This window comes from Rhinoderma darwinii, chromosome 8 (genome assembly GCF_050947455.1).
Source record: "Rhinoderma darwinii isolate aRhiDar2 chromosome 8, aRhiDar2.hap1, whole genome shotgun sequence".
Classification (NCBI taxonomy): domain Eukaryota; kingdom Metazoa; phylum Chordata; class Amphibia; order Anura; family Rhinodermatidae; genus Rhinoderma; species Rhinoderma darwinii.
In genome coordinates this window covers 35,381,599-35,453,687 of record NC_134694.1, presented here as the reverse complement: position 1 = coordinate 35,453,687, position 72,089 = coordinate 35,381,599, and the positions used below count along the sequence as shown (strand labels likewise).

The 72,089-nt window shown below is 41.2% G+C and overlaps 1 pseudogene; it reads right to left on the bottom strand.

Annotated features, from left to right (window-relative positions):
* Positions 1-12,778: 12,778 nt before the first annotated feature.
* On the bottom strand, positions 12,779-53,879 carry LOC142659977 (uncharacterized; annotated as a pseudogene).
* Between the last annotated feature and the right edge of the window lie 18,210 nt (positions 53,880-72,089).

The window sequence follows — 72,089 nt, the reverse complement described above, 5'->3', positions numbered from 1 at the left end:
TAACGGAGGAAAAAAACAACCATTTTTTATAAAGCAATTTCTCCCGAGTACGGAAATACCCCACATGTGGTCATACGATTTTTCATTAGAAATGAATTAACCCTTTCAGGACTGATCCATTCTTTGCTTTCTTATTTTAGATTTTCACTCCCTGTTTTTCCAAGAGCCATAATTTTTCATTTTTCCATCAATAGAGCGGTGTGAGGGCTTATTTCTTGCTGGAGGAGCTGCAGTTTTTATTGGTACCATTTTTTGGTACATAAAAAGTAATTAAAAAGTTATTACATTTTTTTTTTAGAGCGAAGGTGACAAAAAAAAAGCTGCGATTTTGGCGGTTTCAATTATTAAATTTCTTTAAGGTGTGCACTGTGCAAATTAAATATTGGTATATTGTAATAGTTCCGACTTTCACGGACGTAGCGATACCAATTTTGTTCATTTTTTTACATTACTTTAGAAGAAAAATACGAAAAGGTGTTTTTTTTTAACTTTAAAAAGAAAAACATTTTCACTACTAATAACTATAATTCTTCTACACATTTTATTAATCAATCCCCTTAGGGGACTTGAGCCAGCGATCATTGGATCACTGGTACAATACACTGCAATACTAATGTATTGCAGTATATTGTTATTCTTACAGGCTTCTGTAACAAAGCGATCGCTGTTCCTGTCCGTTAGTACCGAGCGGGCCTGCTGTAATACACAGCCGACACCCGCAGCGTATGGAGCGGGCTCAGCACGTGAGCCGGCTCCATACATCAACTGCCGCACCATGACGGGAAATTAAGTGATAGTGCGCAAAGGGGTTAATGCACAGCGGATGGTTCAAAGTGAAAATTGCAATTTTCCACTGTTATGCCATTTTAGTGCATAATATGTTGTGCCAAGTTTGTGCCACAGAAGACAAATACCTCATAAAAGATTAAGTGGGTTCTCTCGGGTATGGCGACGCCATATGTGTGGGCGCAAACTGCTGCTTGGCACACTGCAGGGCTCAAAAGGGAGGGAACGCCATTTTGCTTTTGGAGCGCAGATTTTGCTTGGCATGGCAGTAGTTTTGTTTTGGGTTTCGCTGGTATTTCAGTTTAGAATGTGGAGGCATATGTAAGCTGTGCGGAGTACATCAGGGCATAATAAGAGTGTATAATAGTATAATAATGGGGTAAATAAATAATATTTCATAGATATGTGGCCGGTGTCACACTGATAAATGGCGCCCGATCTTATCCACTTTTGGACACTCTGCACATTTTGCATCGCCATATTCTGAAAGCCAGAACTTCTTTATTTTTTCACCACCGGAGCCCTTTGAGGGCTTATTTGTTTGCGGGACAATCTGTAGTTTTCATTGGTACCATTTTGGGGTACATGCAATTTTTTTTAATCACTTTTTATTCAATTTTTTTGCAATCCTGAGCGAAAAACAGGAATTCTGACACCGTTTTTTAGGTTTTCTTTTTGCGGCGCTCATCGTACGCTATAAATTAAATTTTTACTTTATTCTGCGGGTTGGTACGATTACGGTGATACCATATATATATATATAGGTTTGGTCCTTTTTTTAGCGTTTGCACAATAAAATGACTTATTTATAAAAAATAAAAAAATTCTGTGTCACCATATTCTGAGAGCCATAATTTTTTTATTTTTGTCAAAAAAGCTGTGTAAGGGCTTGTTTTTTGCGGGACGGATAGAAGTTTTTATTGGTACTATTTTTGGGTACATGCGACTTTTTGATCACTTTTTATTCTTTATTTAGGGAGCGGTGGTGACCAAAAAAATTGTCATTCTGTCGTAGTTTTTTATTGATTTTTTTTGGGGTGTTCATCGTGCGGGAAAAATAACATTACAGTTTTATAGTTGGCGTCGTTACGAACGCGGTGATACAAAATATGTGTACTTTTTTAACGTGTTCATTTTTTTCTGTAATAAAAGTCTTATTATAGGAAAAAAAAGCATTTTGTGTTTATATCACTTATAACTTTTATTTTTACACTTTTTTTTTAAACATTTTTATTACTTTTTTTAACTTTTTTCACTTGTCCCACTAAGGGACACTCAGACTTGCAGCTTTGATCGCTGCTAGAGTACATTACACTACACACGTAGTGTAATGTATTCTGTCATTGTGACATAACTGTCACTCTGACAGGAAGCCGAGGAGGACCGGCCGGAGGCTGCTCCTCCGAAGCTTCCGTACATGGCAACCCGGAGGACAATATCTGACCTCTGATTGCCACGACAAGCATCGGTAGCCCCCACGATCACTTTGTGGGGGCTGCCGATGTGCTTCAAACCACTTAAATGCGGCGACGGCAATCCGTCGCCGCACTTAAGGGGTTAATGGCCGAAAGCAGCGGCGATGGTCAGCGAGTGACAGCTGTCAGCGCGCGCCTGTCACTCTGTGTTAACACAGAGTGACAGTTTTAAATACTGACGAAAATTAACGTCCTGGGGCAGGAACTAGCAGCCGACCAGGACGTTCATTTTCGTCATTGGTCGTGAAAGGGTTAATCGCAGTGAAAAGGTCAAATTTGCCTGTGGGTGAAAAAGACAGACCCTTTTGTAATACTTCGACCTGGGGGGGTGTAAGAACATGTGAAGATAAGTTTATTACCTTCAAAGTCTCCTGTTTTTCTTGTCCCTGTTGAAAGTCCCTCCTGTTTTTCTTTTGACTGTGGGTGTTCGTAGGTTGTAAGTGGGGTCTCCATCTCCGGAGACCCGAAGTCTGTCTAAAAAACCGCATTCCTCTTCAGAAACTAAAGATGTCGAAGATGAAGAGCGTGAAAATGAGCGGGCTCTATCTCTCCTATTATTCCAACGATAGATTTTGTTAGATTGGAAGTCACCTAAGTCACGCTGAAATTTCCTGGTCTTAATATCTTGTATGTTTTTTTTTCCCACTTAGTGAGATCTTCCTCTAAGGACCTATCAAATAATCTTCCTTAGTCCGGGATTGCTAAGATTTGTTCTTTAAGAAGATCAATCTCCTTTTCCAATAACGCCAAATTTTAGCGATCTGCTCCAATCAGTAACTCGAATCAAGTACGAGAACATCTACTGAGGGTTTCCTCCCATTTAGAAACAAAAATGGGATCCTCCTCATCCAAAGTAGGAAAAACCTGTAAGTGCAAACCTTTAGGCAGAATATTCTTTTGCAAATAATTTTCCAATGCAGCTTTATTCCACCACACCTTTGTATGTTTTTCAAGAAGTTCACAAAATGTAATCTTCAAACCCTTAATATCACTGTTCTGTGTAACCCCTGCTAATCGCTCTCCGAATATGGAACCAAGACGTGTGATCCAGTCTTAAAACATTAATTTTGTCATATATTGTATATTGTATTTTATTTATTTATTTATTGATTATGTGTAGTTTATATAAATTTTTTGAAACCTTGTGGGTGGAACTAGAAAGGGAGGTAATCACTGAAAAAATTACTTTTGGTGTAATCTATAGACCCCCAATATAACGGAGGAGATGGAAGGTCAGCTATATAAACAGATGGAGCGGGCTGCACAGGCGGGTACTGTAGTAATAATGGGAGATTTTAATTACCGGGATATTAATTGGTGTCATGGTTTGGCTTCAACTGCAAAGGGGAGACATTTCCTCAACCAGTTGCAGGAAAATTTTATGGGCCAGATTGTGGAAGACCCGACTAGAGGTGACGCTCTGTTGGATCTGGTCATTTCTAATAATGCAGATCTTGTTGGGAATGTCAATGTTCGTCAAAACCTCGGTAACAGTGGTCACAATATAGTTACATTTTACCTATACTGTAAAAAACAAACCCAGACTGGGAGGGCAAAAACTTTTAATTTTAACAAAGCCAATTTCCCCAGGATGAGGGCTGCAATTCAGGATATAGACTGGGAAGAACTAATGTTAAATAATGGGACAAATGATAAATGGGAGATTTTCAAATCTACCTTGGCTAAATATAGTGCAAAATGTATTCCTATAGGTACCAAGTATAAACAGCTAAAATTAAATCCCACATGGCTTACACCTTCTGTAAAAAGGGCAATACATGACAAAAAAAGGGAATTTAAAAAATACAAATCTGAGGGTACAAGCTGGAGCCTTTTTAAATTATAAAGAGCGTAATAAAATCTGTAAAAATGTAATAAAATTAGCAAAAATACAAAATGAAAGGCAGGTGGCCAAGGATAGTAAAACAAATCCCCAAAAATTCTTCAAGTATATAAATGCAAAACAGCCAAGGTCTGAACATGTAGGACCCCTAGATAATGGTAATGGGGAGTTGGTCACAGGGGACCAAGAGAAGGCAGAGTTACTAAATGGGTTCTTCAGCTCTGTATGTACAACAGAAGAAAGAGCAGCTGATGTAGCTGGTGCCAGTGCTGTTAATATATCAGTTGATATACTGAATTGGATGAATGTAGATATGGTCCAAGCTAAATTAAATAAAATAAATGTACACAAGGCCCCGGGACCAGATGGGTTACCCCCTAGAGTTCTTAAGGAGCTTAGTTCAGTTATTTCTGTCCCCCTTTTCATAATATTCAGAGATTCTCTAGTGACTGGTATAGTGCCAAGGGACTGGCGCAGGGCAAATGTGGTGCCTATTTTCAAAAAGGGCTCTAGGTCTTCCCCGGGTAATCATAGACCAGTAAGCTTAAGATCCATTGTGGGGAAAATGTTTGAGGGGCTATTGAGGGACTATATACAGGATTATGTGACAAAAAATAGTATTACAAGTGACAGCCAGCACGGTTTTACTAAGGACAGAAGTTGTCAAACTAACCAGGTCTGTTTTCATGCAGACGTGAGCAGAAGCCTAGACAGAGAGGCCGCTGTGGATATAGTGTTTTTGGACTTTGCAAAGGCATTTGACACTGTGCCTCATAGACGTCTAATGGGTAAATTAAGGACTATAGGTTTAGAAAATATGGTTTGTAATTGGATTGAGAATTGGCTCAAGGACCGTATCCAGAGAGTTGTGGTAAATGATTCCTACTCTGAATGGTCCCCGGTTATAAGTGGTGTACCCCAGGGTTCAGTGCTGGGACCAATATTATTCAACTTATTTATTAATAATATAGAGGATGGGATTAATAGCACTATTTCTATTTTTCCAGATGACACCAAGCTATGTAATATGTTCACGGATCTGTCAGCGGTTACATTGCCGAAACGACGGGAGTTCCAAGATGTGGCGAAGATTTTAAGATCGCACAATGTTCAATATCGCTGGAGGTTTCCTGTCAAGCTCATTATCACTAAAGATGGTCGGAAAGTGATTGCGAACAATCCAGCCAAAGTTCTGCAACTGTTTCAGGAATGGCATTTATCTCCGATTGCTTCCCTTCCTAAATCGCCAAGATCCAGATCCTTACCTAGATTGGAGAAGGAATGGGAAACTAAAAATCCTGACTAACTGCCTCTTGTATGTCTTGATAAATTCTGATATGATTCCTGGGGCTGTGTTAACACACTCCGAGGCGTTTTTTTCCTCTTTCTGACTGACTAAAATGGGGTTTTGGAGGCGGAAACCGCCTCAAGATGGGTCATGACGCTTCTTTTTACCGCGACGCGTTTTTTTTTTTGCTCGCGGTAAAGAAAACTCGTCCAACTCCCATTGAAGTTAATGGGAGGCATTTTTGGGCGGTTTTTGACGAGTTTTGCGGCGCGGTTTCCGTCAACTCAGTGTGAACAGAGCCTAAAGGTTATTGCAGAATATTCCCTGTACTTCAGAAAGGGTTATGACATAACTGTCTGTTGTATATCCTTGCTGTATTTTCTCAAATACCATGGTATGGTTCACGGTGATACACTGCAATTGATGTGTTTCACCTTCCCCCCTCTACATCTCACCTTAGGGTTTGATGTCCTCCCTCTCAGGATACTGTTTAATTGTTGTATGTCTGTTTTTGTTAACTCCGGTCTATATAGGGCAGGTCAAAGCTGCTCTGGAAATCTCTATCTCAGACATGTAGTAAGTCAGTGGGTCTCAGGTAATTGTCTTTTAGCAGATGCATTTCATGTCTTAAAATGGTGCTACAGGTAGTTTCGCTTAACACTAAAGGACTTAATAGTCCGTTTAAACGTTCTATGGTATGGAAAAAGGCAAAACAGTCCCATGCGGATATCGTATGTTTGCAGGAAACCCATTTAAATCAGGTAGATGTAAGTAGGTTGCACCATAAGCAATTTGCGAATATATATGCCTCCCCGGCTTATCACAAAAAAAGGGGAGTCGCAATTGCGATTAGAAACTCTGTGGCTTTTATACTTAGGGAGTCCCATATAGATCCATATGGGCGTTTTGTGATATTGATATGTGACTAATAATATTACCTACACTCTGGTCGCAATTTATGCGCCCAACCAAAAACAGTTACGTTTTTTCCAATTAATGTTTAAACTTCTCAATGAGCATCGGTCAGGTTCGGTGTTACTTATGGGAGACTTTAATAAAACAATGTGGCCCGCACTAGACTCCTCAGCTCATTCAGGGTCAGATAAACCGTCCGACTTGTACAATATTACTCAAAAAGAAATGTTATTAGCTGTGTGGCGGCTCCAGCATCCTTCAGAGAAAGATTACAGCTTTTTCTCTCATCCACATAAGACATATTCACGGATAGATATGTTTTTTGCAGATGCTTTTTTGTTTAGTAGAATAATATCTACAAAAATAGGTAATATCGATTGGTCCGATCATGCGCCCATTTATTTATCCATTGCAGAAAGATATAGTACTCTTCCTGCGAACCAATGGCGACTTAACAATTATTTTCTATCTGCCCCTCAATTTGCTAACAAATCCGCTGATTTATTGCAAGAATTTTTTTTGCTCAATGGTACTGCCGACGTGTCCTCGGCTACGCTTTGGTGCACACACAAAGCTTATATGCGAGGTCAATTTATCAGTATTGCAGCTAGAGATAAAAGACAGAAAAATGAATTGAGATTTCATTTGTCATCCAACATCACTCAATTAAGTGCTTCCAACAAGCATTCTTACTGTCCACACAGGGCTGCTTTGCTCAAGAATTTACAGAATCAACTCCACCAACTTGACCTTTATAAATATGAGCAGTCCTTGAGAAAGGTGGAGGCACGTTATTATGGATATAACAATATAACTAGCGCCTTATTAGCTTCGCATCTCAAACAGAGATCGGCTCAATCTAGGATTCCTTTCCTTTATAATAGTAAGAATGAAAAGGTATTTGATCCTCAAGGCGTAGCAAATGTACTGGCAGATTACTATGCAGATCTATATAATCTCAAGGATAATTTAGATACCCCACAGCCTTCTGTGTCCATGATTTCTTCCTTTCTACAGGACATGAATTTGCCTTCAGTCACCTCTCATCAGTTGGAGATGCTCTCTGCTAGTATATCTGAAACTGAAATCCTCCAGGCTATAAAGTCCTTGAAACCTCATAAGGCTCCTGGCCCCGATGGTCTCACGGTAGACTACTACAAAAAATTTGGTTCTCTTCTCCTACCCCATTTATTGAATCTGTTTATTGATGTACAGCAAGGTGGTAATTTCCCTGCGGCAATGTTAGGAGCTACAGTAGTTGTTTTACCTAAACTAAAATGTTGTGCTTTTTTCTAAGTCATTCATTTGTAAACTGCCTGAAGAAGGAGCCTCTGCGCTCTGAAAGCTTGCATATAGAACTTTTATGGTTAGCCAATAAAGGTATCATACCTATTATACTTTTGTCTTTTTTGACACAAAAGTATTTAACATTTCATATTGTCTCTGGCTAACACGGTACTACACTATTTTTTACTGTACTTCCTAAACTGGGGAAAACTCTGGACAAACCGGGTAACTTCAGACCTATATCATTGCTAAATACAGACTTAAAATTGTTTGCTAAAATAATTGCGGAACGCCTAGCCGTCATTTTGCCTGATTTGATACATCAGGATCAGGTGGGATTTGTAAAGGGGAGGTTCTCATCTGATAGCACAAGGCGTTTTGTGGACTTGTTGGGCCTGGTGGAGCGAGATCGGACGCCTTCTCTGCTTCTTTCCTTGAACACGGAGAAGGCCTTCGATCGGGTCCATTGGGGATATTTGCGGTTACTTCTGGAGGCATTTGGAATACATGGTACGGCGCATCATAGTATAATGGCCCTATATTCTTCTCCCTCTGCATTGGTATTTACCTCTGGATGTACATCAAAATTTTTTAACATAACCAATGGGACTCGACAAGGGTGTCCTTTATCTCCACTCATCTTTACCTTGGTGATGGAGCCATTGGCTACTTCCATTAGGTCATCTGTTGCTATTAGTGGGATAACGGTGGGGGATATATCTCATAAAATTGGCTTATTTGCGGATGATGTGCTCATTGCTATATCTGACCCTGAGACATCTCTATTAGAGGTCACTAAGATATTGGAGGCTTTTAGTGCAATTTCGTATTATAAGCTTAATGTTACTAAGTCTATGGTTTTGAGTATGAATATTTCTCGTCTTCTTTTGGACTCTCTCCGGAAGAAATTTCCGTTTGTTTGGGTTGAGCACTCTTTCTCATACTTAGGAATCCAACTTACCTACCCCACCTCTCTTTTATATAAATATAATTATATACCATTGGTATCTGCGATAGAAGCAGACTTATGCAAGTACATGAAGTATGAGGCATCATGGGTAGGGAGAATCTCTGCGGTTAAGATAATGATCCTCCCAAAAATACTATATCTATTTAGAAATTTACCTATTCTGCTATCGGTATCTTATCTTAAATGACTCCAAGGTATAATTAATATATATGGAAAAACTCCTGCCCTAGAGTAGCTGCAGAGGTATTACACCAGCCAATTGTTAAAGGGGGTTTGGGTCTCCCGAACTTGGCTCATTATTATTATGCTGCAATTTTGGATCAAGCCAGAATGTGGAAGACTAAGGTTCCTATGAAACATTGGATTTCTATGGAAAAGGAATTACTTGATGGATCTTCTGTAGAAGCGCGCATGTGGCTATTGTCCACTGGTGCTAAAATATCTAAATCTTCTTTTTTAACGATTGATGCAGGGCTCCAGGTCTGGAAAAAATTTACTGTTATTCACCCTATAATCCCGGTGAGATTTTCTGATCTTCCTCTTCGACTGCTTCCGCTTCTGATACCTGATATTGATATCCAAAATTGGCTGTTGTCCGGCATTGAGTGTACTCATCTAATGGCATTTAATGATATAAGTCTGAAGTACAACATACCCCGTAGGGACTTCTATAAATCCCTTAGAATACATCATTTGTTGAGTACATTGCCTCCTCTGATTGATTCCCCTAAAACGCCTTTTGAATTGTCATTCACTAATCTGGATAAAACATGCAAAGGGATATCAAAAATTTATAAGGTATTGTGTGAGGGTTTGCTTCGGGAGAAATTTCCTTGTCTGGGGCATTGGGAGAGAGATCTGGGAATCTCTATAAGTACGCAGGATTGGGAAGCCACTTTCAATCTAGCTTGCTCTGTCTCTAAGTGCGCTACACATTTGGAAGCGTCTAGGAAAATAATGTATAGGTGGTATTACACTCCTAGTCGTTTGTCGCGAATATATCCAACATCATCAGATAGGTGCTGAAGGTGCCTCACTTCTAAGGGTACCATCCTCCATATTTTCTGGGAGTGTACAGTATTGTCCAGCTTTTGGCAGCAAGTAGAAGATTTCTTACGATCTCTTTTAGGGCAAAGCCACACGTGGCGGAATTGCTCTTGAATTCCGCTGCGGACACTCCGCAGCGGAGCCGTTTCTCCATTGACTTCCACTTATATTTAGTAGGGTTCGTTTAGACGATGCGGAAAATTCCGCGGCGGAGCATAGGATGCGGTGCGGAATTTGGTGTCCGCAGCATACAATGGATGTTGCAGAGTTGTGGCGGACTGGTTGCGGACTCATTGCGGAAGTTCTCCATTGACTTCAATGGAGATTCTAAATTCCGCAATCGAATCCGCACATGTTATGTGTGGTGCGGATTTCTGGTGTGTTGCGGTGCGGATTTCAAGCAGGAGCAGGATATAACATCATTCTGTAGAGGAAAGAAAGCCTCCATTTTCGGCTTGCAGCCTGACAGCAAGAGACAAGAAGAGACTGAAAAGAGTCAGCAATGTCAAGATATAGGCGCATGGAGATGGAAGTTTCCTAACTGATTAATCTGGTAAGTACATGTATATGTTTATGTCATGTTGTTTAAAGTGGACTAGTATGTATGGTTTATCACTAGCAGCACCTGCAGTATGTACATATTCTAAGGCAGATCAACATGTAACAGATCCAACCTTAATCCTATGTACAAAGCAAACTGCAATATGCACTGTGTATTTTTTTTGTAGGTGCATAGTAGGCCAGAAATATGGGACACCTCCAGTGCTGGTTACAGTGACCGTAATGCATGTGAGGACGGATGGACCTACGTTTGTCGCGGTCTGTACCCCGAGTGGGATGGCATGCTGGAGAGAGAGCAGGGAGTGATTGGTAAGTTTGCATATAGGTTGTAATGCAGATCGTTTTAAAGACTGTATGCTAACGTTGTTTTGCATCATTTGAATGCTGAAATGTCTATTCAAATCTTGGGCCTTTCCTGGCTAGCTAAACCATACACCAACTTCTGTCATGTCACTATGACATGTGCGAAGTTGTTGACACCTTTCTTCGAACTGTAAGGGTATGTTCACACGGCCTATTTACGGCCATAAATAGCGCGTTTCCCCCCCAAATTACGTCAGAAAATACGTCTTGAAAGCCTTGACAAACATAGGCCCATTGAAAGCAATGGCCAGATGTTTGCCAGCGTATTGAAGCCGTCTCTTCAGGCGTCATTTGAGGCGTTAAATGCCTCCATTTCGCATGGAAAGAGGTCGTGGGAACCCAGCCATAGCCATATCCACTGTCTAGTCGAGTTATGACCCAAAGATGTTGTTGCATTGATGATCTATCCTCAGGATAGGCCATTTGAAGCGATTGCTCTGGATACACCTTACTTCATCCCCTATGCCCTAATTGTCAAACCTAATTCCTTTTGCAGAAAATGATGTGCGAAACCGCTGGCGGACAGTCCGTGACCGTTTCCGGAAGCAGCTGTCAAAAACACATGCAAGTGGCTCCTCACCGGCACGTGGCGCAACCATTGCACACTATGACGAACTGGCTTTCCGTATTCCGTGCAGGGAGCTACGAACGTAAGTCTCTATTTGCACACACACCTGGGTTAAAAGGGAGCGAATGAAACACCTGATTACAATCAATCGAATTTCTATTTCCCTACTTTGTCGATTCCAGTGGACATGTTTGTTTGGATTTTTCCATTGTCGTCACTAAAATGGCCCTTGACCTTTCACATTATGACATATTACTCTGCGTTGGTTATGTAACTCATTCTCTTCTTGAAGAGAATGAGTCTTTATTTTCCACCCACAAGCTTGCTGTCAGATCGTGTGTGTGTATAATGACAACCAGCAATGTTAGCGATATTTGCGACTGACAAAGTGTCAGAGAAATGTGTTAACATTCCCAAAACTCAGTGGCCTTTTTTTTGCTTGTAGATCTCAGGGCAATGTACCACCTCGCCCTCCACAAGTGAGTGCCCTTGCCCAGGTGCAGCAGCAGACCTTGGGAGCATCGTCTGACTATGTTGTGGGGGACATGCAGGCCGACGACATGGCTGAGGAAGATGTGCCCCACGAGTCAACTCCGGCCACCGCAGTTCGTCGTGAACACACCTCTCCAGCCCGCCCGGCAGGACCTTCCCGTCATAGGCAACGAGTGGGTGGGCGAAAACGCGTGGCCGCATCGGAAACGACAAACACGGTGGAGGCATAAGCCTTAACAATGATCCGGAGGGTGGAGGCAGAGTATGACTTTCACAATTTTGGATATTCCATCGCTGGGCGGTGTCGAAGGATGGTCCAAAATCGCCAAGCCGCATATATGACATGTGCATATGAGCTGGCAGATATATTTGAGGCCCCCGAGCCCCTACCCGATGTGGCCGACATAATTTTTCACCTGCGCACGTTGACTGGGCGTAGGGCTGACCCGTCTGCCGCTGTGCCACATGCCCCACCTCCTGCCTCTGCACACTCAATGCAGCCCGATCAATATTTTTCCCCCTGGTCTCATGGACATCCTTCTGCTTCCTCTTTCCGTCCATACTCCAATGTCCCAAACACTGTGCCCACCTCTTACTCTTCCAATCTCCCACCTCTTCACATTCATCCTCCCACCTCTGCGGCATACATGCCTCCTACCACTACCTCCTCCTCTGTCCCCTCTTCGTTTCCCCAATTGACCCCTCCTCGCTACCACACTTTGCATTAGTTTTGGTGTTTTTGTTTGTCGCTAATGTACCTGTGGGATTATTTATGCCCAAAGTTCATCCCTGTAATGTTCTCAGGGCGTCTATTTGACATGTGTTGACGTGTCATAAAGGTTTTGTTCAATTGCTGACTCTGCCTTGTGTCTTTTCCGTTTTTAATGTGTGGGCCACAAAATGTTGAAGGGCATCAAGGGGATCATACAGAATGTTCACGGTGTGGTCGCTTTCATGAAGGAGATAGTGTGTGGTTGGGTATGCTAGGGTGTGCTGAACAAAGAAAGCCAACCTGAACATCATACTCACTTTTCAGACATGTGATTTCTCAAATACACACACTTAGGCAAAATCAGAATAATCGGGCATTTTTTTATTTCAAAGGAAGCACATCCAACAGACAATTTCGCAATCCATAGGAGTATCATTGACAGAATAGCCTACTGTTTGGACATGAGACGGATTACTGCTGGGTAGGCTGCACACCACCAACACAGGAGTATTGCCAAGGCACGGCCCCTTCAGAAGTCATGAAAAAATCCGAGAAAATATCTCGAACTCGTACACCTACTAGCCTGCCCAACAGAACCCCAGTTAATGCCACTGCCAACATAGGACAGAAGTGAGTCCCCTTCAACTTCTTGACGGTATTCCTGGAGGTAGTTATGGAGGACACAACATGCCTTGATGACGGCATCAATGGTTGTTTCCTCCAATTGGATGGCCGAGGTAAAGACCCGCCACTGATTTGCCATGATGCCAAAACGTGCACTCGACGAAACGTCGTGCCCTGCTCAGCTTATAATTAAAAATCCTCCGACGGACATTCAGTCCCCTTCGTGGGTATGGGCGCAGCAGGTTAGTGCTCAATGGAAATGCCTCATCCGATACCATCACGAAGGGGACTGGACGCGTGGTTCCTGGAAGAGGTGTCGGAGGTGGTAGAGACACGTTATCCTGGAGAATTTGTAGGCCAATCTGGGAGGCTCGCAGCACCCGTGAGTCCCCAGTACTACCATAGGCACCAACATCAATGGCAACAAATTTGTAATGTGCATCAGCCACCGCCATCAGGACGACCGAAAAATACTTCTTGTAATTAAAGAAGCGTTATCCTGAGTGCAGTGGCTGCTGCACCCTTGCATGCTTCCCATCAACTGCGCCTATGCAGTTTGGGAAATTGGTGACATTTTGAAAGCCTGCTGCGACATTTAACCAAATCTCTGGAGTGGGGCAAGGCATGACAATGGGCTGCAACTGTTCCCACAGAACTTGGCATGTGCTCTTCACAATTCCTGAAATGGTGGATTTGCCAACATGAAATTGGAGGTGCAGGGATGCATACGTCTCGCCTGTGGCCAAAAATCTGGAAAAAAAACAAACACATCATTAATTACATTACATACCACAATTTAGTAAGAACAACATGTAGGGAGACTATAATACATATGTTTCTAAAGACAAGAAACGTGCCCAATCTCATTAACTGCTCAATAGGGAAATTGATTGTATGTTAGATGACACGCATAAATGTGGCAACTTACCGCAAGGTGATGAGCAACCTTTCCTCAGCAGAAATCGCCATCCTCATCACGGTATTCTACTTGGTAATGTGAGGCCTGACAATTTCTAGCAGCCTGTCAAATGCTTGGATGCTCAGCCGGCAGAAGCCCGTAAATTTGTCAGGATATCTAGAACAAACCACACAGATGATTAACCTAAATGCGGGGTAAACAGCCTGTGTTAGCTATTGAATTGTGAGCAACTTAAGCAAAAGAAGGGTATCCGAACACTATGGACCCTTCACGCCAACTGATCGGTGACAGGGACGACTGTCAGAGGCCAAGTGAACATAAATCAATGGCCTATCCACTGCACAGAACAGCGCGTTTTCAAGCCTGGCCAACACTTTACTCTACACCCTACTCTCACATGTAGCAGCCAGATGAGCAGAGACTCATTCCAATACATATTAAGCATGTTATGTTAAGTTACCCAACAGAACCTCAGGGCCAGTGACAATGAAAGATTGTATCAAAAATATATACCTTCTTAGATCACGGTAAAGAAGTGCAAAATGACCTTTGGTTGATCTTTCAGCAACCAAAGGGTGTACCCACAGTCGGACACGGCCTCTTTCTTCAGCCTGCGTGCAAATAATGATTGTGAAATCAAAGAAACATGTTACTATATCATTAGCAGACAGAAACATATACTTTTGCCTAGGACGTTTGTACGTAACAAAATATTACTTACACGTTGCCTTCGCCGACGACGGACAATGCTCACTATGGTGCGCAGCAGCAGAATCAGATATTGTCGGCGTAATTGAAGTGGTCGCTTCTGGATGTCAGGCATTGTCCCACACTTCGGACTAGTATACTTCTCCAGGCAGATTCACTTCTCTTTCTGGCCACACTTATACATGCCATGGGTGTGTCCAGCACGTGGTCATAGGAAATGACCTCACAAATGATGTCAGTTCCTTTTTTTGAAGACTTGACTTGGAAATCCGCACCTAAATCCGCAACGCAATCCGCAGCACTTTGGCAAAATCCGCAGCGTAATCCGCAATGCGAATTATGTGCGGCATTGATGCGGACAGTGTCTGCAGAAATCCGCCACGTCTGGCCATGCCCTTAGGGGTTGAGTCAGCTCGCCCCTGCTCTAGCCCTACTGCATGTGGCATTGATATACACTAGAGACACAAAGGAGCATAATAGCCAATAGTAAAAGAAAATAAACTTTATTGGACATAAAGAAACATATATGGAGAATAAAAAGGTACAGAGCTGGAAATGAAGACTCTGAATAATTTCACTGTAACACAACTAACAAGACCCTCTCTATAATACAGATATAGGGTAGTATACAAAACATAGACTCAGGTGGATGGACTGATGATATCATAAAGCAAGTCGATTTACATCAACACTGTAAGACAACAATAAAGTGGCTATGCTCGTTAAGGTAAATGTCATACAAACAAGTAGTGTAAGACCTACAAGCAACGCAAACATCTGGAAAGAATACCCAGACCGTCAGTCATGTGAGAAAAGTAAGTGTGGGGACTGCAACCTAAGTAAGCCAAAAGTCCACCCACTCATACGATAACTTACCCATAGTAGACGATAACTGAGAGAGTCAGGCTAGTATGGAACGAAACCCCAACGCGCGTTTCGCGATGTGCTTCCTCAAGGGGTGTCACCCCCTATATGTCCAATAAAGTTTATTTTCTTTTACTATTGGCTATTATGCTCCTTTGTGTCTCTAGTGTATATCAGTATATATGGGAGTTGCCTCCTTGCTGTACCAGGGTAGTATGCTATACCGCAAGCATCTAGCCCCATACGTGCTGTATGAGTTGTTTTGTATATACATGCATGTGGCATTGGTGGATTTCTCTCCGGGTGTCAGAAACGTACTTTTTCATGTATTGATGTCTGCAAAAATATTGATTGCAAAATACTGGAAATCTACAAAAGTGCCTAGTATGAGTGAAGTGATTTTATATGTTAACAATAATTGTGTTATGGAACGCGCTTTAGCCTCTATTCAAGGGTCCTACGCTCGTACTTCCTTATGGGATAAATGGACTGACTCTACTTACTCCGACATACTCTTATGATTACCTTAGTCGAATATGTGGTCAATTTGCCGTGTCTGGATCGGGAGTTTTGTTTGTTTGTTTGTATGTATGTTTCTTTTATGTTTTTCTGTAAAAAAATTTGATCCTTATCCCAATGCTTTGTTTGCAATGTTTCATTGCTGTATGTAATGATTAGATGTATACTGGATCAATAAAAATCTGTTTATTAAAAAAAAAAAAAAAAAAGTAATATAGTTCAGTCTATGGAAGATGTTTGTGAATTGTAAGTGGATTTAAACAAACTAAGTGTTTGGGCATCCAGTTGGCAAATGAAGTTTAATGTAGATAAATGTAAAGTTATGCATCTGGGTACCAACAACCTGCAGGCATCATATGTCCTAGGGGGAGCTACACTGGGGGATTCACTTGTTGAGAAGGATCTGGGTGTACTTGTAAATCATAAACGAAATAACAGCATGCAGTGTCAATCAGCTGCTTCAAAGGCCAGTAGGATATTGTCGTGTAGTAAAAGAGGAATGGACTCGCGGGACAGGGATGTAATATTGCCACCTTACAAAGCATTAGTGAGGCCTCATCTACAATATGCAGTTCAGTTCTGGGCTACAATTCATAGAAAGGATGCCCTGGTGTTGGAAAAAATACAAAGAAGAGCAACGAAGCGAATAAGGGGCATGGAGAATCTAAGTTATGAGGAAAGATTAAAAGAATTAAACCTATTTAGCCTTGAAAAAAGACGACTGAGGGGGGACATGAATTATTCATATAAATATATTAATGGCACATACAAAAAATATGGTGAAATCCTGTTCCATGTAAAACCTCCTCAAAAAACAAGGGGGCACTCCCTCCGTCTGGAGAAAAAAAGGTTCAACCTGCAGAGACGACAAGCCTTCTTTACTATGAGAACTGTGAATCTATGGAATAGTCTGCCGCAGGAGCTGGTCACAACAGGGACAGTAGATGGCTTTAAAAAAGGGTTAGATAATTTCCTAGAAAAAAAAAGTATTCGCTCCTATGTGTAGAAATGTTTCCGTTCCCTTTTCCCGTCCCTTGGTTGAACTTGATGGACATGTGTCTTTTTTCAGCCATACTAGCTATGTAAGATTTCTATTTTTTGATACATGGTAGATACATATTCTATCTATTCTGGGTGTTATGTTCCCTGCTCTGTTTGTGCTTTTAGGTTGTTCTACAGTATAGTGGGGACTCCCTTGTTCTGTTGTTTGAGGTTTTTTTTAGGCTTATAACATATATGAACAGATACATCAAGCGGAGCGCTCCAGGAGCAAAATCCCCAGCCACAGGGGGACTTCGCTCCTTCAGGGAGCTGCAGTGGCGCTATCTACAGGAAGGGGGGGGGGGTGCTATTTACAAGGGGGCTGTGTGGCACTACCTACAAGGGGGCTCCGGGGCACTACCTACAAGGGGGAAGTGGCACTACCTAACAGGGGGCAGGGGGAAGTGGCACTACCTAACAGGGGGCAGGGTGGCGTGGCACTACCTAACAGGGGGCAGGGTGGCGTGGCACTACCTATAGAGTGCTGTGTGGCACAACCTACAAGGGGGCTGTGTGGCCCTACATACAGGGGGATGTGTGGCACCACCTACAAAGGGGCTGTGTGGCACCACCTACAAGGTGGCTGTGTGGTACTACCTACAAGGGAGCTGTGTGGCACTATCTACAGGGGGAATCTGTGAATGGTGGGCTGATGGTCATTTTAGTGAGAGTGGCGGGCTGATGGTCATTTTACTGTGAGTGCTGGGCTTATGGTCATTTTACTGTGAGTGGGGGGCTGATGGTTATTTTACTGTGAGTGGGGGGCTGATAGTCTTCAAGTTGTTGCCACCTCTGAGCTTCAATTGAAATTAATAGGAGGCATAAAATACCTGCAGCGCCCGTTTGGAGTGCTTTTTTGCCTGCGTCTTTTGCATTAGATTCAACTGCTTAAAAAAAGCGCAAAAAAGGTAAAATAACGCTGTCAATTCCTCCAGATTGGTTTTTGCTTTACAAAAAATGCTGTGTGAACATACCCTACGGGTGTAGTGCTTGTTTTTAGCCATTTTCTGTCTTTCGCAAAACAATTTTTAGTAGGGGTGCCCTGAGAAATGTTTCTTTTTCCAGTGGTGCCTCGAGACCGAAAAGGTTGGGAAACACTGTACTAGGCTACAGGATCATGTCGGCCTACGCAAGGATCCTGTAGTGGAGCAGCTCAGTTCGTCGTGGGAACGGGGCCTAGGTGAGTACAATTTTTTTGGTTCAGGGGCACTGTCTACAAAGGGGAGGTGAGGGGGTTGAATGGCACGGTCTACAAAGGGGAGGTGAGGGGGTTGAATGGCACGATCTACAAGAGGGAGGTGGTGGGATGTATGGCACTGTCTACAAGGAGGAGGTGGGGGATTATGGCACGATCTACAAGGAGGAGGTGGGGGATTATGGCACTGTCTACAGGGTGGCTGTATGGCTCAATCTACAGGGGGGACACTATATACAAGGGGGGTGCTGTGTGTGTGTGGCATTCAGGGGAAGGGGGCATTATACTGGGTGGGGGCCACTAAGCAGACATTATACTGTGTAGGGGTACTACAGGGGGAAATATACTGTGTGTGGCACTTATGGGGCATAATACTGTGTGGGCACAATTAGAGGACAAAATACTGTGCTCTTGAAGAGGTGAGAATATATTATATAATTAAATATTATTACTATACTGTATTGGGGGCACTATACTGTGTGGGGCACTATATAGGGCATTATACTGTGGGGGGCATTATACTTTTTTTATGGGGCGCCATCTATCCTAAGGCCGACCCTGAATGCGGATAATGTTCTGGTGCATGTAGCAAGACAAATGTGAAATTCCAGCCAAATTCTGACTATTGCCACATATACAGGAATTCAGTGCCAAGTCTTTGCATTAGTTTATTCTGATTTCATAGGGCATACTGTATCCTTTCCATTAGAATAATATCATGACTTTCATGACTGATTGATTGACATATATTCGTTTCTTATTTGTGCTCTTTGAGATTCTATTGCAGAAATCACTGTTTAATGTAAAGTGTATGTTCACGCTTTTGTCAAACATGTGAGCGCACTAAATGTTGCTTTTGTATGACGTGCCACCTGTAATTATGCCTCCTCCGCACACATTTATTTTCAGCATTTTATAACGCATGTTAAAATGCTATTAGTTTCAAGTATTTCTTACATGCATTTTTGGTGCTGTTTTTGAAGTCCTATAGAGGCTATGAAAAAAAAAATGAGAGACAAAAACGTCATACCTAGAGCATGCTGCGTTTTGAAAAAAACTGACTTAAAAAAATGCTACAAAACCAAAACACTATTTGTAGGTTCTCTCATATATCTGGTCACAGTTATTTGGGCAAAGAAAAAAACACACAAAAGACACAACCGAAAATGCAAGTAGACACTATGTGGGAATCCAGCCTAAAGAAGGACATCCTAACCATATTTATATGATTACCTGTAATAGGACAAATAATTACATCTCCATTACTGAGACGAACAGAGAGGATCAAATCTTTTAAAATACTATTCTTCACTAATTCTCCAAAACACGAATCATTGTGAATCTCAAACTCAAACTAAATTTCTGTTACTGGAAACCTGACACAAAATGCTACCATTGATTTGAATCGTTCTTTGCTTCTGTGTTGGATTTCCAGTAGCAGAAATCTTTGATCCAGGCTATAGGAGTTGAGTGCTCTATGAAAAAAAAAAAAATTATACTGAAAATCCATGTCTGACCAAGATCATGGACTTCATCAATGTGATCTCCTTACATGTATTTATGACATATAAGATGATCATATTCACTGGGTTTCCACTTTCAGTAGTTGTCACAATCACAGTGAATAATTTTGTGTAAAATATGGGTTCAATATTGGTGGTCAGAAACGCTAACAAGCAGGGGTGGGATCTGGCCGGATCGCCCCGATTCTCTTGAACAGATTGTTAAAATTACAACTCGTTCAGAAAACCGGGGTGAAGCGGGACCCAGAACCGGTCTCCTGCACTCAATTGTATCATCCTCCTTAGGACGCAAATACAACTGATTTGTCTAGTGCAGCCTAGCGAGGAAAGGTAACTATCAGTTCGGCGCTTTAGCAATGATGCCGTCGGCACGATGACATCATCGCACCACCTGCGTCGTTCCACTGGATGAGACTTGGACTACGACCACACCTTCATCGCTGGAGGACGGTGCAGGAACGGAGACAGGTGAGAATGTCATGTTTGTTTTTTTTAGTTGGCAGTGTTGGGGCGCTATCTAAAGGGGGAACTATCTATGGGGGACTCTCCGGGGGCACTATCTACAGGGGACTCTCTGAACGTACTATCTACAAGGGACTCTCTGGGGGCACTATCAACAGGAGGCTCTATGAGGGGCACTATCTACAGGAGGCTCTATGGGGGCACTATCTACAGGGGGCTCTATGAGTGGCACTTTCTACAAGGGGCTTTAAAAGAGCCACTATCTACAGGGGACTCTGATGGGCACGACCTACAGAGGGCTCTATATGCGACACTATCTACAGGGGCTCTATATGTGGCACTATGTACAGGGCATTGTGAATAGCACTACAGGGGGCTTTGTGAGTGTCGCTATCTACATGGATACTGTGTGTGTGTGTGTGTTGCTTTTTTCTTTTCTTTTTTTACAGTGTTTGACATAATTTTATTCACAGTGTATGGTATTATTATATTCAGGGGCACTCTGTAGAGTACTATTATATTCAGGGGCACAGTGTATAGTGCTATTATAATCAGTCGTGCTGTTGTGGCACCATGAGAATTTTATCTTCATTTAAAGGTGCTGAAATATTGGAAAAAGGAGGAGCCGGAGATATCTGAGCGGCAAACTCTGCAGAAATGGGTCGTTGGTCAGGCGACGTCATCATGGAGTTTTCGAAATGGATGGAGAAGAAAAGAGAAAAAGAATGACTCCAATCTTACGTCACCTGTGAGTCACTAAATGTAGATGTTTATTCTTCCTGTAGCAGATCAGTACTATAATCCAGGGCCGGACTGGCCATCCGGCAGTTCTGGCAAATGCCAGATGGGCTGGTGCAGAGTGGGCTTGTTTGGCTGACACCCACATAGATTTTTTTCAGCTACCGACTGAAGCCTATTCACACTGAGTGTCTGATGGGGCTTATCTGTAAGCAGCTATTGATCAGACACAAAGGGGAGAAGAGGGATGAGGTTTACTGCCTCTGCATAATCGAGCAATAATAAAGTGGCAGCACTGCTTCCGCTCACCAGAATGATAGAGTCCATCCACCAGCCCAGAATTGGTTATTTTACTGTTTGGTGTGTGGGGGTGGAGTCGCATCGGCAAATTTCACAGACCTCATTCGATAAGAGAAAAATAAAAGGCACTGCTGAACGGCTGCTGTATTCTGAGCCAATAAGCAGCCACTGGCACTCTCATACAGCAGCTGCTCAGCAGTGCTGCTCTCTGTTACTGTCTACACCAACACCCCCATCCCCCCAGTAGCTGCAGAAAAGTTAAGATCTCTTCACATCTGTGTTGGAGCCTCTGTTGCAGTTTCCATCAAATTTGACAGGAAAAATAGTGACGGATGCTGTGTTATTTTTGTGGTCAAAACGCCCTCACCCAATAAACCCCATTGCAGGTTAAGATCCTAGGATTTTGTGGCGTGTGTGTGGCATGTGTTCTAGATGTGAGTGGCACATGTGCAGTGTGTGTTCCAGGTTATTCATGTGTACAGTATATGTTGCATCATTCATGTGTTTTGTATATATAGCAGCATTATTCATGTGTACAGTTTATATTGGTGATATTTTTATGAACAATATATATGGCGCCTTGTTCATGTGTGTAATTATATATAGAATCATTATTCATTTGTACAATATTTACGATGGCATTGTTAGTATAGACAGTATACGCTGTGTGGATATTTGTTATATATCCTGTTGGTGTATCATATGTTATATTTATTGATTTATTGCACACAAATTTTTTTATATTTCTGTAATATTTTATTTATTACTTTCATTTTAAATATGATTGGGGAGAGTCCATTTCCGCGGTATTGTCACCTTCTCCAGTAGGTCTCCATTCTGTGCTGCTCAAACATTTTATATTGGATAATCAGACACTGTTTCTGTGTGAGTTTCGACCAGTGTATACATTTAGCTCATCACATGTTGCTCATATTTTGCGATTTTGTGGTATTTTATTGATTTATGAAATATTTGAGTAGCACAACAGGAAGGCAGCATTTCATGGAGCATTAGAAACAATGAACAATTTTCTTATAAAGCTGGAAGGTGTGCCCGCGACCACGCAAACATATTGCATGGACAGGTGTGGGTCTGTGTACTTTAAAATGTCAGGACTGATTTCAAATCCCAGTTCGGACCTACTGTAATCCCTGTATGATCTGCAGCAATATGATGGATGGTAGCATTATTTTTTTGTGAAACAGCAACTCCGAGCATATCCTCACCATTGTTCAGGCCATACTGGGAGATGTAGTTTTATGCTGTAAAAACTTATATGGTAGATGTTAAACTGAATTTGCAAATGATCTCTGTACTGCACTGTATTTGTGCTGGTGATGTATTTATGTACTGAGCTTTGTTCTGTTGCTGTATATATGTACTGAGCTTTGTTCTAGTGCTGTATTTATGTACTGAGCAAAGTTCTGGTGCTGTATTTATGTACTGAGCAAAGTTCTGGTGCTGTATTTATGTACTGAGCTTGGGTCTAGTACTGTATTTATGTACTGAGCTTTGTTCTGGTGCTGTATTTATGTAATGAGCTTTGTTCTGGTGCTATATTTATATACTGAGCTTGGTTCTGGTGCTGTATTTATGTACTGAGCTTGGGTCTAGTACTGTATTTATGTACTGAGCTTGGTTCTGGGGCTGTATATATGTACCAAGCTTTGTTCTGGCACCGTATCTGTGCATTAGTGGAAGATTTGTTGTGAATTACTGCACACCGCTGTGTCCTCCACCCTTCTCACAGTGCACAGCCTAACTAAATGGGCTGAGCCGCTTAGGATATTGAATGTGCACATATAGGTCTATACGTAATGGATAAGTTTAATATAATGTGTGGGTGGGTAGGTATGTATGCTTACGTAATTATATACATATTGTTGCAATCCAATTAAACATTCTGGACAGGAAGTTTCTTTATTTAAAATCCACTTTAATATATGGTGTATTTGGAATATTGGAACTGTTTTATTTGATTATTAGAATCGGTTTCCATGGCAAGATACGTGAAAACTGCAACACCCCTCCCTCCGGACACGTAAGTCTTTGATGACTAGAAAACCTGTTGTTAAAAATATGAATCCCACCCCTGCTTACAATGAGATATTAAGTCATGCGTGATCCACTGTAAAATTGCAATGGTGAAATAGCCTTAACCCCTTAATGACGCAGCCCAGTTTGTCCCTAAGGCTCAAACCTTATTTTTTAAATTTAACAAGTGTCACTAATTTCTAAATGCTTTTATTTATCCAAGCGATTCTGAGATTCTGGGTTGGCACTGGAAAAAAATTCTAAAAGTGGCCCCATGTTGGGGCCAGCCAGTGGCGACCATAGGCCCGGTGTTTGACAAATTTTGGGCCCACCTTCCCCACCGCCGCCCTGCCGTGTCTATAGTGAATGCCACCTTTCTGTGCGAGCATTGACAAATGGGTGTTATGATTCCCCTTGTCAAATGGCTGCGTCCCTACATACTGGCAGTCTCAAACTGTGTAGGGACACATCCTCTTGACAATGGAAATGGTAATGCGTATTTGTCTATTAGTCCTGGGTACACAAAGTCTTTGTGGAATACAAGGATTTCCTACAACAGACATGTCAGGAAAGGGGACAGATCCAGTGACTCACAAGTGATGTCTTCTCTGATGGGAGTCGTTCTCTTTTCTTCTCCATCTGACACAGACCATTATGGCGACTTCTCCTGATGAGACATCTTTGTTCCTCGCTTCTGCAGCCATTTCCAGCCTCTATAGAAACACAAAAATTCAGACACCAAGGCCCAGGACCACCATACTGATGACCTATCCATGTGCCCGGACAACCCCTTTTACTCAGATTAATAAATTCGTATCCCAGACCAGATCCTAGGATACATACAGACCCCAGACCTTCTAAACTATTGCAGTCTCCAGACCAGACCGCCTAAAAAAAAAAATACAGACCTCAGAACAAACACCCTAAATAAATACAGACCCCAGAACAAGCATCCTAAATACAGACCTCGGATCAGACCCCTAAATACAGAATCCAGACTTGACCCCTAAACTAATAATGACCCCAGACCTGACTCCCTAAACCAATACAGACCCCAGAATAAGCATCCTAAATAAATACAGACCGCAGAACAAGCACCCTAAATAAATACAGACCTCAGACCAGACCCATAAATACAAATCCCAGAACTGACCCCCTACACTAATAATGATCCCAGACCTGACTCCCTAAAGTAATAGACTCCAGACCAAACCCCCTAAACTTATACAGACCCCAGACCAGGCCCTCTAAAAACAAACCCCATAAACGAATACAGACCCCAGACCAGACCCCCTAACTACAGACTCCAGACCCCTTAAACTAATACAAACTCCAGACCAGGCCCACTAAATATCGCCGAGGACACCCCGGGCACAGCGCTACTTTAAGCTCCAGCTCTGTTCCTCCACCTGCATCTTGCTGATTAGCTCCATCCCTCGCTTATGCCCACATTGCTGCTACATCTGCCGAATGCTGAAGGCTCAGGGCTGAAGCGCTGAGCGGTGTCTCTTGTGGCTTCTTTCCCTTCTAGCGAGAGAGTCATTGACCACGTGGATTGCATTTCCCTCCCTGCACCCTCCGGTTTGACCGCTGCCGATAATTGCAATCCCCCCCCCCCCCCATTGTTACTGAAAAAATTTGTCTGGAGCGCGCCAGAAAAAAGACGCTCCTATTCAACTTAGCTATTGAACCTTTGCCTTTGAATCTAATAACAAATAATAACAAATAGGGATATCGAAGGGGTCAAGATTAAAGTTGAAGAGATTAAAATATCGCTCTTCGCGGATGATCTAATGATGTTTGTAAAGAACATTGAAGAATGTATTGAGGAGATAATTAAAACTTTAACAGGATTTGGTCAGTTATAGGAACATAAAGTGATTTAAGAGATAAAATATTTGGGCATAAAAAAAAAATAGAGATATAAATAAGATATACCACAGTAACTATAGCCCTGTAATAAGCAAAATAGAACATGAATTTAAAAAAATGTCAGAAGTTAACTTTGTCTATCCTTGGAATATGTTATCTTTTAAAGATGATCAGCTTCACGAGATTACTAAATCCTATGCAAATGCTGCCACTACTATTAAAAAATAGTGATATAAAAAAAGTGGAAAATAGCTTCCTGAGGTTTATATGGAAGGGAAATAAATCTAAAGTAGCAATGGAATGCCTGTAAGGGGAAGAAAAACAAAAAACAAAAAAGTAGGTATTTCGTTACCAAATATCACAATTTATAATTGGGCTTATATTTTTAGATACATAAAAGAATGGAGAGAGAGGAAACCTCAATTAATTAACAAGAGGATAGAGGATCTTTTAGCATATCCCATTGTATCTTGTTTAGAGACACCATTGAGACATGGAAAAAAATAACAAGAATATACAGAGTATCAAGTTATGTTGATACAGAATTAGAGCTGAGATATGTGCCATCTATTGGACAAATTCTTCATAGGAAAACTTGGGAAGAATTGGTAGAAAAAGGAATTCGGAAAATAGATATTATGGACACCCAGGGAAAATTCAAATCCGTTTCCTTACTACAAACAGCGTGGAAAACAGATTTTAAACATTCCTTTCAATATATGAAGGTAAAAGGGAAACTTGGGCAATTACTAAAAGAAATTAAAAATATAGACAATTTAGGAAATGGGCAATATAAAAAATTTATGGAAACGCCCAAAAATAATATTTCAGCGATATATGGTAGACTGATGACGAGGGTAGATAAAGAAGAACTAGAAAGACGAATAGGTTTTAAGTGGATAAACACGCTATCGTCGCAACAAGGAGAAGGGGAAATTTATTTGAGGATTATCAAAGCTTTACAAAAAATAACTAGGGAAACCTCCTCGGAGAATTGGAGAGAAATGTACTGGAGGATAATACATCAGACCATATATATATATATTCATTCTAAGCCATGAATAAGGACGGAGACACCATCCGAAACGCGTAGGCTACCTACCTTTAAACCTATCATTGCAAGATATACCACATACGCTAATGAATACCTTCTTTTAACCAAGACCTAATAAAACTTGGAAAAAGTTTCCTTTTACTTCTGTCAGCGCTGGATCCGACCATTCTTTCCCACTAAACAGCAAGTTTTTCCGTGTGCCACCACGAGGATCCGAGCGCCAGGATTACCATCCATAAAACACGCAACTTCCACAAAGTGAGCTGGAGAAATCCTCCCTATTTTTACTTGTTTATATATATATATATATATATATATATATATATATATATATATATATATATATATATAGCGGAAAGAGAATGGCGACAGCACACTGCGACACTAATGCCACCTAAACCACTAAATATATCACCCAGGGCAGAATGGGAGGAGTGCACAAACAAAAATGGAGGCAGTCACTGACCCCACATATATGGATCACATAAACAACAAAAATTTGAACAGCAGGTGTCCTGCACCTGCATACACATTTTATATCATTTAGTTGGAATGTGATGTTCAAATTTTTGTTGTTTATGTGATCCATATATGTGGGGTTAGTGACTGCCTTCAATTTTGTTCTTGCACTCCTCCCATTCTGCCCTGGGTGATTTTAATTAGTTCAATGCTGGATCCTACCATCCCCAGGTATATATGTAGGCTTAGTCCCAGTTCTGGGTGTAGGTGCAGCGTAGGTTCCCACCTTACAGAGGTCGCCTTGTACAAAGTTCATTGTTTTTTTTCCAGAAATTCATTTTTAATCCATTTTTTTTTTTACCACAGAAGGTTTTACCAGAGAAATGCAACTCAATATTTATTGCCCAGGTTCTGCAGTTTTAGGAAATATCCCACATGTGGCCCTAGTGTGCTACTGGAGTGAAGCACCAGCCTCAGAAGCAAAGTAGCACCTAGTGGATTTTGGGCCTCCTTTTTATTAGAATATATTTTAGGTACCATGTCAGCTTTGAAGAGGTCTAGTGGAATTAAAACAGTGGAAACCCCCCAAAAGTGACCCCATTTGGGAAACTACACCCCTCGAGGAATTTATTTAGGGGTGTAGTTGACCCGCCAGTTTTTTTGCAAAAATTTTTGGAACTAGGCCATGAAAATGAAAATTACATATTTTCAAATAAAATGTAGGTTTAGCTATTTTTTTTTCCATTTCCAAAAGAACTAAAGTAAAAAAAGCACCACAAGATTTGTAGAGCAATTTCTGCCGAGTAAAACAATACCCTACATGTGGTCATAAACGTCTGTTTGGACACATTGTAGGGCTCAGAATAGAAGTAGAACCATTTGGATTTTGGAATGGTTTCTGGGCGCCCTGTCACATTTGCTGAGCCCCTGTAGTACTAGTACAGTGGAAACACCCCAATAGTGACTCAATTTGGGAAACTGCACCCCCTGAGGAATCATCTAGGGGTATAGTGAAAATTTTGAGCTCAAAGGATTTTTGCTGAATTAGAATTAAGCCGTGAAAATGAAAAATATATTTTTTTTCCAATAAGATGTAGTTTTAGATCAACATTTTTCATTTTTACAAGAAATAGAGAAGAAAAAGCACCCCAACATTTGCAAAGCAATTTCTCCCGAGTACGGTAACACCCCATATGTGGTTATAATTGGATGTTTACATATATGGGAGCATTCAGAAGAAAAGGAGTGGTATTTGACTTTTGGAGCGTAGATTTTGCAGGAATGGTTTGCAGACGCCATGTTGCATTTGCAAAACCGATGTACCAAACAAAAGTGACCCCGGTTAAGAAACTACACCCCTAAAGGCATTTATCAAGGGGTGTAGTGAGAATTTAGACTCCACAGGTGTTTTTCAGAAATTAATACGCAGTGGATGGTGCAAAGTGAAAATTGCAATTTTTCCACTGATCTGCCTATTCACCGAACTATATGTTGTGCCCCTGGAGAATCCTACCCCATAAATTGTTAAGCGGGTTCTCCCGGGTATGGTAATGCCTTACTTGTGGACATAAATTGATGTTTGGGCACGCTGTAGGGCTAAGAAGGGAAAGACTGCCATTTTGAGTATGGATTTTGCTTGTTAGTTTTGTTTGAGTTTTGCTGGTATTTCAGTTTGTAATGTGGGGGTATATGTAATCTGTGCGGAGTACATCAGGGCATAATAAGAGGGTATAATAACTGGGTAAATAATACAATTATCCATAGGTGTGTGTTACGCTGTGAAGCAATCAGTTATGCATAGGCTGGTGTCGCACTGATAAACAGTTTTCTTTATTATCCCCCTCTTGTAACACACTGCACCTTTTGGGGACTTTCTCTACTTCGTAGTTTGGGAAATTTTGCTGGGAAAGTTTTGCGCTGGTATAATACGGGCACCCTCACTTCCAGCGGATGTGCTATGTCCCTTCCTTTTCCTAGTTCCTAAATACTAGTGACCTGAAACTGAAGGAATGTTCCCCTCCGGCCTGCGTATTGAGATGTTTTTTCATCACCGCATTAGTAGTGCCATAACTTTTTTGTTTTTCAGTTGATTGAGCGGTGTGCGGGCTTGTTTTTTGCGAGACGGGTTGTAGATTTTACTGGTACCATTTTGGAACACATACGACTTTTTGATCACTTTTTATTTAATTTTGTGGTATAGGAAATTACAAAAAACAAGCAATTCTGGAATAGTTTTTTATTGGTTTTTTTTTCCGGTATCCACAGTGCGCTATAAATTACATGTGAACTTTATTCTGCGGGTCGATACGATTACGGCGATACCAAATTTATATAGTTTTTTTATGTATTACAGCTTTTGCACAATAAAATCACTTTTTTTATAAAATCATTTGTTTTCTGTCTCGCCATATTCTAAGACCCATAACGTTTTTATTTTTGCGTGGACAAAGCTGTGTCAGGGATTATTTTTTGCGGCACGGATTGTCATTTTTATTGCTACTATTGTGGAGTAAATGTGACTTTTTGATCATTCTTTATAGCATTATTTGCGAGGAGATGTGACCTAAAAACAAAGATTCTGGCGTTGTTTTTCATGTTTTTTTTTTACGGCGCTCACTGTGCGGGATAATTTACATAATAGTTTTGTAGTTTGGGTCGTTACGAACGCAGCGATACCAATTATGTATATTTTTTTTATTTTTTTACGGTTTTTACCATAATAAAAGACTTACTATGGTAAAAAAGGCAGTTTAGCTTTTTTTTTTACTTGAAACTTTTTTTTGTTTTACGACATTTTTATTAACTTTTTTTTTACTTTTTTGACTTGTCCCACTAGGGGACATGAGGGCCTGATGCCCCTATCGCTACTCTAATACACTGCACTACATACGCAGTGCAGTGTATTAGCGCTGTCAGTTATTCACTGCCAGCAAGCCTATGAGGACACGCCGCAGGCGGGTCCTCATCGGCTCCCGTACAAGGCAGACTCGGACGCCATTATTTGGCGTCCGATTGCCATAGCAACCAAGCGATTGCGTCGCTAGGTTGCCAGTCGGGTTGAAACCCATCAGATGCTGTGCTCTATTGAGAGCAGTATCTGAGGGGTTAATCAGCCGGATCGGAGAATAGCTCCGGTCCTGGCAGTTACAGGAGTGTGCCAGCTGTATAATACAGCTGTCACCCCGCGGTGATGGTGCCGGCTCTGCTTCTGAGGTGGAAGCATCACTGCGACGCAACTGTACTGCGGTTTGCGGGAACACCTTGCCGACAGCGCCGTATATATACGGCGGATGACGGGAAGGGGTTAAGGAGGCCAGCAATGCACGAATTAAGTCCAAGTTTATTCATATATTTATGCTGCCCCACTGTCTGTCACTTCCTTATGCTGCCCTCAATGAGGGCAGCATAAAAAAAACGATATGAACGAGAGCATTGCGACACACCTCTTCATCATTGAATTCAGGAGTTTCAGTCAGTCCCATTGCCGCAGGTGTATAAAATCCAGCACCTCGCCATGCAGTCGCCTTTACAAACATTTGTGATAGAATGGGTCATTCTAAAGAGCTACTGAATTTGAGCATAGTACTATAATAGGATGCCACCATTGCAACAAGTTCGTTTGTGAAATTCCTTCCCTCCTAGATATTCCACGATTAACTGTGAGTGGTATTATTGCAAAGTGGAAGCGTTTAGGAGCCACAGGAACCCATCCACGAAGTGGCAGACCACGTAAAGTTACAGTGATCGTGGTTCACGGGAACTGAGGCACATAATGCATAGAAGTCTCTAATGCTCTGCTGACTCAATAACTGCAAAGTTTCAAACCTCCTGGGGCACTAACATTCATGGTATTCATGGCCGAACAACTGCATGCAAGCCTCACATCACCAAGCACAATGCAAGCGTCGGATGGAGTGGTGTAAAGGACACCGCCACTCTGAAACAGTGGAAACGTGTTCTGTGAAGTGACGAGTCACCCTTCTCTATCGGGCAGTCTGAGTCTGGGTTTGGTGAATAACAGGAGAATGTTACCTACCTGATTTCATTGTGCCAACTGCTTTCGTATAGCAATACATTTTTGATAATTGCATGCTTCTAACTTTGTGGGAACTGTTTGGCAAAGGACCATTTCTGTTTAATCATGACTGGGCCCCAGTACACAAAGCAAGGTCATAAAGGTATGGTTTGGTAAGTTTTGTGCGTAAAAACTTGACTATCCCGCAGCCCTCAACTCAACCCCTTCGAACACATTTGAGAAAAACTAGAAGGGCGATAATGAGCCAGGTCCCCTCGTCCAACATTATAGTCTGACCTCACAAATTCTCTCCTCGATGACTGGGTGAAAATTCTCAAAGACATACTCCAAAATCTTGTACAGAAGCCTTAACAATTTAGGAGAAGCTATTTTAGCTGCAAAGGGGGACCAACTCCATATTAATGCCTATGGATTTAGAATGGGATGTCATGTCATGTCAAGTTCATGTAGGTGTAATTTGTATGTGTCCCAATGCTTTTATCCATAAAGTGTAGCTTTCCCTGGCCAAGATTAATACAGCCAGGGACTCTGGCTGCTTTTAGTGCTGCCATGGTGGGGAGGGTTCAAGGGGCGAGTTACGTCACTGGGGCTACCCTAGGGAAACTCCAGTGACATAGCTTCCGGGGCCGAGAAAACAACTGCGGACTCTAGCTGCTCGGAATGTGCAATGAAGCAGCTGTGCAGGTCGTTTTTGTGGAGATGCCACACAAAACCCCCCGCCCTGACATTGCCTGACAGAGCAGCTAGGGTCTGCAGGCAGTACAGTCTCTGCTGCGTTGGAAAGCTCCAGTGAGAAATGCCCATACATGGACAGTTACATCACTGAAGCTTCCCGACTCATATGTCTAACTGAGGCCTGTGTTGTATGTCATAGAGTGGTATTAGTCAGCCATAGGGCCCCAATGTTGAAAAAATGTATGCCACAGAGTATACGTTTTTTTTTTTTTTGCAGAATCCGACGGGATGGAAAAGCATACACCGTGTTCCAAATTATTATGCACATTTGATTTAAGTGTCATAAACATTTAATTATTTGTTTTTCAATTAAACTCATGGATGGTATTGTGTCTTAGGGCTCTTTGGATCATTGTAATCAATCTCAGACACCTGTGATAATTAGTTTTCCAGGTGTGCCCAATCAAAGGAAAACGACTTAAGGAGGACGTTCCACATTATTAAGCAGGCCACAGGTTTCAAGCAATATGGGAAAAGCGTAAAATAGTGCAATACCTTTGACAAGGTATGAAAACATTGTATATTTCAAGAAAACTTAGGCGTAATCATCGTACTGTGAAAAGATTTGTGGCTAATTCAGAGCACAGACGGGTTCGTTCAGATAAAGGCATAATGAGGATGGTTTCTGCCAGACAAATTAATAGGATTAGGAGAGCAGCTGCTTAAATGCCATTGCAAAGCAGCAAACAGGTATTTGAAGCCGCTGGTGCCTCTGGAGTCCCGCGAACCTCAAGGTGTAGGATCCTCCAGAGGTTTGCAAGTGTGCATAAAGCTATTATTTGGCCACCCCTAAACAATGCTCACAAGCAGAAACGGTTGCAGTGGGCTCAGAAATACATGAAGACTAATTTTCAAACCGTGTTGTTTACGGATGAGTGCCGTGCAACCCTGGATGGTCCAGATGGATGGAGTAGTGGGTGGTTGGTGAATGGCCACCATGTCCCAACAAGGCTGCGACGTCAGCAAGGAGGTGGCGGAGTGATGTTTTGGGCTGGAATCATGGGGAGAGAGCTGGTAGGCCCCTTTAGGGTCCATGACGGTGTGAAAATGACCTCTGCAAAGTACGTAGAGTTTATGACTGACCACTTTCTTCCGTGGTACTAAAAGAAGAACCGTGCCTTCCGTAGCAAAATTATCTTCATGCATGACAATGCGCCATCTCATGCTGCAAAGAATACCTCTTTGTCATTGGCTGCTATGGGCATAAAAGGAGAGAAACTCATGGTGTGGCCCCCATGTTCCCCTGACCTCAACCCTATTGAGAACCTTTGGAGCATCCTCAAGAAAAATATCTGCTAGGGTGGGAGGCAGTTCACATCAAAACAGAAGCTCTGGGAGGCTATTCTGACATCCTGCAAAGATATTCAAGCAGAAACTGTCCAAATACTCACAAATTCAATGGATGCAAGAATTGTGAAGGTGATATCAACGAAGGGGTCCTATGTTAACATGTAACTTTGCCTGTCAAGTTTTTTTTTATTCAAAGAGCTTTTGATTTCTGTAAATATGAACTCCTGATGCTGCAAATTCAACAAATTACCATTTTAGTTCTCTTTACAACCTTTAAAATGTTTTGATCTCTGTTGTGCATAATAATTTGAAACAGTGCATTTTGAGTTTTTTACTTCTAAAAAAAAATCTGTTATCATTAGGAGATTTGTTCAATAAAATTTGCATTATACTCCAACGGTTGATGGCTTGTAGATTTTACTGACTGTCATTTGCATCGACTATTTAGGAAAATCAGCGAAAAATAACATTTGCATAATAATTTTGAATGCGGTGTAGTCTACTATGCTATTACATCCTTAAAAAAAAGGTATACTAAGACCGACGGAGGCCAAAAGGACAAAGGGCATTATCAACACAACTGGCCACAGCGAAAAAACGTTTGTCTCAATATGAGAGGCACAAAGTTTACATATACGGCACAGGCCTAGTGAATGATGTCAGACTTGCTTGATCTCTGTTGCGGAAAGGCCCAAAGACACGTCCTTGGTGCAAGGTTTGATTGGGCAATGTGGCTAGTAGGTTATAAATGTCTTAATTCTTGTTGGATGTCATTGTAGCAAGGCCTCTGTCTATACCCATCACTGCTCACCTAACTACCGCCCACAATTAAGGGAAAGGGTCCTGCCTGTGATTCGCAACTCACTCCAGGACCTCAGACACAGGCCCAACGAAGTGCTGTCATTCTCCAGCAACTCTATTTAAACTCCTCAGACTCAGCTCTGCAGCAGCTCTCCACAGCAGCTCTTTCTTTAACTTATTATTAGGAGAACCCAGGTTCACTCTTCAATCTTCCGCCTGAACACTGAACAACACTAGCCAAGAACAATCCCATTTTATAGCGCAAGCGCTGCACCCAGAGTCAGGACAATGCAGCATGAGTACTGTTTTGGCGCAGCAAAGTAGACAAAATGGGGTCCGGGCTGTACGACTCAGTGCCTACAACTTAAGTGTCTGGTAAGCCAACCATCACCCCACTACATCATAAAGTAACTTTACAGTGCAACACAATGATACAGCAGCAGAGGCCACACAAGTGCAATAGGCCAAATGGGCCTCTCCTCATCTTGTACGCCACCCGGGGGGGGGGGGAATACCACAACACTAAACTGCACATAGTTACATAGTTGATAAAGTTGAAAAAAGACAGTGGTCCATCAAGCCCAGCCTATAATCCTACCGAATTAACCCAGAGGTAGGCAAAACCCCCATGAGGTTGATGCCAATTACCCCACTAGGGGAAAAATTCCTCCATGACTCCAAACATGGCAATCAGAATAAATTACTGAATAAATGTCCCATCTCCAAAATCTAGTACTCATAATCTTTAATATTATATTTTTTAAGAATGGCATTCTTTTTTTTAAGTTTATTATTTTTTTTAATCTAAAATTTGATTCATAACAAAACATTTTTAGAATAGTATAATTATTATTGCTACCTATATAATTTACCCAAATTTCAGTTATTTTTAAAGCCAACCCCTTAACCGGAAAGGAAAAAATAAAATAATTAAAAAATATATATAATTTTATAAATAAACACAAGTTTACTTAACACCTTCCCTCTTTGGCCACTTTTGACCTTCCTAACAGCCTCATTTTTCAAATCTGACATGTTTCACTTTATGTGGTAATAACTTCGGAATGCTTTTACCTATCCAAGCGATTCTGAGATTATTTTCTCGTGACACATTGGACTTTATGTTACTGGCAAAATTTGCTCGATATGTTCAACATTTAATTGTGAAAAACACCAAAGTTTAGCGAAAAATTGCATTCATTTGCATTTTTCTCAATTTAAATGTATCTGCTTGTAAGACAGGCAGTTATAACACACAAAATTGTTGCTAACTAACATACCCCATATGTCTACTTTAGATTGGCATCCTTTTATTTTTCTAGGATGTTACAAGGCTTTGAACTTTAGCAGCGATATCTCACATTTTCAAGAAAATTTCAAAAGGCTATTTTTACAGGGGCCAGTTCAGTTGTGAAGTGACTTTTAGGGCCTTATATATTAGAAACCCCCAAAAAGTCACCCCATTTTAAAAACTTCACCCCTCAAAGTATTCAAAACAGCATTTAGAAAATTTCTTAACCCTTTAGACGTTTCACAGGAATTAAAGGAATGTAGAGGTGAAATTTAAATTTTTAGTCCAATTTTTTTTATAACAGAAAGTTTTACCAGAGAAATGCAACTCAATATCTATTGCCCAGTTTCTGCAGTTTTAGGAAATATCCCACGTGGCCGTAGCTTGCTAATGGACTGAAGCACCGGCCTCAGAAGCAAAGGAGCACCTAATAGATTCTGGGGCCTTATTTTTATTAGAATATATTTTAGGCACCATGTCAGGTTTGAAGGGCTCTTGCGGTGCCAAAACCGTGGATATCCCCCTAAAGTGACCCCATTTGGGAAACTACACACCTCAAGGAAATTATCTCGGGGTATAGTGAGCCTTTTGACTGCACAGGTTTTTTGAAGAAATTATTGGAAGTAGACCCTGAAAATTACAATCTAAATTTTTTCAAAGAAAAAGAAGGTTTAGGTAATTTTTTCTCATTTCCACAAGGACTGAAGGAGAAAAAGCACCATAAAATTTGTAAAGCAATTTCTCCCGAGTAAAAAAATACCCCACATGTGGTAATAAACGGCTGTTTGGACACATGGCAGGGCTTAGAAGGGATGGAGCGCCATTTGGCTTTTGGAGTTCACATTTAGCAGGAATGATTTGCGGAGGACATGTCACATTTACAAAGCCCCTGAGAGGAAAAAACAGTGGAAAACGCCCACAAGTGACACCATTTTGGAAACTACACCCATTGAGGAAATTATCTAGCGGTATAGTGAGCGTTTTGACCCCACAGGTTTTTTGCAGAAATTATTGGAAGTAGGCCCTGAAAATAAAAATCTACATTTTTTTCAAAGAAAATATAGGTTTAGCTAATTTTTTCTAATTTACACAAGGACTGAAGGAGAAAAAGCACCACAAAATTTGTAAACCATTTTCTCCCGAGTAAAACAATACCCCACATGTGGTCATAGACGGCTGTTTTGACACACGGCAGGGCTCAGAACGGAAAGAGCGATATTGGGCTTTTGGAGATCACATTAAGCAGGAATGACTTGCGGAGGCCATGTCACATTTGCAAAGCCCCTGAGGGGACAAAACAATGAAAACGCCCAAAAAGTCACTCCATTTAGGAAACTACACCCCTTGAGGAATTCATCTAGGGGTGTAGAGAGCATTTTGACCCCACAGATGTTTCATAGAATTTATTAGAATTGGGCAGTGAAAATAAAAACAATCCTTTTTCTTCAATAAGACGTAGCTTTAGCAAAAAAAAAATGCATTTTCTCAACAAAAAGGAAAAAAAAGAACCCAACATTTGTAAAGCAATTTCTCCCGAGTACGGCAATATCCCATATGTGGTCATAAACTGCTGTTTGGGCACACGGCAGGGTTCAGAATGGAAGGCAGCGCCATTTGGAGTGGAGATTTTGCTGGATTGGTTTCTGGGCGCCTGTGGGACCAAAACAGTGGAAACTCCCCAGAAGCGACCCCATTTTGGAAACTACACCCCTCAATGCATTTACCTAGGGGTGTAGTAAGCATGTTAACCCTGCAGGTGTTTTGTAGAAATTAGTGTGCACTCGATGTTGGAGTGAAAATTGGATTTTTTTCCATAGATATGCTAATATGTGGCGCCCAGCTTGTGCCACCATAACAAGACAGCTCTCTAATTATTATGCGGTGTTTCCCGGTTTTAGAAACAACCTAGATGTGGCCCTAATATTTTGCCTGGACATTCGACCAGGCTCAGGAGTGAAAGTGTACCATGTAAAATTGAGGCCTAATTTGGCGATTTACAAAGTATTGGTTCAAAATTGCAGAGGCTCAGATATGAAATAATAAAAAGAAACCCCTGAGAAGTGACCCCATTTGGAAACTTTAAACCTCAAGGTATTTATTAAGGGGTGTAGTGAGCATTATCACCCCACAGGTCTTTTCCATGAATGAATGCGCTGCGGATGGTGCAAATTAAAAATTCATATTTTTCCCTAGATATGCAATTTCAGTGGCAAATATGTCATGCCCAGCTTATGCCACTGGAGATACACCCCAAAAATTGTTAAAAGGGTTCTCCCTGGTATGGCGATGCCTTATATGTGGAAGGAAACTGCTGTTTGGGCACACTGTAGGGTTCAGAGCGGAGGGAGCGCAATTTGGCTTTTGGAGAGCGGATTTTGCTTGGTAGTAGATTTGTTTGAGTATTGCTGGTGTTTTCGTTTATAATGTGGGGGTACATGTAAGCTGGGTAGATTACATCAGGGGCATAGTCAGGTGGTATAATAATGGGGTAAAATAACAATAAAATGATCCATAGATGTGTGTTACGCTGTGAAGAAATCCTTTCTGCACAGGCCAGTGTCGCACTGATAAATGGTGTCCTTTCTTAACCCCCTTTTGGTCCACACTCCGCACCTTTGAAGTTTGGAGAATTTTGCTGGGAAAGTGTTGTCCTGGTATAATACGGGCACCCTCGCTTCCAGCAGATATGTTTGGGCCCTCCCCTTCCTGGTTCCCTAATTTTAGGGCCTTGATAATTCGCCTCTTGAAACAGAAGAAATGTTCCCCTCGGGCTGCACAACTGGATATTTTTCTTTCCTGACTTATTGGAGCCTTAACTTATTTTATTTTTTCATAGAAGTAGTGGTACGAGGGGTGTTTTTTTTGCGGGGACGAGCTGTAGTTATTATTGGTACCATTTTGGGGTACATGCGACTTTTTATCCTTTTTTTTGGGAGGTAATGTGACAAAAAAAAACAGCAATTCCGGCATCTTTTTTTAGTTCTTTTTATATAGCGTTCACCACGCATAGTAAATTACATGTTAACTTTATTCTACGGGTCAGTCCGATTCCGGCGATACATATTTTATAGCACTGTTTTATGTTTTACAACTTTTTGCACAATAAAAACTTTTATAAAAGGAATGTATTTTTTCTGTCGCCAAGTTGTGAGAACCATAACTTTTTTGTCGACGGAGCTGTATAAGGGCTTGTTTTTTGCGAGACGAGTTATAGTTTTTATAGGTACCATTTTTGGATACGTGCAACTCTTTGATCACTTTTTATTCCAATATTTGTAGGGCAAAGTGACCAAAAAACAAAAACTCTGGTATAGTTTTTTAGGGTTTTTTTTATGCTGTTCACCGCGTGCAATAAATAATATAATCTTTTGATACCTCAGTTCGTTATGGTCGCGGCGATACCAAATACGTATGGTTCATTATTATTATTTTTCAATAATAAAGGACTTGATAAGGGAGCAGGGCGATTGTGTTTTATTTTATTACTTGAAACTTTTATTATGTTTTCAAACTTTTATTTTTTTCACCTTTTTATACTTTTTTTTGCACTTTTTCTCAAGTACCACTAGGGGACTTGAAGGTCCAACTGTCAGATTAATTTTTTTCTAATACATTGCACTGCCTACGTAGTGCAATGTATTAGATCTGCCAGTTATTCACTGAAAGCAAGACGATTAGGCTTCGCTTCCCGGCAGGGCCTAATCGGCTTCCGTAACGGCAGAGCAGTAGGCCATTGTGTCTCCTGTTGCCATAGCAGCAGTCGCCAGTCCTGATTCCCTGTCAGGGCTGGCGATCTGCTAGCAACCGCTTAGATGCAGCAATCGCTTTCGATCGCTGCATCGAAGGGGTTAATGGCAGGGATCGGAGCTAGCTCCGTTTCCTGCCATTACAGGTGGATGTCAGCTGTAACCTACAGCTGACTTCCACCGCTGATGATGCCGGATCAGCTCCTGAGCCGATGCCATCTTGCCAGCGACTACGGAAGCCGATCAGGCTTCGCCACCTGGCGGATCTTGACCGGCTTCCATGCTAGGCAGACCGGGAGGCCAGAATTAGGCTTCCGGTTGCCATTGCAGCCACCGGAACCCTGGCAATTTTATTGCTGGGGTTCCAATGAGCTGCAAGCACCTTAAATGTAGCGATCGCGTTTGAACACTGCATTGAAGGGGTTAATGGCGGGGATCGAAGCTAATTTCGGTCCCCGCCATTACAGCCGGATGTCAGCTGTAAGATAGCGCTAAGATCCGGCGATGATGGCACTGACTCAGCTTCTGAGCTGGTGCAAAGCATTTGGCGTATGGATACGGCAAATTGCGGGAAGCACTAGCTTTCTATGGCGTACCCATACGGCAAATGTCGGGAAGGGGTTAAGGACGCAGCCTAGTTTTGGCCTAAAGGCTCAGAGCCCATTTTTCAAATCTGACATATTTCACTTTATGTGGTAATAACTTCGGAATGCTTATACCTATCCAAGCGATTCTGAGATTTTTTTTTTCTCGTGAGACATTGGGCTTTATGTTTGTGGTAAAATTTGGTCGATATATTCAGTGTTTATTTGTGAAAAATAGTGAGAAAATATGTAAAAATAGCATTTTTCTGATTTTAATTGTATCTGCTCGTAAGGCAGATGGTTATACAAATCAAAATAGTTACTAGTTCACATTTCCCATATGTCTACTATATGTTGCCGTAATTTTTTGAACATTTTTATTTTTCTAGGTCGTTACAAGGCTTAGAACATAAGTAGCAATTTCTCATATTTTGAATAAAATTTCAAAAACCTCTTTTTTTTTTAGGTACCAGTTCAGTTCTGAAGTTGCTTTGAGGGGCCTTTATATTAGAAACACTCATAACACCCAATTTTAGAAACTAGACCCTCAAAATATTCAAAACAGCATTTAGAAAGTGTGTTTAACCTTTAGGTGTTTCACAGGAATTTGAAGCAAGTAGAGGTGAAATTTACAAAAAAGTTTTTTTGGGGCCGAGAATCCTTTTTATTCAATTTTTTTCTGTAAAACAGAAGGTTTTACCAAAGAAACGCAACTCAATACTTACTGCCCAGATTCTTCCGTTTTTAGAAATATCCCATATGTGGCGCTAGTGCGGGGTAAAGGACTGAAGCACCAGCCTCCGAAGCAAAGGAGCACCTAGTGGATTTTGAGGCCTCCTTTTTATTAGGCACCATGACTGGTTTGAAGAGGTCTAATGGTGCCAAAACAGTGGAAACCCCCCCCCCCCCAATTTGGCAAACTAAACCCCACAAAGAACATATCAAAAGGTATAGTGGGCATTTAGACCCCACAGGTTTTTTACTGCATTTTGTGGAATTTAGCTGTGCAATTGAAAATTTAATTTTTCCAAAAAAAGGTAAAACATTTTCATTTTGACAATGAATAAAGGAGAAGCACCCCAACATTTGTAAAACAATTTCTCCCGATTACGGCAATACCCATATGTGGTCATAAACTGCTGGTTGGACAAAAGGCAGAGCTCAGAAAGGCAGGAGCGCTATTTGGCATGTAGATTATGCTGGATTCGTTTCTGGGTGCCATGTCGTATTTGCAGAGCTTCTGAGGTACCAGAACATGGGCAACCCCTTAAAAGTGACCCCATTTTGTCAACTAGACCCCTTCAGAAATTCATTGTAGTTTTCATGGGGTGCATGCGATTTTTTGATCAGTTTTTGTTCTGTTTTTTATCCCTTTTTTTACCGCGTTCTACCGCGTTTTACCGTGCGCCATAAATTACATATTCACTTCATTCTGCGGGGCGATACGATTACAGCGATACCATATGTTGATAGTTTTTTTTATGTATTATGGCGTTTTCACAATAAAATATTTTTATAAAAAATAATTTACTTTTTGTGTTGCCTTATTCTAAGAGCCATAACTTTTTTATTTTTCCATCAAGAAATCCATGTGAGGACTTTTTTTTTGCGTAACAAACTGTAGTTTCGATCAGTACCATTTTTAAGGACTTTTTGAACTCTTTTTATAAATTTTTTTTGGATGTGAAGTGAGCAAAAAATTGTGATTCTAGTATGGTTTATTATTTTCTTTTATGGTGTTCACCGTGCGGGATAAATAACGAAATAATTTTGTAGTTCAGGCTGTTACGGACGCAGCGATACCAACTATGTATAGTTTGTTTATTTTAATAATAAAGGACTGATAAGAAAAAAAGGGGATTTTTACTTTTATTGCTTTTAAACTTTTCATTAACTTTTTTATTTTGTCCCACTAGGGGACTTGAGGGCAGGAGGCCCTGGTCGCAATTCTAATTCACTATTAGAGCTGTTAGCTACTCGCTGACAGAAAGCATATTGGGTCCTGACTTTGTCAGGACCCACTAGGCTTCCGTAGATGGCATAGCCAGAAGCCATTGTTCGGCCTCCAGTTGCCATAGAAACCATCGACACTCGCTATCATGTAGCGGGCCACCGATGGTGGTTTAACCCCTAAGAAGCTGCAATTGCTATTGAACGTGGCTTCTAAGGGGTTAAACAGACAGCGGGGACACCGCAATCGGTCCCCGCTAAAGGAGAAGCGGCAACTGCTGAACCAGACAGCAGTTGTCACAGCTCCTGTATGTGCCGGGAGTTCGGCCGAAATAGTCGATCCTCCTGTGACGTACTATTAGGTCATGGAGCGCAAACGATGCAGTTACCATGACCTAATAGTACGTCCAGAAGCGGGAAGGGGTTAATCTCTAGGACATCGTTTCTGTAAATTTGTTCCTAGGTTTCAATACTTGGTTGCCATTTAGTTTTGAAATAACTTCTAGCCTCCTCAGCATAGTAAACCTTTTCATAAAGCATTGTCTTGGAAATCTGCTTCTTCCATATGAGAAAAAGTGGGGGTTACCAGATATCCATTTTTTTTTAAAGTATTTCTAAACGTGCCAAGAACAGTAATTGAAGAATTAGTATTACCTGTATTTTATATAATATCAATTCCAGTGGAGTCACCCAGCAAAATCAAACTTCCATCATAATCTGTCTCAAAAGGTGTGATCCCTTTAACATATTTTAATACCGAATACCAATATCGGTGTAACTTTGGGCATCTCCAAAGTAAGTGAATCAAATCTGCTCCCTTTGGACAGCTATCAATGGATCTAAATCCCATGTTAACACATTTTATAGGCGTGCAATGTAATGTATTACCATATCTATTACCATATAGTGAGAAAATCTATGTGCCATATTATGTGAAACATGAATCCAAATCCCTTATCCACTTATTTTTGTTCGTTAATTCCATACTATTTTTACATCCCAAATGTAAATATTTGTAGCATAGTGAAATTACCCCTTTATAGTGAAGTTTATTTAATAACATATCCCCAACGGGAAATGGTTTCATTCTAAATTTGTGTTTATCTTTGGTAACATTCCATGCATGACATAGTTGAAGATAAGATAACCAGCAATTTTTTGGTTACCATTATCAAATAAATGTTACAATTGCAACATCCCGTATTTAACCCAAGATTATGAGTCCTTTATTTTAAGAGGTGTAAATTCCAGAATATCCACCATAAGAAACAATAGTTTTGGTCTCCCGCCAGACTTTAACATATAATTTTAACAAAGGGTCAGAGAAATATTAAGGACTATTCAAAGTCCCGAGCTCTAATATTTGAAAAACACTTCAATCCTGACCACCCCCCTCTCAAGCAATATCATTTTGTTGACAGCCAAGTGCTTCCAATACAATTTAGATGCCCAAAAATATTTTTTAAGAAATCCGGTAGGGCAAAACCCCACTCCTGAACTGGTCGACAAATTCTATTATATTTAATATGGCTCGCTTGCCCCTCCAAATTAGTTCCTAAAAAATTGATTGGAGAGTTATAAAAATAGTTCTAGGTATCCATAATGGCGCATTACCAAAAGTATGAAGTACCAACTGTAAAATTACCATTTTAATTAGTGCTATTCGTGACGCATATTGGAGTAATATCTTATACCAGATTCTAAGCTTGTGTCGTAAAGTAACAAATAATGGAAGAATATTTTGTGGCACCTAATCTGTTATTATCCTCGAGTTTACCATCTGAAGCCTTTGTCCCCTTATTACATATTTGGAGTCAAAAGCCATCAATGATGATTTATCCCAATTGATCTTAACTCGTGCAAACTCGCCAAAGGTCTCCTGTACCTTAAAGACATGAACAATATCAGATGGATCTCTAAGGATTATAACGTCATTGGCATACAAGGATATTTTTTCCTCAACATCGCCCATCAAAAAGCCTTTTATCCGACTATCTTTTCTCATACTCACAGCCAAGACCTCGATAAGCAGAGGGAACAGCAATGGGGATAGTTGCACCCCTGTCAAGTGCCTCGAGACAATAAAAAAAAGGGAGAAAAACCTCCACCCATACCTATCCTTGCTTTAGGATTGGAATAAACAATTTTTACCCATTTCACAAAATTATCCCCAATGCCAAATGACCGAAGTACCTCCTATAAAAAGTCCCATTCCACTGTATCAAACGCTTTACAAGCATCTAAAGACAATAACGCACCCTTTGGAAAATGTATACCGCCATATTGGATATTAGTGAAGGCCTTCCTAAGATTACAGGAGATTGAGTTACCAGGAAGGAAACCAGTCTGGTCCGGACTCACCAATAGAGGAATAACTGTCGTAAGGCGATTAGCTAACTCTTTAGTTAAGATTTTCATATCTGAGTTCAAAAGAGAAACAGGTCAATATGAATCCACATTCAATGGGTCCTTACCCTTTTTTGGAATTAAAATAATATTTGATTCCATCATAGAGGAAGGAAGTTTACTCTGAGTAAATAAAACACTAAATACATTATGTTCTAAGAGAATATATTGCTACCCAATATACCCCTCATATGGGATTCCATCCAGGCCTGGGGCTTTGTTTTTTGGCAAATTTTTAATCACATCCTTTATCTCCTGTAGACTCAAGGGAGCCTCCAAACTTGCACTTTGTTAAGATGTTAATACCGGGAGAACAACAGAATCCACATCATTTTTAATATATCCCTCAGAATAATTAGATTTTGAAGAGTAAAGATCCCTATAATAGTCTGTAATCTCTCTTAATATATCTTCTGGGTCAGTACATAATCTTGAACCATCTCTTTTCCTGATTACAGATATATATGAGGATGCATTCTGTTTCTTAATTATCAAAGCCAATAGTTTCCCTCCCCATTTCATAAAAATTCCTCCTACCCAACCCAAAAGACTCTCTTTTAGCTAAGATAAACGGTCTGTCATCACATTCTGCTTGTAGATTGTGCCATTTTAATTTATTAACATCCGAGGGGTCTTTACTCACATTATATTCCGTTTCTGTTAACTTTACTTTGAGATCTAATTCAGCTTGGTTGTTTTTTTACTTTTTTTGCTGATTGTAAAGAAGCCATCGTGCCTCTAAAGAAAGCTTTAACCCCTTAATGACCGCCGATACGTCTTTTTACGGCGGTCATTAGTGGGCTTTATTCTAGAGCGCCGCCAAACTACGTCGCTGCTGTAGAATAAAGTAAACAGAGCAGGGAGCCGTGAAATCTCCCTGCTCTCAGCTGCCAGAAGCAGCTGAGGGCTGGGGGCGTCCCTGCTCTGCCGGGTGAGATCGATATTAGTATCGATCTCACCTGTTTAACCCTTCAGATGCGGTGCACAATAGCGAGCACCGCATCTGAATGGTTTTGCAGAGAGGGAGGGAGCTCCCTCTCATCTCACTGACACCCGGCGATAAAATCGCCGAGTGTCTGTGTCTTCTATGGCAGCCGGGGGTCTAATAAAGACCCCCAGGTCTGCCTGCAGCGAATGCCTGCTAGATCATGCCGCAGGCATTACCTAGCAGATGCCTGTCCGTTTTAAACGGACAGGCAGTAATACACTGCAATACAAAAGTATTGCAGTGTATTATAATAGCGATCGGAGGATAGGGAAGTCCCCTAGTGGGACTAGTAATAAAGAAAAAAAAGTTTAATAAAGTTAATTAAAAAAAAAAAGTGAAAAAAAAAAATGAAAAACCCAGCTTTTCCCCTTACAAAATGCTTTACTATTAAAAAAAACTACAATAAAGCAGAAAAGTTACACATATTTGGTATCGCCGCGTCCGTAACGACCCCGACTATAAAGCTGTTACATTATTTAACCCGCACTGTGAACGCCGTAAAAAATAAAATAAAAAACAATGGAAAAATTGCTGTTTTCTGTTAATCCTGACTTAAAAAAAATGTGATAAAAAGTGATCAAAAAGTCGCATCTACTCTCAAATGGTACCAATAAAAACTGTAAGTCGTCCCGCAAAAAAACAAGACCTTATACAGCTATGCCGACGCAAAAATAAAAAAGTTACAGCTCTTCGAATGTGACAATGGAAAAATCTAAAAAATGGCTTGGACATTAGGGCCCAGAATGCCAGCAGGGGGAAGGGGTTAAAAGCCTCCCAGACAATGGATACAGGAGCAGAACCTTCACAGGAAAAAAAAAATCGAAACTGCTGTTTTATAGTGTTGTCCAATAGTGAGTCCTGTATTGTAATAGAGTTAATCTTAAAACTACCTTGTCCCCATTTGAGAAAAAAAATCTCTACCAGCTTTGGCGAGTGATCGTATATACCTTGTCTCATATTGAACTTTTTAAATTATTATCACCATTTTCTCATTAGCAATTGCTAGATCTATCCAAGAGAGACTATCCGAAGATTTAAAGTAACACGAGAATTGCTGTATATCCATACATCAGACCAGCCCACCTCACCATGAAAATCCAAAATGTTTGTTGTTTTTTTTAAATTTATATTAAGGTTATTTCTTCGTAATCTATCTATTTTCTCATCGGGGGCAATATTACAATCGCCTATAATTAGTATAGGGCACTCATCCATATCTCTGACATAGCCCAGAATGCTTTTAAATAGATTTAAGGAGAAGGGAGGCGGATTATAATCTGCCAGAATAACCCTCAAACCTACCATAAAGAGCCAAAAATCTACCCTCTTTATCTATGAACTCATCCAAAACCTGGGCATCAATTCCTTTATGAATGAGAATAGACACCCCGCTTGAAAAAGATCGAGACAGTGATAAACTCTACTCATCCACTCACTGTCTTTCAAACCCCCTTGCAGATTCCCTGGTGAGATGTGTTTCCTGAAGACACACCACATTAAAAAAAAAAAACAAAAAAAAAAACACAACCCAGCCTTTCCGTTTATCCCACCTCCCATACTTTAATAGCTCCCCAAGAAACACCCTAGAAAGCTCCTAACCCAGGCATTGCTACCTCCCCTAGTCATCCTACCAACTAAACTACCTATTATTGAAATAGATTATATCCCTTTTTTTCCCCATATGTATATGATATGTAAATGATATATGATATATATTATCTTTTATTCTTTTTCCTTCCCCGTCTCTCCTCCTCTCCTTCTTTTAAAGCTGAACCAGTGAATAAAGCTGATCCAAAATATTATTTCAAAACCTCAAAAGTCCTTCACTTCCATCAATCATTTCTCCCCACCTACCACCTAGACAAACAAACCTCCCAGTCAAATAAAGCTGAGAATTCACCATATTAATCACGTATAGAGAGAAAAAAAAAAACAGTCTCAATATTAATAGTCCCAAAACTTATTGTGACATAGTCCCAATATTAACATAGGGAAAATATATACATGGAAAATCTCTCAAGTAATTTGTGGACTTTTTTTTTTTCCTTTCTGGAAGAGAGAAAGAGAAAAAGAGAAGAAAAAAATAAACCAAAAGAAGAATCAAATATTCTTATTGTCCATCCAAGTCACAGCTTCCTCCGTAGAGTCAAAAAAGACAGTTAGATCTTCAAAAGAGCAACGAGTATTTAACACCAGCTTTCCTCAGTCTGTTTTTAATTTTAAAAAATGTCTCTTTTTGGTTGTAGCCTGAGAATAATCTGGATAAATCGAGATTCTTCTTGCATTATAGGTAAAATCCTCTTTCTTCCTTTCTGATCTAAGTAGAGAATCCCTATCCCCAACATTGAGCAACTTATCCAGTAGCCACTTTTTAATAAATGGGACACATTCCACCCCCTTTGCATGTTCCGGGAATCCCACGATACGAGATCTGTCTTCCATATTTGTCAATTTACCTGCCACTTCTTTATTTGAAAGTTTCAGATCTTGCATTTCTTTCTGTAGTTTAGCTACAATATCTTCGACACTTAATGCCCCGTTTTCAACTGTCTCAACTCTAGCATTTATCTTGAGAGATAATCTTTTATTAAGAATACATCTGTTCTTACTGCCCCCATTTGCTGAGCCAGGACAATCACTGCTTCCTCCATTTTTTTCCAAGGATGACAACATCTCTGATAATACTTGTGTCCCCGTTTCAATATGTTGAACTCCATCTGCCCCCTCTGTCTCCTGCAGGACTATCAATGGTTCAGTATTTGAGCTTAAAGAGTTTCTGTTTGCACTTTCTTTAGACTGCCCACCTCTGATACCCAAAGGATATTGCGAGGTTAAAGGGTTATTCCCATCTTCATAAGTTGAGCTATTAAGCTCAACCTGTAAAAGTTAATAATTTTTGCAAATACCTTGCTTTATGAAAATGATGTCGTTTTCGTGCTATCCTTCTTCCATGTCGCTGCCAGTCCCTCTTTGTTTATTGCTCGTTGTCTAGGGATCCGGCCACCGCTGTTTTCAGATAGCGGTGGCCTCGCATGTGCAATGATATCCTCTCCATCCTTAGGAGGATGTCATTCTAATCGAGAACACGCATATCAGCGCATGCGCATTAGATGACGGCCTGGCCACCGCTATTTGATCCCTTGCTGATTTTGTAAGTTTTCCCACTGTCAAAGACATGAACAGTCTAGAATTTTTAGGCTAAGTTAATTTTACCAGTGAGAGATAGATTATATAAAAAAAAAAAGAAAATCACATAGTAAAAATTATATATATTTATTTGCATTGTGCACAGAGAAATAAGTATTTGATCCCTTTGGCAAACAAGACTTAATACTTGGTGGCAAAACCCTTGTTGGCAAGCACAGCAGTCAGACGTTTTTTGTAGTTGATGATGAGGTTTGCACACATGTTAGATGGAATTTTGGCCCACTCCTCTTTGCAGATCATCTGTAAATCATTAAGATTTCGAGGCTGTCGCTTGGCAACTCGGATCTTCAGCTCCCTCCATAAGTTTTCGATGGGATTAAGGTCTGGAGACTGGCTAGGCCACTCCATGGCCTTAATGTGCTTCTTTTTGAGCCACTCCTTTGTTGCCTTGGCTGTATGTTTCGGGTCATTGTCGTGCTGGAAGACCCAGCCACGAGCCATTTTTAATGTCCTGGTGGAGGGAAGGAGGTTGTCACTCAGGATTTGACGGTACATGGCTCCATCCATTCTCCCGTTGGTGCGGTGTAGTCCTGTGCCCTTAGCAGAGAAACACCCCCAAAACATAATGTTTCCACCTCCATGCTTGACAGTGGGGACGGTGTTCTTTGGGTCATAGGCAGCATTTCTCTTCCTCCAAACACGGCGAGTTGAGTTAATGCCAAAGAGCTCAATTTTAGTCTCATCTGACCACAGCACCTTCTCCCAATCACTCTCAGAATCATCCAGATGTTCATTTGCAAACTTCAGACGGGCCTGTACATGTGCCTTCTTGAGCAGGGGGACCTTGCGGGCACTGCAGGATTTTAATCCATTACGGCGTAATGTGTTACCAATGGTTTTCTTGGTGACTGTGGTCCCAGCTGCCTTGAGATCATTAACAAGTTCCCCCCGTGTAGTTTTCGGCTGAGCTCTCACCTTCCTCTGGATCAAGGATACCCCACGAGGTGAGATTTTGCATGGAGCCCCAGATCGATGTCGATTGACAGTCATTTTGTATGTCTTCCATTTTCTTACTATTGCACCAACAGTTGTCTCCTTCTCACCCAGCGTCTTACTTATGGTTTTGTAGCCCATTCCAGCCTTGTGCAGGTCTATGATCTTGTCCCTGACATCCTTAGAAAGCTCTTTGGTCTTGCCCATGTTGTAGAGGTTAGAGTCAGAGTGATTAATTGAGTCTGTGGACAGGAGTCTTTTATACAGGTGACCATTTAAGACAGCTGTCTTTAATGCAGGCACCAAGTTGATTTGGAGCGTGTAACTGATCTGGAGGAGGCTGAACTCTTAATGGTTGGTAGGGGATCAAATACTTATTTCTCTGTGCACAATGCAAATAAATATATATAATTTTGGCTATGTGATTTTTTATATATATATATATATATATATATATATATATATATATATATATATGTATATATATATATAATCTATCTCTCACTGGTAAAATGAACCTAGCCTAAAAATTCTAGACTATTCATGTCTTCGACAGTGGGCAAACTTACAAAATCAGCAAGGGATCAAATATTTATTTCCTTCACTGTATATCTTTTAATTGTTATTCACTCGCGGCACAATACAATTGTTGCCGGTACCTGGATATTGGAAGCTACAACCTTGTTACAATATTGCCTACATCCCCAAGCTGTACCTGCCAGTACAAGCTCTTACGGTGAGTGTAACAACTTACTATCCATTATTTTACCTATCAAGGTTTATCTTGCACCATGTGGCACTGTGTACTTTTTTCTCTTCTCAGACATCACTGATATCGGGTTGATTCTTATATCATTCCCGCTGCTGAGCTACAATAGCTGCTACCAACATCTGCACTGTTTGGGAGCATTGACCTGCCTCAGAACACTAGCTGCCGCTCCCGTATGCAAGTTTCCTCTGGATGATCACTATCTGCTGTTGCCCTCTGATCGCTACTCACTGTACCTATTTTTGCTAACTTCCATTCCTCATCTAACCATGCTGGATTTTATTGATGCATGAATCCTGACTAGAGATCTGCTCATCTCGGAACTAATCGGCACCAAAAACTCTGAAGCTCTTGAGACTGTCAGTAATCCTTTTTCTTCAAATGACACTAAACTAATGACAGACCTTTATCTAAAACTGGAGGATTGCCTTAAGGACGAAGCTTTTTCCAACATCGATGGTGTTTTTTTGGAGGTTTATATTACCGAAAACATTTCCCCTAGGGGACTCAGATTATTGCTAAATACACCTTTCCCTAAAGATCCGATATTTAGCAAAGATTGGTTTGACTTTATTGATCTTTGTGCATCCGTTTTTTTTAAAAAGATCTTGGATAAGAGAATTTCCCTTTGTACTGATTTAGCCATAGAGATAGATAACATTAGGGATGAATTAACAATCTATACAGACCATCCCGACTTTGAAAAGCTCAGCACTTCTACCAAAAATAGATTGAATAAATATGAACGAGATATCACACTTAAGAAAGCCAAGAAACTGACTCGTGACAGGTCTAACTATTCAGATAACCCTAGGGGTTTCTGGACTACTAACCCAGCAACTGAGAGATCAGCCCCCTCAGACTTTACAATTTCAGACAACATGCCAGTTGTTATACTTACAGCAAACATATTAATAAAGACAAACTGCTAACTATAACCACCAACACCTCCATTTCTGTTAGCAACATACTGGATCACACCACCAACATTGTTCCTGAACATATCACTAACACCATCCTTTCCAATCACTGTGTCCCTACCCGTTTTGGCTCAGTCCCCATCCATGCCTTTGACCCCTCTGAACTTGAAGCTAGACCCTCACTTCTTAACATCCCCATGCACACACCCGGATCCCCCTCTGTTGAATTTTCAATTTTTAATGATTCCATAGACATGGTTCAGTCGGAACAGCTCTCATCCTCACTACTCAACCTCACCACCCATGACAATACATTCTCTACATTGTCCCAGCCTTTACCCACTCCTGTGCTACCTATGTTGTCCACTACGTTACCCTCTGATGAACCCCCAGGTTGTGTTGATAACTCTTCCACTGATGTTCCCTCTAATATTACCAATAACACATACTCTTCCATTTCTTTTTTAGGTCTCCCATCACAACTGACCATGCCACCCATAACCCCAACTTCCCAATCCACCACATTCCTGATACCTATGCTCAGGAGTCCAAAATCCCAGACAATCACTTGTTTTTTCCCAAAATTACAGAAAACATCATTAAAAAGAAAAATAGAGTTAAATATAGGGGATGTAGAGGAGGCAAAAAGAAAATAACTAGAACCACCTCCAAAAACCAGGCAGAAACTTCAACAGTAAACAAACCCCATCAGATTAACACTGTAAAAATATTCAATTTGTCTAATTACACTCTTAACCCTAATGAAATCAACCTACTCTCTAAAGGTCTATCGTTTTGTCCATCTACAACCCCAAAAGGTTTTGACCTCTTCATTGATCTTAACAGATTCATTAGAAAACTGACTCTGGCCAGACATTTCTCCATGGCCCCCACACCATTAGCTACCAATAACACCCCCTTGACTACTGAACACACAGCCTCCCATGTCTGTGTCGATGTAAGACCCAAGTCTAACTTTTACCCTTTGAATCACCGGGGGTCTGCTTTGGAAACCTTTTCTAATATATTGAACACGGAATTTAGATCACTTGACCACCAGACCTCTCCTTACTAACCTTACTAAATCAGAGAGAAAGGCTCTAAAAACACTTTCCAGAAACGACTCTATTGTTATCCGGTCAGCGGATAAGGGTGGTGGTATAGTTGTACAAGATCATACTGACTATATTAACGAAGCCATGAGATTGTCAGATGACACTTTCTATGAAAAAATGACTACCAATGCCCTATTTTTCTATACCACTGAAAACAAAGTTCTAATAGATCGTGGTCATAGTGAAGGTCTTTTATCTAAAAAAGAATATAATTTTCTAAATATCTCTCACCCTAACTTACCTTTCCTATATCACCTCCCCAAAATCCACAAGTCTCCTACAAATCCCCCTGGCCGTCCAATTATATCTGGTATAGGTTCACTCACAAGCAACTTATCACACTTCATAGACCTACACCTTCAGCCTAAAGTTCTGAAACTTCCATCATATCTCAAAGATTCAACGCAACTCATCAGGGATCTTGTGGCCTTGAACAAACCACACCATTCCATTGACTACAATTTCCTAACGGCAGATGTATCAGCACTCTATACTAACATCCCTCATGACAAAGGCCTGCTGTCCATAGAGACCGTATTAATGTCAGACATTCACATACCTCATGCCCAATCTCTTTTTCTTTTAGATTGCATTGACTTCATCTTACAACATAAAAAATTTTCATTCAACTCCCAATTTTTTAGACAAATCAGAGGATGTGCAATGGGATCAAGATTTGCACCCTCATATGCTAACCTCTACATGGGTCAATTTGAGGACTCCTACATATCTAGTGACCATTTTTCCAGTGAGAATATTGTCTTCTATCGCCATTATATTGACGACTTGTTTTTTATTTGGAAGGGCAATGCAACAGATGCCTCTTCTTTTATTAATTTTTTAAATCAAAATGATTTTGGGCTCACATTTACACACAATTTCTCTACTACATCAATAGATTTTTTTGGACCTTACGATTAATAAAGACAACAAAGGTATTTTTAGTACGCACACACATTTTAAGACTGTAGACGTTAATAGCTACTTGGATTTTAAAAGCGCACACCACCCCTCATGGCTCAAAACCCTTTTGGGCAGTTCAGGCGCATCAGAAAAAATTGTTCAAACAATGAGCAATTCAAGTCTGAATGCAATGTTTTAAAGAAACGTTTTAAGGATAAACATTTTCCTACAAGTCTCATCCAGGGAGCCATTACAAAAGCCACCCTATTGACACAAGATGCCTGCATCTCATCTAACCACAATAAGGTTGAACCTGACCTTGACAGAAATTTTAACCATAATTTTATTACCACATTTAACTCTGGCAGCAATGCATGCATGAAAATTATTAAAAAACATTGGCACATACTGAAGAGTGATCCCTATCTCAAGGATATACTACCTGAAAAACCGAAAATAAGCTATAGGAGATCGGAAACTATACGTAATATTATAGCTCCTAGCAGACTGAAATCTGTTGAGAAAAGATAACCCATTACCATCTGTCGTGGGTTCATATATATGTGGCCATCAGAGATGCTTTTGCTGCAGTAGCATTACACATGGCTGCACTTTTTTTTACTTCCTCTGTCACAAATGAGACGTTCCCCATTAAAACCTTTATGAACTGTAGCAATAGCTACGTGATATATCTATTAAAATGTCCTTGTAACTTACAATATGTGGGGAGAACGACCCAGCAACTACGTTGCAGGATCAACAAACACAGGTTCAACGTGAAGACGGGCTTCCTTAATCATAGTGTTTCACGACATTTTTCAATTGTCCATGATAACGACTTTGGAAAAATTCTGGTTACTCCCATCAAATCCATCTCAGCAACTGATAACAATAGGTTTAATAAGCTTAAACAGAGGGAAAAATATTGAATTTTTAAACTGTCCTGCCTGCAACCCGGTGGTCTTAATGACATTTCTGAATCTGCACTAGACTGACTTGATGAAACCGGTCCAAAAATATATGTGTCAATCTAATTAATATGTGGCCCCCTTATGTGTTATGTTCATTTGTATTTCTGTGAATTTACATTGTGTCTGTAAAGTCATATATTTCCAGCGTATTTCTACAGTCTTACCCCATATACCTCTCTATTTACATGATTTAGTCTTCACAAATTTTTTTCACACTCAGCCCATTCACTCTCCAATAAGGATAAAAATGTTTTCCTTTACCTCTTGTTTACTTACATAACTAATATTCTTATAATCGACTTGTTTCATAAGTAACCATTTACTTTATTTACCCTTTTCCATGTCTCCCTCTCACGTATTTCTTTCTTTTGCGGCATCAACTTTGCTTTTGCCACCTTTTTTTCCCCCCCACGGCCACCTTAGCTCTCCAGGTTACCTTGACTACGCTGACGCCGGATGGCTGTTTTTTCTTTCTTCGTTCCGCTCCAGCCTCACCGCTGACTGCGCCATTGTAACCTTCTCCACCTTTACCCTCTGAACACAGCCCTTCAGGTCGTCTTGTCTACGCTGACTCCGGACGGCTGTGCCTCCGTTCTTCCTTTCGTTGCTGCTCATTGCTGCAGTATTACCACTGCATCTGTCCACTACAATTCTTCTGAACTCCGGTAAACGCCTTTTATTATGTTTTAAATACAATAATTTTACGTTCACATATGTTTGTATTTCAATGATCAAGTGTTTATTTTTGTACTTCATGTTTACTAGTAAGCTCTGTGACTGATCTCTTGATGACGTCATTCACATCTGTTTTTACCTGTGTATCTGATTGTCTGCATTTGGCGTTTTTTTCCTTTGATCCCCTCCCCCTCATCCACATGTGTATTTAAGTTGTGTATTCAGTTTTATTTTCACTTGATCTTGGCCTGATGAAGACGCAGGTTCTGCGTTGAAACGCGTTGCCTTTCCTTTTGTACAAATAAATCCACCATTATCATCATCCTGGTTATCAATCCTATATGAGTAGCGCTTTCTAAACATCCAGTTTGTGACATACACACCTTGTCTCAGCAGAGAGTAACATACCGGATAGGCTTATATACATGTCCCAGCAGATAGTATCACACATGATAGACTTAGATACAGGGCAAAATTTGGAAGTAGCTTTGGAATAATAAAATAAACCGACTAAAAAGGTTATTTAAAAAATAATATAATAATAGATTTTTTTAAATTACATTTTTTTAGATCATTTTCTCAAATAAGATGCCTTCGTGTATTATTAGAGGATGTGGAAAAACTTGGAAGAACAAAGGATCCAAATGTCATTATGCACGTTTTTCTAAAAAATCCTTCTATCATTAGACGTTGGCTTGAACAAGCAGTAGGACATTTTTAAAACCTAGATGAATGGGTTGAAAAAATTTATGAATGAAAAAAACGTGATCAATATAGAATGTGCTGAAAAATTTTGATAATCTTTCATATCACCGTGATGGTGATAAAAGAAAACTATGTTTTGATGCTTTGCCGAGTATTTTTCCAAGTGTTTTGAGTAGCCATGTGCCGACACCATCAAGTCAAACGGATATGCTAGCCAGAAATGATGCAACAGATTCTAATCTCAATTTGGTGAACACTTTTAGTGAAAGTAGAGCTATAAAAAGAAAGAGTGAATGAGCATTCAGAAGCTACGGTTAGGGAAGCCCCTAGTGATAGTTTTGATCCAATGTTACTTCGAAGGGAGAGGAGTATGGTAGGACACAGAATCCTAAAAAATATTGGTTTCAATGACAAAAGCAATAAAGATTCTAACACGCTTACTGAAAAGAAAGACATTGGAATAAACACGGATGTATTCACTGGCAAAAAAACATCAAGCTAATGTGACAGATTCAAACTTTGGAAAGACAACTATCGGAATACAAACAATGAAGCCAAGATGTAAAACTAAAGGAATACAGTGTGACTTACTGAAAGACTATCGTAAAATTAGCTCAGTTGTTTCATCAGCTAACTTAGGGTCTGATCTTTCATCTTTGCAAAGTAAACTTATTTCAAAGGAAGCAATTAGTCAGTCAAAGCAGTAACGAAGAAATACTACATTGTGAGATAAGTAAGAACATTGATGAAAACTCTATCATTACGCCAAGTCTAATTGACCAAATGAAAATTACATCATCGTAAGTTAGTAATTCAATTGATGTTTTCAATAAACCATCAGTAGCTATTAATTTGGATAACAATCTAATTACACCATCTAAATCAAATTTCAGTACAGAATGCATGTCACCAATAAGCCCAACCACTGTTCTAAGATCAAATACTTTTTTCACTACTTCAACGCCAATAAAGAACTGTCAAAAAGAGTGTTCCAAAAAAACAAGATTGAATTTCCATTGTCATCTAAGCAAGAAAGAGATTGTAAAAAATTGTCTTTGGACAGTAAAATAAACTTGGATGACACACTGTCAGAATCAGCCAATCAAGAATCAGAATATATTCCTTTAGAATCTGAAGAAGAGGAAGAGGATGAAGATTTAGACTCAATTCTAAATTATATAGAAGAGGATGTTGAGCCAGTTGTTGACTTTCCAATAGTTTTGGAACAGTATAAAGAAATTACAGGCCTCTGTGAAAATCTGATTCAAGATCCTAAATTTATCGTATATCAATCTTGTTTGGAAATTCTAAGATATCTTGCCAATACCGACATTTATGTCATAAAAAATGGACTCAAATAAGGCAATATGGTACTGCTATCAATGTGTATGTCAAGTGCCAGGATGGGCATTCCCAAAAACTGTGGTCAAGTCAGCCAAAAGTAAAGAAGATTCCAGCGGGTAACTTGATAATATCTAGTGGCATAGTACGAAGCGGGAATAATTTCTTGAAAATAAAAAAATTCTTTGACATCATAAATATATTTATGATTTCTAAATCTACACATTATCGTAATCAACCAAAATATGTATTTCCCATGATATACAATCTAAACAAGAACAAAGTGAATTTTTTTTTGACTATTGGTGCTAGTGCAATATGCTTGGTGGGGGATAGGCAATCGGACAGCCCAGGTTTCTCTGCCAAATACTGCATATACACAATGATGGAATCTGAAAGCCCACATTTTTTTGATTTTACAGTGGAACAAATAATTCCACACGCTAGTTCTGTAAGCCTTGAGAAAATGGCATTAAAAAAAACACTGGATAACATTTGAGAATCTAAAGTCAATATACGGATTATTACTACTGATCGACATGTAGGTGTTAGAAAAATTGTCAAGGAAGAATATCCACAAATAAATCATCAGTTTGATGTGTGGCACCTTGATAAGTTTGTTGGTCAAAAAATTCTAGTGGCATCAATAGGAAAAAATTGCTCCTCATTATCACCTTGTATAGCTCCAGTCAAGAATCACTTGTGGTGGTAGGCAAGAAACTGCAAAGAAAACCCTGATGATTTAATTCAACGTTGTCAATCAGTAATGCTTCATGTAAAAAATTTTCATGAGTGGGAAAGTGACGGTGGCTATTCTCATTGTCATCACCTTTCCGATTTAAAAGACACAAAATGGCTTGAGGAAACTTCTATGGCCTATGAAAAACTAAAAGCAGTAGTTGAAAATAAAGCTTTGACAAGAGACATCCAACATCTGTCATTTTTTTTGTCATGCTGGACAACTCGAAGTTTTCCATTCAAGTGCTCTCAAATACAGGCCAAAAAGAGTACACATTTATTTTGATGCCATGGTGGCGAGAACAACTTTAGCTGTGATGGACCACAACTACAATGTTGGTAGAGTCCAGGCTGTTCTCCAAAATTTTGATGACGAAATCAATGTTCAACCACTTAAAAGGTTTCGTTTTGAATATTCAAAAGCACGAAAGGCATGGGTTGTAAAAACATTGTATGAGCCAAGGTCACAAGAATTTTTTTTAAAAATTCTGTTGACTATTATTGATTTTGCAGCTGGAAAAAAACAAAGCAATTGGGAATCACATTTACCCAAACTACCAGAAAACATAGCGCCTGTTGAGAGACCACCAAAAGACGAAATGTTGCAAACATTGTTGTCTAGATCCTAATCTAAATATATATAAAACTGTTTTTTGAATATAAAAAAAAAGGAAGGGAGACCCTCCTATTCTTATCTTTAAAATATCAGTTCTTGCCCAGGTGTGCACCACCAGTGTGAATCACAAAATCTTGGGTATGGGAAAAGGTAGAGAAGGGGGCAAGACTGTAATTGTGTTTATATTGAGGTCGCCTTCAATTGTTAATATTGATACCGACAGTTTGATAGGGAAAGGAATTCAAAAGCAATGTCCCCTTTAAATTTCTCTAAAAATTACCATGAATACCTTTTATTTCCTTTCTATTCACATTTATTATTTTATAATCGTGATTTCTTTTATCTTTAACTCAATGTTTCTACATGAGTAATTTATATACTCCAAGTGACATTAGACACCCTCTATTTGTCAGGTTGTGTCTGTGTCACCAGGACTAGAGAGGGAGTACTAAATAGGATATGAATCGTGTGTCTCAATTTAAGATTTTTTGTTTGTTTTTATTTTTATTGTTATTATTAACAAAACCCACATCAGGTTTATTTAACTTAAGGCTATGTTCACACGGAGGTTTTTGACGAGTTATTTGACGCGGTTTCTGCGCCAAAAAACTCGTCAAAAACGGCTCTAAACTGACTCCCATTGATTTCAATGGGATGTGGAGGCGTTTTTTCCCCGCTGGCGTTAAAAACGCCTCGAGGAAAAAAAAAAGCGACATGACCTATCTTCAGGCGTTTTCCGCCTCCAAAACCCCATTGGGATCAATGGGAGGCTGAAAAACAGCGTCTCGAGTTTTTCGAGGCTTGTTTTGACGCTGTATTTCACAAAAAACGCTTGTGTGTAAAACACAAGCCCAGCCCAAAAAGGGGCTGGCATAAACTGGAGGCAGCCATTTCCTGGAAATCCACATCGTGGAAGAACTCCCCTGAGGACAGCAGCATCATCCATTTCAAAAGCACCATCCAAGTGAAAAAGTAAGTGCAATTACTGGTTCCTGTTCACATCTGACATACATGCCATACATGTGTGCAGATGTTTTTATTTTAATTTTTTTTAATTTAAAAAAAACAATTTTTTATTTTATTTTATTTTTTAAATTTTTTTAAATAATTAATGAGCTTCATTTTACTAAATATTGTTTTTTACATTTCAGGTACCAAAATGTCTCAAGTGGCGTACCATCGTATGGACATGGACGTCGGGAAACTGATACATGAAGTGAGTATTCAATGTTTTTTCATGTGTGCCTGTGCACATTAGAGCTGTGTTTCACATCAGCGTTGGCTTTCCGTTCAGGGGTCCCATCCGTCGGAGGTTTCCGTTGTGGAACCCCGCAACGGAAAGTCAAACAGAAAGCACAGATTCCCTTTGCATCACCATTGATTTCAATGATGATGCATGTGCGCTAATGTTTTTACTTTGCCTCAGTTGTGCAAGTGTTGCGCTGTTTCACATCAGCGTTGGCTTTCCGTTCAGGGGTCCCATCCGTCGGAGGTTTCCGTTGTGGAACCCCGCAACGGAAAGTCAAACAGAAAGCACAGATTCCCTTTGCATCACCATTGATTTCAATGATGATGCATGTGCGCTAATGTTTTTACTTTGCCTCAGTTGTGCAAGTGTTGCGCTGTTTCACATCAGCGTTGGCTTTCCGTTCAGGGGTCCCATCCGTCGGAGGTTTACGTTGTGGAACCCCGCAACGTAAAGTCAAACAGAAAGCACAGATTCCCTTTGCATCACCATTGATTTCAATGATGATGCATGTGCGCTAATGTTTTTACTTTGCCTCAGGTGTGCAAGTGTTGCGCTGTTTCACATCAGCGTTGGCTTTCCGTTCAGGGGTCCCATCCGTCGGAGGTTTCCGTTGTGGAACCCCGCAACGGAAATTCAAACAGAAAGCACAGATTCCCTTTGCATCACTATTGATTTCAATGATGATGCATGTGCGCTAATGTTTTTACTTTGTGTTTGCATGTAGTAAATAAACTGACGTTTCAATTATATGTTATTACAGGTCCAGTCACATCCCTGCCTATGGGACAAGGGCGCCAACGGGTATAGTGACCGTAATGTCCGTGAGGATGCATGGACAGCAATCTGCAAGGCACTGTACCCGGACTGGAGCAGTCTTTCACCTGCCCAAAAAGTTCGTAACGGTGAGTTTTTTTTGTTTTTTTGGAACTGCATTTTTTTTTCCACATGCTATGCGTTTTTGACAACTATTTTGAAATGTTTTTTTGTCGTTGCAGCGGACGATGTAAAGAAACGATGGAAGAGTGTGCGGGACCGCTTCATGAAGGAGGTGCGGAAGACAGAGAGGAGTGGGACCTCTCCCTTGAAAAAACCTAAGGTCCCTCATTACGAAGAGCTGCTGTTCATCTTGCCTAGCAGGGGACAACGGCCGTAAGTATTAATGCCTATGTTTTAATTTCCCAAACAAATTCTCCTAGGTACTTAATGTTTTTTTTTTTCAACAGAACTGCTGGCAATTTTCACGAGCCAGAGGCCCCTGCCACCCAAGATGAGCAGCAGCAGATAGAGAGGGAACCCACTCCTTCAACATCGACCCAGCATGAAGCGGAGGGGGAAGATCATCTTGCGGGATACTTGGTGGCCACAGACATGCCGCTGGGGGATGAGACGCCTATCTCCTCACGCTTGACAGTGTCTCAGCGTGAGGCCCCCCCTGTGGCCACCCAGGTCAGTGATCCCGCCCCCCCTACCAGCACCTCTTCCACGCGGGTGCGCAGAAGGACCCCCCGGGTAAGGGACAGGCAATTGGATGTGGAGTCCGAGGCCATCTCCCTTATCCAGAGGGTGGACGGCGATGACAAATTTGATTTTTTTGGGTACGCGTTGGCATCTTCCTGCCGCAAGATGCCAACAGATAGGCAAGATAATTTTATTGCCTTTTGTCACGCCGTGGCGGCAGACTTCTGTAACGCCCCCTCCCTGCCGGAACTCTGTGTTTTTCTTAGCCATTTCCGGCAGGACATACAGCTCCATATGGCTCAACTTTCGGGCGCGCCCACCACCGCCACCCACAGCCAACCCCAGTATACCACTTACCACGCTCCTCCCCAGCCCAATGCTGACCGACAATGTTACCAAACATTTGACTCTTACCACCCTCGCAGCACTGGACAACATCCTTCGTGCTCAAACCCCACCACACCACCCCGGTATTACAATTTGTAGTTCACCTCTGGGTGACGTTGCCTATGTTTTGTTTTTGTTGCCAAGTTTAAAATTGCGGTAAATTATGGTAAGGGCTCCGTTGCTTTTTGATATTACTTGTTTTGTAATAAAGTTTTATTTAATTATTTGCTTTTTGATATTACTTGTTTTGTAATAAAGTTTTATTTAATTATTTCGTTACATTGTGTGTGTGTCTATTTATTTTAACGTTAAATTGTGTTTTTAATGTTTTCACACGAGACACATTTACGATACATCTACGGAATATGTCATAAATGTAAGGTGTGCGTACAAGACCTGGAAACGGCATCTGTCTTGACATTAATGACATATCTAGCGGATAGCTCATAAATGTCCCTCATGTGAAAACATGACATTATGCTTAATCCACTCTATTTAAGTTTCCTTCCTTCAGATCTGTATTGGGGTCCCATTCTTAATTTCCATGGGAGTTTTCCCTCTGAACGGGGACTATAAATAGATACAAAGTGACACCGTCATAAAACAGAGGTTTCCGTCTGCATCAACTTTGATTGATATGGTGACGGAGCCGGTGCCTGTGGTTTACATTTAGCTCTTTTGTGCATTGAATGACTGATGTTGTGCACAAATGAGCCAAACGTAAACCACATGCATCGGCTCCGTCACCTTTTCAATTAATAGTGATGGAGATGGAAACCTCTGTTTTCTGACGGTGTCACTTTGTGTCTGCTCAGATGAGAACGAAGCATAAGGTACATTTCAGTAACAACACAACAGTACAGTGTCCTGGTCATACAGAAAAGACTTTGTCCACACGTATCCGAATTGCTGCCTATTTGCCACACAGAAATGTGGATGGGAAATACGCATCTGAATACAGTAGCAGCAAAGTGTATGAGATTGAGCAAATCGCATAAACACACTGCCCAAAAAATGAAAGCCGAACTTGACGTGCATGGTCTATTTTTTTGGCCACGGCACGGCAATTTCTAATGTGGTAAGTCCACAGAATTTCTGCAGCGGAAAGTCTGCTGCTATTGCTGAACAAATTCTGTTACGTGTGGACAAGGCCTTCATAGAAACGTAGCAGAAAAAAAAACCACAACACATGTATTACAAACAAAAATGTACTTTTAATAAAGTATACAAGGCCTTCACATCAAAGTCTAAGTAATCGACAGGACCCAAAGCCGGAAGAAGAAACTTGATAGCAGGCTGGATGCTGAGAGATTGGATGGGACCTACGAGGAGAAACATCAATCCTGGACAGGCTGCTCTTCGCTGAGACATGCAAATTGCCAGGGCACGGCACCTTCGGGACTCATAAAGTAGTCCGCAAAGCCATCTCTCACCTGTACAGCACGGTTGGATGAACGGCCAAAAAAACAATTGCCAGGTATGTCACGAAAAGCTGCCTGTTGCTCCTCGCCAATGTCCAAACTGTCATAGTCCCGAGCATAGTTGTGGAGCACACAGGCAGCTTTAATAACCATGTCAACTGTTCCGGGATCCAACTGCATTGCACAGGTGAAGACCCTCCACTTACTACTCATGATCCCGAAGGTACACTCCACGAAGCGTCGTGCCCGGCTCAGCCTCATGTTGAAGACTCTCTTCCGGGCATCCAGTCCCCTTCGTGGGTATGGGCGCAGCAGGTTGGTCATCAGCGGAAAAGCCTCATCCCCTACCATGACGAAAGGGAATGGATGCGTGGTACCCGGAAGAGGTCTTGGAGGGGGCAGAGTCACCTGATCTACCAGCACTCGCTGGCCGAATATCGATGTCAGTAGCGCCCGGGAGTCCCCAGTACTGCCATAGGCGCCGACTTCAATAGCAACAAACTTATACGAGGAGTCAGCCACCGCCATCAGGACCACAGAAAAGTACTTCTTGTAATTGAAGTAATGTGATCCTGAGTGCGGTGGCTGCTTCACACGTTGTGCTTACCGTCGACAGCGCCTATGCAGTTTGGGAAATTGGCCACAGACTGAAAGCCTGCTGCTGCCCGCAACCAAGTCTCCTGGGTCGGACTGGGCATCGAAATCGGCTGTAAGTGCTGCCAGATCACGTGGCATGTACTACTCACAATTCCGCAGATGGTAGATTTACCAACCCGGAATTGCAGGTGCAGAGATGCGTAACTCTCCCCAGTTGCCAAAAATCTGAAAAAGAGAGAGAGAAAGAATAAAATTAGACCAAGGATCAATCGCGTATATACAAGCCTATCTTGACCATACCCAGTAATATACACATTGAATCGATGGTCAAGAAGGCAAAACACACAATTTTGTTTTTGTTTTCTTTTGAAACTCACCGCAAGGTGATTAGCAGCCTATGCGTAGGAGAGATGGCCTTCTTCATGGTGGTGTCCTGGCGCATCAAATGGCACTGCAGGATTTCATCCAGTCGATCGAATGCAGTTATTGTCAATCAGATTAAATCAAAAAACTTCTCAGGATAGCTGTAAATAAAATAAAAAAAGTATGGATTAAGCATTTGTAAGTTATATTTAATGTAGTTTTCACATTCAGCCCTGCCAAACATAAATAACAGCCCCGCCTGGAGTAGACAGTGTCACAACCCACTTGTGGATAGCAACACCCAACTACCCCTTGTAGATAGTGCCATACAGATACCATTGTAGATAGCGACATACAGCCACGCCACCCAAAAAAAAACAAAAAATATTTAATACTCATCTAGGCAATCAACTAAGCTGATCCACAACATCAAGATCAACGGGATCCTTGCATAGACCAGCGTGATGCGGTGATGGCATCACACCGCTAAAATGCTGGGATCGATTCTCTGCACATGATAAAGATGCAGTACAAAGATGTCCTCACTGCTATACCATACTGTTCAATAGTATATGCGTCCAAGGAAGCACATACTATTCAATGTAGTGTGGCCATATCAGATGCTAGCGGCATCTACGGTCATGGGGGGGCCGGTGTTGGAGGACGGCACGGGCACCCTCATGCAGTGTACCCCATGGTAGTTACAACACCGCTAATGGCCTGGATGCCGTGGAATCACATCATCTATTACTACAATGGACATGATCATAATTCGCTTTTCACATATTTTTAGAATTGCAACTGCAAAATCAAACAAATCTCACCATCGCAGTTCTGCGTAGAGATGTCCAATATGTCCCCTCTGTGGCCGAAGTTCATTTATGGGGTGTACCCAGTACCGACGGTGCCGTTCTCTGCGTCGCTCTTCCTCCTGAAAAAAATGAAGCGTTGAACAGAAATGAATGCTTTGTCTAACATTTGATAATGCAGCGTAGAAAAAGTGTTCGTAAAAACTTACCTGACGCAAGCGACGTCGACGCACAAACTTATACACTGTGATTATGAAATCACACCCAGGGACCGAGATCGTTGCTCGGACCTGGAAGCAAGAGAGACATACGGCGATATCTCGCAAACACGCTACACAATGCCTGGGTTGTTTCCCCGACAGTGAGCCTAAACTGCAGCACAAAGCTGCTATGAGTAAGCGTACACAGTGAATTCTCACTGCGACACTGTACCGAAATTATCCTCACAGCAGCGGGAGCAGAATCACGAGTGTGTCCTGGATCGCTAGCAACCAGCGACTCGGTGTGGAGACTGGATGACTGTGACGTCATCAGAACTCGCCGCTCACGCGACGCGATGTCCACATCGTTCCCGGCTCGCACTTGTTACAGCCAAGGCAATCTACCAGTAAGTAGAGATTCTACACTGTTGCTCTCCCTCTGATTCCTTTCCCTATTGCTAAAGTCGGTATGTCCCGATGTACGTTTCGCTGATATAAATTCAGCTTCTTCCGGGGGCGGGAGCCTTTAGTTCATGGCCCTTTTTATAGGCCAAGCGTTGATTGACAGAAAATCAAACCAATCAGCCTATTGTGAGTAAGTGTTGTAGCACTAAGTTTTTTACATGGCAAATAAATATACTCGTCCAAAATATCACCAAATCGGCATCAAAGTGATGTTTTGTAATCTGACATTTAAACAGTTTATAAATATTGTAGTTATACTATACAACATTGGCTATTCAATTATCCTCATAATGTGAGACACAGGGAGAATTCTCTCTCCCTAAATCTTTAATCAGGACATTGATGTGTTTGTATATTAACAGTAAAGTTAAATAGTAATGTACTTTTGTTTGTTTTTATATGTGATCCCTTATTTTATTATTTTTGTTTTTATTTTATTATTTAACCCCTTAATGACCAGCCTATTTTAAACCTTAATGACCAAGCCATTTTTTAAGTTTTTCCATCGTCGCATTACAAGAGCTATAACCTTTTTATTTTTGCGTCGACATAGCTGTATAAGGTCTTGTTTTTTGCGGGACAAGTTGTATTTTTTAATAGCACCATTTTGGGGGACATATTTATTGATTAACTTTTATTTGGGGGGAAATAGAAAAAAACCTGAAATTTCGCCACTCTTTTTCACGTCTTAAATCTACGCCGTTTACCGTGTGATATAAATAACACAATAACTTTATTCAGCGGGTTGTTACGATTGCAACGATACCAAATTTGTATAGTTTTTGTATGTTTTACTACTTTTACACAGTAAAAACGCTTTTTTTTCAAAATTATTTGTTTTTGTGTCTCCATATTTGAAGAGCCGTAACGTTTTTATTTTTTCGCCGATGCGGTTGTATGAGGGCTTTTTTTTTTGCGGGAAGACTTGTAGTTTTTATTGGTACCATTTTGGAGTAGATGCGACTTTTTGATCACTTTTTATCACATTTTTTTAAAGTCAGTATTCACAGAAAACAGCAATTTTTCCATAGTTTTGTATTACATTTTTTACGGCGTTCACCGTGCGGGTTAAATAATGTAATAGATTTATAGAAAAATAGGAGGGTTCCTCCAGCTCACCTTTTTGTAGATATGTAGTCACTCACGCACGGATCCCCGTGTCGGCACACGTATAAGCATAGGAAAAGACAAAAAATTGGATCCAGCGCTGAGTTGTTTGAGTCTGTTAAAATATAGGAATCTTCTTCCAAGTTTTATTGACGAAGGATAAAAAACAAGTGCGGTGAAATATAAGTAATTTCCCAAGTACAAAATAGAGGGATGATACAGCAATTTGAGCGGTGCCTACGCGTTTCTGACGCTGGCTGAGTCCTTAGTCATGGCTGCAGCCATGACTAAGGACGCAGCCAGCGTCAGAAACGCGTAGGCACCGCTCAAATTGCTGTATCATCCCTCTATTTTGTACTTGGGAAATTACTTATATTTCACCGCACTTGTTTTTTATCCTTCGTCAATAAAACTTGGAAGAAGATTCCTATATTGTAACAGACTCAAACAACTCAGCGCTGGATCCAATTTTTTGTCTTTTCCTAATAGATTTATAGTTGGGGTCGTTACGGATGCGGCGATACCAAATATGTGTAACTTTTTAACTTTTTTTGTTTTTTTTTAATATTAAAGCATTATGTAAGGGGAAAAGCTGGGTTTTTAATTTTTTTTCACATTTTTTTTTTAATTAACTTTATTAAACTTTTTTTTCACTTTTTTACTAGTCCCACTAGGGGACTATAATATGCGATTCTACGATCGCATTTATAATACACTGCAATACTTAACACGGACAGGCATCTGCTAGGTCATGCCTGCGGCATGATCTAGCAGGCATTCACTCCAGGCAGACCTGGGGGCCTTTATTAGACCCCCGGCTGCCATTGGAGACACAGACACTCGGCGATCGTATCGCCGGGTGTCGGTGGGAGAGAGAGGGAGCTCCCTCTCTCCAAAACCACTCAGATGCGGTGCACGCTATTGTGCCGCCGCATCTGAGGGGTTAAACGGGTGAGATCGATACTAATATCGATCTCACCCGGCAGAGCAGGGACGCTCCCAGCCCTTAGCTGCCTCTGGCAGCTGAGAGCAGGGAGATTTGACAGCTCCCTGCTCTGTTTACTTATTCCGATGCCGCGACGTAAAAAGTCTATGGCATCGGAATAAGGCCCGTTAGTGACCGACGTAGAAACACGATGGGCCGGTCACTAACGGGTTAAAAAAGAAGAATAATTTTTACATAAAGGGTTATTACTGAAAACCGATGTTCCATTATTCAGTCTAATTGCCATTGAAAGAGTAAAAAAGTGCTGCTCTCATAGGGAAACATGAATTCTTCATAGATCGTACATAGACTAAATATTTAATGAATAAGATACTCCTTACAGCAGGGAACATAAGGATCATCATGGATCGTTTATAAATCGTAAAGTTGCATAGCGAATGAAGGGGAAACAACTAATGATCCCAGTAATCCACAAATGGAGTTTCAGAATGAGGAGGAAATGGGTATGAAAAGATTAAAATAATAATCTAAAAATATGCCCCCTTTGGATCTATGCCCACAAGTAAAGATTTTTGTAGATTCGGTTACACAAGGTATCAATCTACTAAGTGAGAATTCACTCTCAAGTAATATCACAATTGAGAAAAAAAAAAGCATTAGAAGAATTTAGGAGTTGGACTGATGTGGTTTTTAAACAATCCGATAAGGGCGGTAATGTGGTAATTTGGCCAAAAGAACTCTACATTAGGGAGGCGAAAAGACAGCTAAACAACAGAGACTGTTACAAATCCCCGTGGGGTGATCCCACCCTACAATTCCATAAAGAGTATGAGAGACTCATCAGTCTAGGCCTGGAGGAGAGGGCCATCTCACAAAATGAGGCAAAGTATCTCTCAGTCAGACATCCAAAGGTGGCAACCTTTTATATGCTGCCCAAAATGCACAAAAATATGGAGCAGCCGCCAGGTAGACCTATAGTATCTGGGCAGGGATGTCTGACTGAGAGATGTAGCTAATAGCTCGACTTGGAGCTACGTGGCTTTGTGTTTGGACTCCCCTCCTATACTCGGGACACAATGCAGATACTCCAAGAATTCAATAATGCAAATCTGGAGGGTGAATTCCTAGTAACTCTAGATGTAGAGAGTCTCTACACTAAGATCAATCATGACCTGGGGTGTAAAGTGGTAGACTTCTTCCTAGGTCGGGAGCAAAGTTATAGTCCGAGTAGAAGAATCTTTGTCAATAAAGAATTAAAATTCATATTAACAAAGAATTACTTCATCTTCGATTCCCGCTTCTTCCTACAAACCCAAGGAACAGCCATGGGAGCGACATGTGCACCCACCTTTGCCAACTTGTTCCTTGGGTGGTGGGAGTAAGAAATCGTTTTCGGGGATTCCCTTCAAGAATACGTCAACAAAATATCAATATGGCGTAGATATATTGACGATATCATCTTTACTTGGAGGGGATCCGCTAAGATTTATAGAAGTTCTCAATACAAATGAATTAAATCTCAAATTGACCTCTAACTATAGCAGAAGGGAAGTTACCTTTCTGGATGTTACAATTGGCATTGATCACAACCGTGAAATTATCACCAATTTATATAGAAAGGAGACAGCCACCAACAGCCTCCTAGATGCACAGAGTGCACATTTAAATCGAACTATTAGAGGAATCCCTAAAGGGGAATTTATGAGACTGCGGAGAAATTGCTCCACCCTCGAGAACTTCAAGATAGGAGCCAAGGACCTTAAAAATCGATTGAAAGACACTATACAGGACGCCAGATCAAACAAGCTTACAATCTGGCTCTCCGAACTGACAGAGATGCACTATTGGTGGTAAAGAATAAAACAGAGAGAGAGGATAAAGTGAGGTTCATTACTACACTGCATGACAAGTGGAAGGAAATGAGTGACATAATGAAACAGCATTGGCAGGTACTGCTACTGGATGAAGACCTTAAAAAACATCTGGGCACGACAATTTCGGTAGGATACAAAAAAACAAATACAATTGAACAACACATTGTTAAGAGTCACTTCTCTAGGGATTGTCTAAAGAAGAAATCCGAAAAATACCCAGGTTTTTACCCATGTAGGCCTGTCAAATCCTTGTTAAGAGGAAGAACTTTATGAATACAAATGGAGCATTTTTTTAAATCCAGGAACATATTACATGTGCCACAAAAGGGGTAATCTACACTCTTAGGGTATGCTCACACGACAGCGTCCAAAACGTCCGTAATTTACGGAGCGTATTTGACAGAATCCGCCTTGGAATTTCAGTCTTTGAGGCGTAATTCCGGGCGTTTTTTTTTCGGGGCGTCATTTGGCGCATTTTTGTGCACGTTTACGTCGCGTTAATTCAGGCGTATTTTACGCGCGTAATTCAAAGCGTTTTTTGTGCATGTTCCATGCGTAGGCCAAATCCAACCCACTAGGGGCTGTGCTTGTATTCCAGGCCTATAAAAATGCGCAACCCACATCCACAACTTCCCTTTTTCAATTAGTGGTTGTTTGTTGTTGGAAAATGAATTCAAGCATCTTAGGAGGGCCATCCCAGCAGGGCGAACAACATGGAGAAAGGCGCATAAGAGTGGGGCGCCGCCATATGGGACTGTTGATGCATATTTTGCTGAACGTCATGCGCCGAAGAAGGATTCGCCAGGTAGGTTGGGGGCAATAATGGATTGTGTTCCAAATGAGTTCCAAATGTAGGCTGTTGCATATTCTAATGGACCACAGTCACACTTTATGTTTCCCAAGAACATGAAAGTCGCCGCAAATATTGGGTGCACCCCATAAATGTGTTGCGCACTGAAAGGGGACACATTGGGCAGCTTTATGAGGAGCTAAGAGGGTGAGTTTGTTTAGCGTTGTTTTTTATGCCAGTACATAGACGATATATTTCCCCAAACCTCCCTTGCTAATGCTCGTTTGAGGTACAATTGTGCGGCCAGGTGTGTTGCATGAGCCTGCAATTGCTGCAGCAGACAGCGTTTCTCATTACAACCTCACATGTGTATCCAGTTGGGCCTAATTTGTTCACTGACACCACTGGCTCTTTGCCTATATCTTGGGCCTCTAGTTGACCTCTAATTTATTTATACCTGCGTACATGGATATGTTGTTTGGTTCATTTTGTCATCAATCGGGCGTTTATGTTGCACATGCTATGTTATAGTATTTGACTTTTTGTAACTCTCTTTGTAACGCAACCTTAGTTTTCTATGTTGTTCCCTTTTGCGTCTCAGGATGTATATTATATTGTGTCTGTCTCAACAGGTTTCCTGAAAAGTTCTATTCATTTGTGCGTATGTCAATCCCGGCTTTTGACAGACTGGCTGATATTCTAGGGCCCCACCTTAGGAGGCAGGATACCACTATGCGGACGTCCATTCCACCTGATGAGAGGCTGCTGATCACGTTGCGGTGTGTTTGTATATGTTTGAGGGCTTGTTTTAAACATTGTGCTGGATTGAGGTTAGGACTGGCCTGGCAACTCATGTCTGGTTTACTAATGTGTTTGCTAGAGTAATGTAATGTTGTTGTACCTTGTAAGGAGTTTTGTCTAATTAGGTGTTTTTTTCTGTTTTTTCCAGATTTCTTGCAACAGGGGAGAGTTATTCATCCCTGCACCTGCAATTCCGTGCTGGCAAATCCACCATCAGTGGAATGGTCAGGTGCACATGCCGGGTGATCTGGCAGTATTTGCAGCCCATTGCGATGCCCAGTCCGACTCGTGAGATTTGGTCGCAGGTAGCAGCAGGCTTTCAATCTGTGGCCGATTTCCACAATTGCATAGGCGCCGTCGACGGTAAGCACGTACGTGTGCAGCAGCTACCACGGTCAGGATCACATTACTTCAACTACAAGAAGTATTTTTCAGTGGTCCTGATGGCGGTGGCTGATGCATCGTACAAGTTTGTTGCTATTGACGTCGGCGCATATGGAAGAACTGGGGACTCCCGGCCGCTACTGACATCAAATTTAGGGAGACACATACTGACAGATCAGGTAACTCTACCTCCTCCCCAACCTCTTCCTGGTACCACGCACCCAGTCCCCTTCGTTCTGGTATCGGATGAGGCTTTTCCACTGATGCAGAACCTGCTGCGCCCATACCCACGGAGGAGACTAGATGCCCGGAAGAGAGTCTTCAATGAGAGGCTGAGCCGGGCACGACACTTCGTGGAGTGCACCTTTGGGATCATGGTTAGTAAGTGGAGGGTCTTTACCTGTGCACTTCAGTTGGATGCGTCCACAGTTGATGGGGTCATTAAAGCTGCCTGTGTTCTTCACAACTATGTTCGGGATCAGGAGCGTGGTGACGTGGAGGTGGAGACACAGACAGCTTTCCGTGACCCCCACATCCACTGGAATTTAGGGAGACCATCCAACCGTGGAGTACAGGTGAGAGATGCCTTCACTGACTACTTCATGAGTCCCGAAGGTGCAGTGTCCTGGCAGGATTCCAGCCGCAGTGAGCAGCAGCCCATCCAGGAGTAGGCGAAAGACCATGTTTCGGATTTGTGGAATAAAATTGTGGATACGGATCAGACATCCACCCCCCTTATGAGACACTATGTGTTGGAGCAATGTGGCATGGCGGATGGCACGTTCAAACGGCTAGAACCTGCCAACTGTTGGTAGTGACAATCTGCAGTAATGGTGGTAATATCCGAGCACCTACAAATATGTGTGTTGTCAACTCGGCAGATAATGTTAGTTATCTTGCTTTGGCCATGTGTCCGTTTGTGTTTATACCAATGTTGTGGGTTGTGATCTTAAAAAGTTCCAGCCAATAAAACTACTGAAATATTTTACTTTCCGCCTAGCTTTCATATTGAGCAATTACACCATTGCCTGAAATGCTCCATCAATTACACAAAATAGTTTTTGTAGGTTAAAAACCTTCAAACCATGAACACATAACATGACTGGTAAAAGAAAGAAGGGAAGGGGCTACATTTGGGTGAAACGGGGAAGAGAGTCATAATTTGAAGGGGCAGGATAATGGGGTGGGAAATGTTGGGTATAAATCTGGCTAAAGCCACTGGTTGCGTATTGGGAGGGTAGGTAAGGGAACCTAGGTTCCATGACCTGGGATGCAGCAGAGGGAATGGCTGAGGAGGGTGGGGGCTGTGGTGTCTCCGTCTGGGTGGAGACACTGACGGGTCGTGGGCTCAGGGGTATTGTGGACGATGGCTCCCTCACGCCAGTGGCCCTATGGAGGTTGAAGACAAGCACTACCAGGGGTGGGAGTGGGGCTGCGATCTCAAAGGCTGCCCCCGCGGCTAGAGTGTAAGCCATGTAAGATTGGCAAACATGGCGTTGCAGAGGGACAGTGGGTGGGGGGTGGCAGAGGGGTTGGGCAGTATTTGGATCGCCCACTTCGGAGGACGGAGAGAAGGCACAAGGTTCCGCCTCTGATGCCGATTCCTGCTCCGCTTCCGCAGGTGCCTGCCGAGAAGTTGAAGGAGTTGGTTCCCTGTCCCTCAGCTGCTGTTCCTGTACTGCAGGGGTATCCTCCTCCATCGGGGACCGAACATTGCCCGAGGATCTGAGAATGTTAAAGGAGAATATGATGTCTTTGGGCAGCACACATGTCTCTCATCCTTTCTTGAAAAATTGGTGAACAATACCTAACCCTCAACCCCTATGCCTACCAATGAGCTGCAATACACCATTAAACAACACATAGTGCTTTACAAATGGATGGAAAAACACTTACTGG